Below are 52,074 nucleotides of genomic sequence, written 5' to 3'. Positions count from 1 at the left end.
CCTTCAATCTTGGCTCAGGAGGAAACAAGACCCCCTTCATTGCCACTCCCCCAGGCCATTGTTGCCCACCAGCATCAGTGCACTGGTCGGAATGCAGAAGCATTCCATGTGAATGAGGAGAACAGAAGAACACCCAATGTGATTCCATTGGTCTACCAAAGCATTATGGGAGTGCCACAGATGTATGTTCAACCACAACAACACCAGTTTATTCCCAGCTGGTCCAGAGAAACGCGTAAGTTGAATAACGATTGGTTGTAAAAGGACAATATAATATGCTCATACCTACCCAATGTACCAATTGTAGTTCTTCACCCTCTTTGTGTAGTTATTGTCATTAACCCACCTAACAAATCTCTATCATCCCTGTAGATTCACAAAGGCTATGTGACCCAGCGCCTACTGGCCAGAGTGCCAGTATGTGCCAGTATGTTACACCTGAAGCATGTGGTAGGAGCTGGAGACTCTGCCATCTGGCATGCATTGAGACTATGGCTGGGATGCCAACAGCTGTGGCTTTCCCAGGAGGATCTAGGATTGTGATTGGCTGTGGGCAAGAGCAAGGCTACAACCCTGACCAGGCCAACTTGCCAATGTGCCAGGACTTTGGGCCCCGTTTCAGGACCCATCACATATCTATGGGTGGTGCCAGCTCGTTTCAAACCCTCTGCCCCATGAGTGGTGCCTACGTGCCAGTCATTCCTACCTTCAAACCCACAGACCATCGCTGCTGCCAGGCTGCCCCTGATGTGATCCCTCCACATTATGTATGGATCAACAGCCCAGCTCACAGTGTTGCCTCTTACCCTTGCCCTACTCCATCATCCCCACATTATGTACTGATCAACAGCCCAACTCACAATGTTGCCTCTTGCCCTACTCCATCACCTATGCAGCCCCAGGGCTTTGCCTATGCTCCTGTCCACATGTATGGTCCCCGCTGTGAAACTGAGAATGCAGTGTCATCCACCTTCAATATGAGGACCCATGCAGGCCACCAGCAAGGGACAGCAGAACACTGCAGAGAGACATGCAACAGGTGAAAATCCATATGTGCAGAATTATTTTATTATTATTTATTATTCTGGTATATGACAATTATTTATATTTTTTGGGGGGGTTAGATCAGCTTTAATATTGTGGATAGATTGTGGCTTCCATCAATGTAATTGTCTGCATCAATTCCAGTCCCCCATATATATTTTTTGTAAATATACAGTACCAGTCAAAGATTTGGACACACCAACTCAGTCCAGGGTTTCTTTATTTTTACTATTTTCTACATTGTATAATAATAGTGAAGACATCAAAACTATGAAATAACACATATGGAATCATGTAGTAACCAAAAAAGTGTTAAACAAATCTAAATATTTTTTTATGTTGGCGATTCTTCAAAGTAGCCACCCTTTGCCTTGATGACAGCTTTGCACATTATTGGCATTCTCTCAACCAGCTTCATGAGGTAGTCACCTGGAATGCATTTCAATTAACAGGTGTGCCTTGTTAAAAGTTAATTTATGGAATTTCTTTCCTTAATGCGTTTGAGCCAATCAGTTGTGTTGTGAAAAGGTAGGGCTATCTTCTGTATACCACCCCTATTTAGAAAAAGATCAAGTCCATATTATGGCAAGAACAGCTCAAATAAGCAAAGAGAATTTACAGTCCATCATTACTTTAAGACATGAAGGTCAGTCAATGGACATTAGACCGGTGGAAATCTGTCTATCTTCTGTATACCACCCCTATTTAGAAAAAGATCAAGTCCATATTATGGCAAGAACAGCTCAAATAAGCAAAGAGAAGTTACAGTCCATCATTACTTTAAGACATGAAGGTCAGTCAATCCGGAACATTTCAAGAACTTTGAAAGTTTCTTCAAGTGCATTTGCAAAAACCATCAAGCGCTATGATGAAACTAGTTCTCATGAGGACCACCACAGGAAAGGAAGACCCAGAGTTACCTCTCCTGTAGAGGATAAGTTCATTAGAGTTACCAGCCTCAAATTGCAGCCCAAATAAATGCTTCACAGAGTTTAAGTAACAGACACATCTCAACAGCAACTGTTCAGAGGAGACTGCGTGAATCAGGCCTTCATGGTCGAATTGCTGCAAAGAAACCACTACTGAAGGACACCAATAGTAAGAAGAGTCTTGCTTGTGCCAAGAAACACGAGCAATGGACATTAGACCGGTGGAAATCTGTCCTTTGGTCTGATGAGTCCAAATTTGCGATTTTTGGTTCCAACCGACGTGTCTTTGTGAGACACAGAGTAGGTGAACAGATAATCTCCGCATGTGTGGTTCCCACCGTGAAGCATGGAGAAGGTGGTGTGATGGTGTGGGGGTGCTTTGCTGGTGACTGTCTGTGATTTATTTAGAATTCAAGGCACACTTAACCAGCATGGCTACCACAGCATTCTGCAGCAATACGCCATCCCATCTGGTTTGCGCTTAGTGGGACTATCATTTGTATTTCAACAGGACAATGACCCAACACACCTCCAGGCTGTGTAAGGGCTATTTGACCAAGAAGGAGAGTGATGGAGTGCTGCGTCAGATGATCTGGCCTCCAAAATCACCCGACTTCAACCCAATTGAGATGGTTTAGGATGAGTTGTACCGCAGAGTGAAGGAAAAGCAGCCAACAAGTGCTCAGTATATGTGGGAACTCCTTCAAGACTGTTGGAAAAGCATTCCAGGTGAAGCTGGTTGAGAGAATGCCAAGAGTGTGCAAAGCTGTCATCAAGGCAAAGGGAGGCTACTTTGAAGAATCTCAAATATATATAAATATATTTGTTTAACCATTTTTTGGTTACTACATGATTCCATATTTGTTATTTCATAGTTTTGATATCGTCACTATTATCCTACAATGTAGGAAAAAATTAAAAAAACCTTGGATGAGCAGGTGCTCTAAAACTTTTGACTGGTAGTGTGTGTGTGTGTGTGTGTGTGTGTATATATATATATATATATACACACATACATATACAGACACACACACTACCGGTCAAAAGTTTTAGAGCACCTGCTCATTCAAGGGTTTTTCTTTATTTTTACTATTTTCTACATTGTAGGATAATAGTGACGATATCAAAACTATGAAATAACAAATATGGAATCATGTAGTAACCAAAAAATTATATATATATGTATATATATATATATATATATATATATATATATATATATATATATATATATATATTACTACCGTTCAAAAGTTTGGGGTCACTTAGAAATGTCCTTGTTTTTGAAAGAAAAGCACATTTTTGGACCATTAAAATAACATCAAATTGATCAGAAATACAATGTAGACATTATGTTAGCACAGCTGAAAACTGTTGTGCTGTTTAAAGAAGCAATAAAACTGGCCTTCTTTAGACTAGTTGAGTATCGGAGCATCAGCATTTGTGGGTTCGATTACAGGCTCAAAATGGCCAGAAACAATGAACTTTCTTCTGAAACTCGTCAGTCTATACTTGTTCTGAGAAATGAAGGGTATTCCATGTGAGAAATTGCCAAGAAACTGAAGATCTCGTACAACGCTGTGTACTACTCCCTTCACAGAACGGTTAGGACATCTACTTTGTGCATGACAAAAGTAATTTTTCCAACAATTATTTACAGACAGATTATTTCACTTACAATTTACTGTATCACAATTCCAGTGGGTCAGAAGTTTACTTACACTAAGTTGACTGTGCCTTTAAACAGCTTGGAATATTCCAGAAAATGATTTCTGCCCTCCGAATTCATATTCATTATATAAATAGGCCTGTTTAATTTTGTCTGACTTGCCGTTCCAAATAAAATTGAATATTTTTTTCTCATATAATTTAAAAAACAAGTTGATAGGTGTAGGCAAGGCCATAAGCAAATAGGTAAACTGGGATATGATTAAAGAGTTAATGAAGGGGATTTTTCTACAAATAGACAGGTATTTTCCTTTCAATGGTAGCAAGATCTTATCTGCTTTTGCTAACTTTCTATAAAAATGTATTGTAGTGAGATAATTTCTCTCCTTTGGGATATGAATGGCAAGTATGTCCACTTCACCGTCAGACCATTTTATTGGTCAACTCCACGGTATTGTAAAAGTTGTAGTTTAGTGATCCAATACGTAATATAGTACACTTATCATAATTTGGTTGTAATCCCGAGAGGTTAGAACAATTAACTAGATCCTCAATGAGGTATATGACAATGTTATTGCTCTGTAATTAGTTATAATGTGTCTTGAAAAAAGTGTTGTCAGACTGTAATTTTGGCTCTAATTTATTCAGCATAACTCTGTCTAAATTCCAGGTTAACGACAGCACGCCGGCAGGAATGAACAACTTCTTTCAATTGTTCCTGAAAACTGTTAACATTCCTCAATAAAATCCTGCAAAATTATGTTGTTATGTCATGATCTACAGTTACACCCAAAGCATAGCTGCGGGAAGTAGTTTGGGATATATTTCTATTGTGTTATTGACTGTGTGTTTGTTTATTCCATGTGTAACTCTGTGTTGTTGTTTGTGTCACACTGCTTTGCTTTATCTTGGCCAGGTTGCAGTTGTAAATGAGAACTTGTTCTCAACTAGCTCACCTGGCTAAATAAAGGTGAAATAAAAAAATTTAAAAAATAAGGCATCTGCTGAACATAATCAAAAAAATTACAAAAGTAAAATATTAGCTACCGAGCTAAGCTACAATGTTATGAATTACTGTGGCTAACTGAAAATGATTTCCTTGGCAACCCGATTAGATTTTTTTTACTAAAACAAGGGTCATGCAAGCCTAGCTGGCTAATTTAGCTAGCTAGATGTATTGAATACAATCAATAAGATAGAAACAGTAGAAGTTAAATATCATTGGGTGAATACCAATATTCATATCTCCCCTTCAGGGAATGGCCTCTGGATTTTAGTGGCAGCAGGTGTTCTCACCTTCCAACTGAAACACAAAATGATCTGCAACTGCTATGCTATATGGAGTGAGCATTGATTATGCATTGACTTACCTAACCAGCTAGCTAGCAATTCTAGTTGTAAATTAGCAAGCTAGAATTATTGTGTTTGTCTCTGGAACTTGTATCTGAACAGTAGGACACACCTGGTTAGTTTGCTAACGTTAGATAGCAACCCAGCTAGAACATACAGGTGAAGTCGGAAGTTTACATAACCTTAGGTTGGAGTCATTAAAACTCGTCTTTGAACCACTCCACAAATTTCTTGTTAACAAACTATAGTTTTGGAAAGTCGGTGAGGACATCTACTTTGTGCATGACACAAGTCATTTTTCCAACAATTGTTTACAAACAGATTATTTCACTGTATCACAATTCCAGTGGGTCAGAAGTTAACATACACTAAGTTGACTGTGCCTTTAAACAGCTTGGAAAATTCCAGAAAATGATGTCATGGCTTTAAAAGCTTCTGATAGGCTAATTGACATCATTTGAGTCAATTGTAGCTGTGCCTGTGGATGTATTTCAAGGCCTATCTTCAAACTCAGTGCCTCTTTGCTAGTCATCATGGGAAAATCAAAAGAAATCAGCCAAGACCTCAGAAAAAAAATTGTAGACCTCCACAAGTCTGGTTCATCCTTGGGAGCAATTTCCAAATGCCTGAAGGTACGACGTTCATCTGTACAAACACTAGTACGCAAGTATAAACACCATGGGACCATACAGCCGTCATACCGCTCAGGAAGGAGATGCGTTCTGTCTCCTAGAGATGAACGTACTTTGGTGCGAAAAGTGCAAATCAATTCCAGAACAGCAAAGGACCTTGTGAAGATACTGGAGGAAACAGGTACAAAATAATCTATATCCACAGTAAAACGAGTCCTATATCGACATAACCTTAAAGGCCGCTCAGCAAGGAAGAAGCCACTGCTCCAAAACCACCATTAAAAAGCCAGACTACGGTTTGCAACTGCACATAGGGACAAAGATCGTAATTTTTTGAGAAATGTCCTCTGGTCTGATGAAACAAAAATAGAACTGTTTGGCCATAATGACCATTGTTATGTTTGGAGGAAAAAGGGGGAAGCTTGCAAGCTGAAGAACACCATCCCAACCGTGAAGCACGGGGTGGCAGCATCATGTTGTGGGGGTGCTTTGCTGCAGGAGGGACTGGTGCACTTCACAAAATAGATGGCATCATAAGGCAGGAAAATTATGTGGATATATTGAAGCGACATCTCAAGACATCAGTCAAGAAGTTAAAGCTTGGTCTCAAATGGGTCTTCCAAATGGACAATGACCCCAAGCATACTTCCAAAGTTGTGGCAAAATGGCTTAAGGACAACAAAGTAAAGGTATTGGAGTGGCCATCACAAAGCCCTGACCTCAATCCTATAGACAATTTGTGGGCAGAACTGAAAAAGCGTGTGCGAGCAAGGAGGCATACAAACCTGACCCAGTTACACCAGCTCTGTCAGGAGGAATGGGCCAAAATTCACCCAACTTATTGTGGGAAGCTTGTGGAAGGCTACCCAAAAGGTTTGACCCAAGTTAAACAATTTAAAGGCAATTTTACCAAATACTAATTGAGTGTATGTTAACTTCTGACCCACTGGGAATGTGATGAAAGAAATAAAAGCTGAAATAAATCATTCTCTCTACTATTATTCTGACATTTCACATTCTTAAAATAAAGTGGTGATCCTAACTGACCTAAGACAGGGAATTTTTACTAGGATTAAATGTAAGGAATTGTGAAAAACTGAGTTTAAATGTATTTGGCTAAGGTGTATGTAAACTTCCGACTTCAACTGTAGATAGCTAGCTAGCTCAGTTACGCTGTCCATGGTGCTGAAAGTCTTATAGAACTGGCGTCTTGAGCGTTGTCCATGTTGCTAGAAGTTGACTGGCTGACTTTGATCTCTAGCTAACTAACATTAACAAGCTGGCAGCTGTACAGCTGTATAGCAGAAGTAGCCGTTCTGGCCACAGAGAGTTACCCATCTGCAAGAACTATAATCTTGCCTATGGGAAGCCAGCAAATAAGAACACCACAGCCTCGTACTCAGAGAGTCCAGCATTCCGCTCAGAGAGACCATCACCTCAACCAGAGAGCCCAGGCAGCACTCCACCCAGAGAAGCCAGCACTCCGCCAAGAGAAGCCAGCACTCTTCTCAGAGTCCAGCACTCCGCCCAGAGAAGCCAGCACTCCACCCAGAGAAGCCAGCACTCCGCCAAGAGAAGCCAGCACTCTTCTCAGAGTCCAGCACTCCGCCCAGAGAGACCATCACCTCACCCAGAGAGACCATCCATCACCTCACCCAGTGAGACCATCACCTCAACCAGAGAGCTTAGCTCTACACCCAGAGAAGCCAGAAACCCAGAGACCAACAGTCCAGCAAGACAGCTATGTTGAAATGGCACGAAGAATATGGCACCCTGCTACAGCCAAGCTAAAACAGATAAGGCATCATCTGCTGAACATAATCTGCTCAAAAATACATTAATTCCTTCTTTGTTATTATCATAAATATAATTATTAGAAATACAACCTATTATCATTATGAGTTCAGTTTAATAAGCTACCCAGGAAAGGGTTAAAATTTGCACATAAATATAAGTAGTCGCAGAAACAAAGTTCATGAGATTAGTGATTAGCTAATCTTAGATAATATTAACAAATCAATCAAATGTATTTATAAAGCCCTTTTTACATCAGATGATGTCACAAAGTGCTATACAGAAACCCATCCTAAAACCCCAAACAGCAAGCAATGCAGATGTAGAAGCACGGTGGCTAGGAAAAACTCCCTAGAAAGGCAGGAACCTAGGAAGAAACCTAGAGGAACCAGACTCTGAGGGGTGGCCAGTCCTCTTCTGGATGTGATGAGTGGAGATTATAACAGTACATGGCCAAGATGTTTAAACGTTCATAGATGACCAGCGGGGTCAAATAATAATAATAATCACAGTGGTTGTAGAGGGTGCAACAGGTCAGCACCTCAGGAGTAAATGTCAGTTGGCTTTTCATAGCCGAGCATTCAGAGTTAGAGACAGATGGTGCGGTAGAAAGAGAGTCGAAAACAGCAGGTCCGGGACAAGGTAGCACACCCTGTCATCAGGTCAGAATTCCTTAGCCGCAAGCAGAACAGTTGAAACTGGAGCAGCAGCACAATATAACGTCTATAGAAAAGACAGGAATGTCCAAGGGGGAGGTGTTGCTGTATATATTCAGAGCCCTATTCCTGTAAAGCTCAGAGAGGATCTCATATATCTCATTATCTCATTATTCCACAAAAAAGCTTTATGTGGGGAAAAATTGTGTAGGAAACATATTTTCCAGGCCATTAAAGCTTGTTGGTGAAACCTAGTCAATTTAGCAGGTAATCTTTCAGGAATATAATTACATTTCAGTAAAAATTGAAGACCTCCCAACTTATTAAATACATTATTTGGAATTAAATACCATATTGAATCAGTATTGATCAAACATCTTTTCAACCAGTTGATCTTGAAAGTGTTATTTATGTCAACATAATCCAACACTTCCAGACCTCCTTCAGCTCTTTTATTAAAAAGGACTGACTCCCCAAGAATCATTGTGAAAGAATTGCAGGCCTTGGTGGCGTCTTGGGGTCACCAGGTTTCAAAAAGCACCATCAGACGCCACAACCACAGGCTCTTTGGAAGGGTTGCCAGAAGAAAGCCCTTTCTGACCCCAAGACAGACGCAAGCGCTTGGAGTTTGCCAAACATAATTTAAATTATGACTGGAAGAAGGTGCTCTGGTCAGATGAGACCAACATTGAACGTTTTGGTCAGATACAGCATCAGCATCGAAACAGAGATGCATACAATGAGAGGCACCTCACACCCACGGTGAAATATGGTGGTGGGTGTTACGTTCCCCAGTTTCTGTGTTGTGGTTTGTGTATTATCATGTATGTATTTCAGGAAATGGATTCCTGAAATTCTCTACAAGCAGCTGATTGGTCAATCAACATTGATTGGAGAGCTGATATTTACTTTCTTTGCTTTGGTTCTGTTGGTGCTGACATCTTCAGGACAGGAATACCGGTTTACTTAACGGAGGAATAAACACATGTTCATCATTGGTGTTTTTAACTAGAATGGGGGAAAATGCACTTTATTTATTTTCGCACATTCGCAGTCATACATCTCTCATAGGGCATGACTGTACCAGTGTAAGAACACAACATTAGTCCACATGCCAACAGGTTCCGTCCAGCCCCTTTTCCCCAAACTTACCGTACAAGGAATAAATTCCCAGTAAATGGTATTCTCTGCCTTTTTGTCATCCTTGCTCACACCTACACTTCCATACCTCTTTCACACCACGAAGTTAAGTTGTAGCAGGGTGTTGCGTTCCCTCTTTCTAGAGGTGTGCGTAACAGTGGGTCAGTGATGTTTTGGGGCTGTTTTAATTCCAGAGGTTCAGGGGCACTGGTTAAGATTGATGGCATAATGAATTCCACCAAGTACAGGCAATTTTGGCTGACAATCTTGTTGCCTCTGCCAGAAGGCTGGGACTTGGCCATAGGTGGACTTTCCAACAAGACAATGACCCAAAACATACCTCAAGATCCACACAAATGGTTCAGTGACAAAATCAATGTTCTGCCATGGCCATCTCAGTCGCCGGACCTCAATCCAATCGAAAACCTGTGGGTTGAGTTGAAGAGGGCAGTTGATCATCTCAAACACAAGAATGTGAACCATCTTGAAAGGATCTGCAATGAGGAATGTTCCAAAATACCTCCAAATGTGTTTATTAACCTTGTCAAACATTACAGGAAAAGACTCCATGCTGTTATCCCTGCCAGAGGTGGTTGCACTAAGTTCTAAATGAGTGCCAATAATTGTGAAACCTTGATTTTGTTAAATTTATTTTGTATTAAATAATTGGATGATTTTGGTTGGTTCCATTGAAACATTAAAGTACAGTATTTCTCATCTTTGTACATTGCAAATCAGGGGTACCAGTAATTTCAACCCACTGTATATACAGTGCTTTCGGAAAGTATTCAGACCCCTTGACTTTGTGGTACAGCCTTATTCTAAAATGTATTTTTTTTTTTATCCCCCTCAATCTACACACAATGACAAAGCAAAAACAGGTTTTTAGAAAAGTTTTATTACAAATAACCTGAAATATCACAAGTATTCAAACCCTTTACTCAGTACTTTGAAGCACCTTTGGCAGTGATTAAAGCCCAGAGTCTTAGATATGACGCTATAAGCTTGGCACACCTGTATTTGGGTAGTTTCTCCCATTCTTCTCTGCAGAGCCATTCATGCTTTATCAGGTTGGATGGGGAGCATCGCTGCACAGCTATTTTCAGGTCTCTCCAGAGATGTTAGAAGTGTTCAAGTCCAGGCTCTGGTTGGGCCAATCAAGGACATTCAGAGACTTGTCCCGAAGCCACTCCTGCATTGTCTTGGCTGTGTGCTTATGGTCGTTGTCCTGTTGGAAAGGGAACCGTCGCCAAAGAGATTAAGAAGTGTCACCAGAAAGAAACCACGACTACAGCCACGACGAAGAAGCATGGAGAGGTCAACATATCAATGGCAAGAATCATGGAAAAGTATTTCATCCAATACAATATCGTGCGCCATGCTGTTGCGCTCAGTGAAGCAATCATCAAGAGTGCCCCTGCCAGTATCCTATGTCAAGACTACAGTTACCAAAATAAAAGAGTAGCACACTAATATATATATTATAAACTGCCAGTAATTTATTGGGTAAAATCACCAAAGTTTTGGCATCACTGTGCCTTCAGGACTACGGTTACCACCATGGATTACCGACCCACCATCAGTGCGCATACGACTACTCGCCTGTTTGTCAACCTCAAATAAACCTGTGTAATTGCGCTGCAGAGCACCCTGCCTCGTGCCATACGGGTGGATAATGGTGAGGACTCACACTACTGGTCGTTAGAAGAAGCAGACACACAAATCCTGTGGGACTTCGACAGCAACTAACTGCTTGAATGAAAGCAACAACTATCCACCGGACAGGGATTCCTATGGTCTGCGATGAGATACGTGCCTGTCGATGTACCAATGGATGAAGCCATGACACCTGTCCACTCCGCCGCCTACGTGCCATTCATGATGGAAAATGATGAAAGGAGGGCTCATAGGCGTCATTGCAGTGCACCCCTCAAAAGGCTCGCACCAAGGTGGATATTTATCAATTAAAAACAAAAACAAAGCACTTCTCTCAATGTTCTCTATGGAACATAGATTGGTGGTTCTTGAAGTCAGAGCCATGCCAAAAGTAAGGCATTTCATTGACAAAATGAACAAACCTGTTTACATTTAGAAGTTAGTTATTTTATTATACTCATTATTTACAAAGTTAAAGGGTCATGTTAATAATTGGATTGTACTACCTCTGCATACATTTTCCCACAACCTCAAAGTACCAGATAACTTGGTAACAGGGTTTCCCCCCATATAATCATGATACAAGGTCTCATAACCATATTACACTAGCCCTATTGTTAAATGACATAACAGTCCAATAACTTAGATTATTCTCTATTATGACCCATGCCCTATAGGATCTCTTCACAGTTGAAAAGAGGAATGTAAAAGGACAGCTGTTAGAGAATAGACACGGATAATCCTCTGTTTAGATAGTTGCATAGCTTACTGCTCTGAAAAATTTAAAGGAAGAAGAGAATTGTGCATAAAACATGTAACTACCATAACCTGTAGAAAAGTGTGCCCTTGAGTTAATTTTCTCCCGCAATGATTGTCATGAGCAGATCTTGAAGTAGTGTTGATCATAATTATCTAAGCAGTGTTGTAACGTTCAATAGTAAGCATTGTACCAGTATTTTTTTCTTCCTACAATCAATGGAGCAACAGACCAAAATATTAACAATCCACTGTGTTATGCATCAGTCAATCCGTGCCCTCACAAATTAATGTGAGCATTGATGGACTAAAAAGTCATGGGAATGAGGATCAGCAACAATTGAGCTGTGGGAGTTTACTAAAATATAAGTAAAGAAAGTGTTATAAACTAAATAAAAAAATCCCACCCTCTGAGAATATGTACATTATGTGAGTGCAGTTATTTTTTGTAACAGAAACATTTTATGAAGTTGTTAACACAAAACAGCTGTACATTAAGAGCAACATATTTAGTGTGTGGATACTGTATGTTCCTAAAGGGCCAAGGTTGTAGGATTGTGCAAATAGAATACTGTATGATAGATCACAGCATACACAATCAAAACACTGCATCATGAAGTTAAAACAAAACAGCGACTCAAATCATGATCCCGTCAACCAAGCTACAATGGAGTGAATACACATGCTAAAAAGTAATAATTATCTAAAATGGCTGCATGAAATGTGACTGAATGCTACATTTAAGCATGTTTAACAGCTTAATATTTTGTATTACAAAATCATCAATCATTGTTATTTTCATACACAGTATTTTAATTGTAATAAATTAAGGCTTTATTGTATTAATCTCCTATTTGCATATTGGCTGTAATTAACTGGTCTAAAAAAAATATTAGTGGAATGGAATCACATAATAGATAAGGAAGTTGACGTGGATAAGAATAAATCTCACTATTCAAGGAATGTCCATTAGTGTCCATTAATAAATATCAGGTAATAGGGAATAGTTGCGGTCCCAGTACCCAGTGGAGAACAACCAGTCCTGGTAGCCGTTGTGGGGATTCTGACCCTGATGAAACCACCTGGAGATACAGAAGGGATACAGAAGGGATACAGTGAGCATGGGTGGGTGTGTCAGGATTTCATCATGTCATTTTATGAATGAGAGTTAGTATCTACATTACATTTAGCTTTGCATAAGTAAAAAAAACAGTATGTCTAAAAAGATAATCAGGCATTGGTTATGTGTAATAAATAGTCAGTGGGTGTGTATGCAATTATTTCCAATTTGAGATCAGAACTGATGCATGCACAGTATGTATTATCACCAGTAGATGGAGCTACCACAACAGTTTGACAGTGTAAGGCACACCATAGAAGAGCAAGCAACTCAAACCTGGGGCCAAGGGCAGGGTTTCTTCACATCAAAGCAAAGGTGCAATACAGAGAACATGACAATGGAAGAGAAAAGTAGGACTTTGCATTAGTATAAAGCAGTAAACTAGATACCAAAGGAGAAATGGATTAAATGAAGGGATACCCTATAACAAAAATATATTGGTGTACATTGAGAATATAACAAATTCAATTGTCAAAACATGCATTTCTCTCAGTCTTACTTTGTTTTCCACTCATCATCAGATTTGGAACGGGTTTTGCGTGCAGCTCTCTGTTTCTCTTCTAGCCTCTTCTTCTCCTCACTTGCAAGATCTACAAGGAGAACACAAGGGGTTTTCATTGATCTACTTTAGATTAACTGTGCACTCAGTGCTAAATCTACAGCACCAAGTGTCACAGGAAGGCCAAGAAGATCATCAAGGACCTCAGCCACCCGAGCCACAGCCTGATCACCCCGCTACCATCTAGAAGGCAGAGACAGTACAGGTGCATTAAAGCTGGGACAGCTTCCATCTCCAGACCATCAGACTGTTAAACAGTCATCACTAGCTGGCCTCCGCCCGGTATCCTGCCCTGAACCTTAGAGACTGCTGCCCTATGTACATAGAATACATGTACATAGAGTCATTGAACACTGGTCACCTTCATAATGTTTACATACTGTATTCTAGGCATGGCTCATCGTATATAACTACTGCTGTACAACCTTTTATTTTCATACGATCTATACACAGTATATGTATTGTTGTGTCTACTTTTTTGCGCTGTTGTCGATGCCTAACAATGTTTGTACCATGTCTGTGCTGCTACCATGTGCTGATGCCATGTTGTGTTGCTCCTGTGTTGTTGTTGTTGTTGTTGTGTTGCTGCCATGCTATGGTCTTAGGTCTCTCTTTATGTAGTGTCTCTTGTCATGATGTTTGTTTTGTCCTATATTTGTAATCCCAGCCCCCATCACCGCAGGAGGCATTTTGACTGGTTTGTTAAGCTGTCATTATAAATAAGAATTTGTTCTTCATTGACTTGCCTAGTTAAATAAAAGGTTCAATCAAATAATACAAAATAAAAATGACACTATTTTTATCCATATATATCCAGACTCTGCTATTGATCGTTCTGATGTCTTAATTTCTTGTATATTTTTTTTAAATGTAATTGTACTGCTAGATATAGAGCTGCACTGTTGGAGCTACAGACATAAGCATTTTACTATGCCTGCGATAACATCTGCAAATCTGTGTACACGACCAATAAACTTTGATATGAAACCAAGTGTTTGCAGATGATACACAAGCACATATCCTGATTCTTACCAATATCGCCGTTCTCCATGGCTCGTATGTCTGGCCTCAGCCTGCAGTCTGTCTTTGGGATGAGCCCCTCCATATCCTTATTCAGCTCATTCAGTTGCATGGCAAACGACGTGAAGCTGTACATCTACAAATACACACACAAAAAAATAACTGTTTCCAGGACTGAATATTTCAATACAAAGCCGTGAAGAAAATTATGCTTTATGATCTTGAGGTTTCTAAGCCTCTGCATCTTTGTATGCTTGAATATACCATCCATCTAAACAGAAGTGTTTTCTTATGTGTCTAACCTCTATAGAGTTTTCTGGTCTTGGGGCTATCCTCCACAGGAGCTGGCTGCCTGGGATCACCTCTACGGTGTCAGCCTCTGGTAGGGGGATCTCCTCCACCTCCTCACCAGAGCCCTGGACAACAGCACAAATGTATTTATCTTTATTTAATCAGGGAGTCACCATTGGGACCAGGGTCTCTTTGACAAGGGAGCCCTGCATATACAAATTTCATAAAATACATCCAAAATCTGATGCAGGAACACACGAGAGGAGCACTCCACTGAAGCTCTTCTACCTACAACTGTAAGAGTTGTCATAACACAGTACATATTTTTTTAATTTTACACTTTCAACATGTTTAACTTCACACCCCAGCACATTACATTCTTGGGAGTAACAAAAACCCTCAGGAATGGAGAACTCAAAAGTATTTGTTCACCATGTAATGGGGATTACAAGAGTTTATGGGGTATACACAGCCGTTTACATACACACCTGTTTACAGCTTTTCTTTTCCTCTGCCCTCTTCCCACTTCTCTTATGTGCCTCCAATGCAGCAGAATCCACTATGTACATACACTCTGTCCACTTTCCATAGAGAGAACAGACCTTCTTTTTGCTTTGCCAAAAAACACAAATACTGTCGGTTCAAATACTGCAGACATCACTGACAATATGGCAACATGCTGGAGAAATATGAAAAACGTGAGGTACTTTGAAAGGCTGGCTAAATCAAAGCCGCCACAACATTAAAATCATACCTTTTGTCCAGAATGTAGCCCTCAACTTTGTGCAATTCCTTGCCAAAAAGGCCACAGGGTTTGAAATTCAGACAGCATCTTTCTCCAGTTCTGTGAAAAAAAGCAACAATACCATCAAATATTTTCCCCTTTCATTTTTGTCATACTTCCTCATTCACACATTGCACTTCCTATCTTAGTCTAAACATGTGAGAGTGTTTCCCTTACTTGTGGTTGAGCACCTCCAAGTTGCCATACTGCTCAATCCACAGCTGCCCCACAATGATGTTGTGGACGCAACATGTAGGGTTTGTCCATGTGTAGGCCTCATTATACCTGGAAGTACAAATAACTCTAAAACAACATGTCTTTGAACAATACATTTTGGCTTCACACAGACAACATGAGAAAACATCACAACGATTGTTAGTGCATGAATGAGCATGCTTACCTGGGCAGCTCCAGTGTGATGATGCCTTTGGGTTCAGCCTCCACGCTCTTGCCCCAGAACTTGAGTTTGGGGTAGATGGAGCCGTGGAACACAAAGTCTTTCTTCAGGCCTTCGGCGTGGAACGCACTGACTGGTGGGTGGTGACTCACCTGCTCTGAGATCAACCTGAACCCTAGGTCCTCTCTGCCAGAGAAAAGGGTGTGGATTGGGAGGGTATGCTGTAAAATGGCTGGCTCAAACTTCTCATCCTCCAAATAAATCACCAGTCCTAGAGATGTACTACTCCCTCACTCTTACCTGACCAGTTCGTAGGTCTCCCCCAGTAGCGGGTTGAAGGGTTTTCCAGTTCTCTCCCACTGGGAAGCCACAGCAGAAACAGCAAACGCTGCCACACACTGTTAATGCAAAACAGATTACTTGATGTAGAGACTTTTCATTACTCTTTTTTTTTCTACATGCAGTATGTGTGTTATACAATATCTTTCTATGCTTGTCGCTCTCAATTTATGTGTACCAAAAAGTTGCCAAAAATAAATCAATACTCCAGATCATTTCTCTTGTGTGTACCTTCATTCTCTCTACGGAGTCAGAGGCGGCGTTGGCCTGGTGGATGAGGTATGTGTGCTCCATGTACTCTGTCAGACGCTGCAGGAAGCTCAGGGGCTCATTAAAAATCACTGGCATGGTAATCTTAGACAGCTCCTGAGAGAGAGAGAGAACAAGAGAAAGAAAGAAAGAGAGAAAACGAGAGCACAAGTAGTTGTACTACGTGATTCCCATCTTCAAACCATTAAATAATAAAGTCTCTTGGAATGAGGAATAAGCAGTTATGCAATGCATCATGGAAAGGTTGCATAATTCAAACATCCCATAGGCTCATCTTAGCATGACAAGCTATAGCAAAACAATGAAATGTAAATACTAGTGTATACTGTTTTAAAATGCACACATAAATCCTACTCAGAGCGTCAATTAGTCTGAATAGTATATTAGTACGCACGTACGCACGCACATACATATTAACCCTCCCCGGCTACTGAACCACATTCCACATCAGGATTATGACATGCTAGAGCCTGTACATGCTCTAAGCGGTAGCCCAAGAAAAGACACATAGATGTACGTTACTTACTGAACAAAACATCAGCATAGGATTGACTGAGCTTAATACAGGGACTATTATGGCCACAATAAAGCAGAATGCTGGTTGGTAGCTCACCATGCCAATGCATTTCCTCAGGATACTCCAGATGCTAAAGTCATTTCTGGAGAACATGGGTGCTGGTAAACTTGTTCTGGAGTGAGGGACATCATACACACACACATAAAAGGTAAAATGTACAAATGACACTGTGCGCTCTGTTGACTTTGACTCTACCCTTATGGTACAGTGATCTGCGTTTCATTGGATTAGACGTGTAACAGATACTATATCACTAATGCAGGAGTCATATCTTATTCAGGACAATATAGTCTGCTGAATGCAACAAAAGCCTTCAGTTTTGTTACAGGCACGTGTAGAGCGGACTATTGGACTAAGGCCCAGGTCTACAATCAACACCCCTATACAAGGTGTCCAGTAGCCAGCCGTGGAAATAGCTGCTCCTTGAGGCCTTCACCGCGCCTCTATTTATGGTTAGAGTAATTTGACCAACACATGTACATTCATATGAACAACTACATTCAACATGAATTCTTGCTCACACAAAGACAGCGGAAGAAGATAAAAACATGTGGATACTCTAGTTCACACACCCCATTTAGTGAATATGCTATTTAATTCACTTCCTAACTGCCAGACTGGTTGAGTTTGGCTATTTCTACCACCACAGGTTGTTGTTTTTTCATGTTTTTTTTCTCCCTTTGAGACACAATGAGACCGAGTGGAAAAAGCAATCAAATTAATGGCCATCCCAAAAACCTGCCCTCCACTCCTATACCCTGATCAGCCTCCAGACTGAATGGATCAGTGAACGTAGGATCCTACCGAGTTCCGATTACTGCATTACATTGTGACCTCGGTGTTTAACCGGTCCTACACGTTGCACGGCCTTCTCAATGAGAGCCTTTCTCCTGCCTGGACGGCTCGCTAAATTATTCACTCTGACTGACTTGGCAGGAACAGGGAAAACCCAAAACAATACTCCATAGGTATGATCCTGGCAGTCTAGGAACACAAGTAAACAAGCAGTAAGGTAAAGAACAAGACTTAGCTTCAGGAGCTGGAAGAAATTCCACCTCTGTATTGAGTTAGTCCTAAAAACCATAAATTCTTTTTTTTACAGAAAGGGTTTCTCTCAAATGGAAAGTTAGGGACAAAATGTTCATGACTTTAAAATGTAAGGTATTGTGGAAAGACGCAAAGTGACTTTTCTTTCCAGGTTTAATCCAAATCGTCTAGTAAAAACAGCTGTGTAATGTAAACAGGACGGTTGTCTGCGTGTGCGTGGATATAGGGTCGATGGGATAGAAGCTGGGTGGGTAGGAGGGGTGTGTCAGGGGGGCTCAGCTCACCTGTGCTTCACGATCCCATTGGGTTGGGACTCATCGTCATTCTGATGGTGATCCTCTCGAGACATGTTGGTGGGGCTGCTGCGCTCGCTGCTGAACAGGACAGAGCCTTCCTCATCGAACGAATGGCTGGCCACCGTCTCAAAGCCGCTCAGAGAGTGCTCCGATTCCGAGTCTGAGAGGGAAAGGTATAAGCAGGCATGTTGTAAAGACAGGGACTAGAAATATGAGGGACAGTGCTATGAATGACTGCATGTCGCTATTGGCAACTGACACTTTTCCCTGAGCCTCCTTAAAGCCCTGAGGGGAGAAACCTGATCTCTGGATAGAGTTGCATTTAAAGTGCCCTGAACCAACAGATGAAGGCATCACTCAATCGATCATTACAAAAATCATCCTAAATATCATCACAGGCCATCTTGTAAAGGACGGTTATAAGCATTTTCAAAGCTGAATAGTATATTGTAGGAATGTAGGCATTGCGCAACTGCAACTAAATTGGTGCACACGCTACATTCAAACAAACAAGTCATCTTAGCACAACATGTAAACACAAAGATCATAAAATACATGAACAGCTAAAGGCATCAAGACAATAATCACTGTCAATCAGGTGAGATAAGTTCTCTCACTTGAATTCCAATCGGAAATAAAAACAAGCCATACTCACCAGACACAGCGTCGTGGAAGTCATCCTCACTAAGCGCGCCCTGTGGAATGGAGCCCGTGACAACAGACTGCTCAAGTTCGTGGTGCTCTGTAGCCAGAGTCTGTAACGCTTCAGACAGGATCTTATTCTTCTCCACCTCCTGCTCCAATTTCAGACTGCGCACCTGAACCACACACACAATAATTAATAATCATACAGTATATGTTTGATGGCACTTCATGGCCTACAAATATCAACACCGAAAAGCAAGTTACAGTATACAGTGAATAGAGTATAGATATCAGCAGAGATCTCTGTACGGATGAGAGGACCTATATTGTGTAGGTCTATAGACTACAAGATCGGCATACTAACTGATCACTCTTATTACTGTTCTCAGATCAGCAGACAGACATCACAGGGCCAGAGTGAAGCAGCGCTGAGAGGAACAAGACATGTTTGGCTGTAGTGGAGGACAGGTGCCTGAAACCTGCCATCTCAAATGGCTGTCCAGAGAACATGATCCTCATGGAACAGAGGAGATCAGATGACCACTATAGGCAAGGAAATGGCTAATTAGACATACCAGTTACTTGATCTTCTGTGAAAATACAATACATAAAAATTTACTTTTCTAGAACTGTTGAATCCTGGCCCCCGACCACTTCCTGTTGCGTGGCACAAGTTTGTTTAGTTTTTATTATGGTGAGAGCCATCAACATGTTGTAGCTAGCTCCCCTTCCCCTCTTCTGTGTCCCAAATGTGTAATTTGCACTTTGACCTGTGAAAGTTTCAGCTAGCTAGCTTTCGCTACTAAAAGGTAGCGAACACTGAGGTATAAGGGTCGAGTGCGGTGTTGTTGGGGTTTGTTGAAACAGGACAACATGCGTGGATCACTGCTATGAAGGTCTGGGTACATTTCACTTCAGGTAACGTGAACGTGTTATTTGATTAGCTAATATACTAGCTATCTGTTTTCCACTAAGTGTCTGAAGGCCTAGCTAAAGCTGTCTATTCTGTTAAAAGCCGTCTATGCCCCCCAGAAATAACTTTGTGCAACAGGAAAATAAATGTGATTGTGGGTTGCTGTAACATCTCTATCTAGTTAGCCTGTAGCTAACTAGCTAGCTCTTGACTAGTTAACATTTGAATAGCTAATTCTGTGAGACACAATAATCGCTACATCCATGTATTGTTGCTAAGCTACCATAGCTGCGCTCTGTGCAAACAACTGTGATATAGCTTTTTACACCCAAAGCTGATTGGGTGGCTTGTCAAGTTAGCGCAAGGTCCATTACCGGGTTAACTAACTATCATAGAGGACTTGGCTACATTATTTTACAGTATTAGGCTTAACGTTAGACACGGTAGCTAGCTAGATATATTGAAATGCTAGCCCATAATCATAAGCCTAATACTACAGTTCAGTTCCAATCCCATGTTTGTGTTGCCCGGGCTGGGGCTTAAACCAGCAACTTTCCAGCTGCTGGTCCACCTCACCAACCTCTGTTTCTCAATCCTGGTCCTGGGGACCCAAAGGGGTGCACCTTCTTATTTTTGGCTTAACACTACACAGCCAATTCAAATGATTAACATATCTAGTGTTGATGATTTGAAACAGATGTGTAGTGGTAAGGCAAAAACAAAAATGTGCACCCCTTTGGGCCCCTAGGACCAGGAAACACTGCTCTAGGGAAAGACTACTACAGGAGCAATGAATAAGTGTGGTGCCATGACTACAATGGTTCAAGCCCAGGATGACAAAAAAATAAAAAATATAAAAATAAAAATAAAAATGGGTATGGAATTGTACCATCTCCTGCCATTGTATCCTTGAGAAAGGCACTTAACCCCCCCCACAATTGCTCACCACCTAGGGGTGCTGCACTGCATGGTGTTGGGAAAAGCAGAAGACACATTTCCGTTCTAACCAATGGACAATAAAGTATCTATTCTGTTCTTGTCACAAGATGACTCAAGATCTCTACACCCACACTGCTGTTGTCTCTACTGCAGCACTGCACATGGATTCCTTGTATTGTACTACACTGCCATTACGCTATGTTTGGATACTATTTAATTGTGCTATGTAAATTATTCTGAATCTTCAGAACAAATCAACTTTTAGTTGATTACTATGAGTATTAATGTGAATTACTTGTTTATTGTGAAAGATTATATTAGTCTCAAATTGTCACAATATAACATGTTTACTTTCTCAACAAATGAGAGAGACAAAATGAGAGCTAAAAATATACCTTTGAAGATGGGTTAAATGGAATACTAACTACAATCTCACCACTATCCAGGCCAAGTAGCCCACGTCCTCTGAAGTGTCTGTCTGGCTAGCTCCGCCTCCTCCATACACTGACTAGGCTACATGTAATGCTGCATTTCCATTTTTCTAAGTAGACTTTGTTTACTTTTCTGCTTGTAATATGCATTTGGCATGTTGCGTTCTCTGGGGAGCTAGCTAGCCGGATGTAGAGTGGAGACGGGCGTGTTAAATTAGTTTGTTATTGTTTACATTCCAAAAAAAGGTCTATACCTCATGACCATACACCTTCTCCTTTCCAAAAACTGCACTTCTTAGATCCATTGAAACACTGTGGCTTGGCTGGTACTTCTCTGCATAAAGCCAGATATATGAGCCCAAAAAGTGAATTAACTTTCAAGAGACAGCAAGGATAGAGTTTCTGGTGAGGGCAACTCAAAGTCGTGAAGGTGAACTACAGTTAAGCTCAACTGTAACCAAGGCTGGGAATTGATGGGAGCGGAAGCAGACTTGTATTGTAATTGGACCGCCCTTCTTACAGATAACGTAAGGTAAGCATATAGACAAACAGCAAAATGTCTCTGAGGACTTGGTAGGATTCTGTATAGGCCTTCACTAAGATCCACTGAAACATCTCATTCAATGTCAATAACTAACAGCCTGAATGTAATGGATTAATTAACAGTAACAGCACAGGCAGTAAGTAACTACTTTAGGACCAATCTACTCAGAGATTATGCAATAGAGATTATGCAATAATCAGAGTCACATCCTGTGCAACTTCAGTATAATTATAAATAGCATATTGAATATCATATGATAACCAGGGAGCTTATGATATTATTATACCTTGCTTTGGTGAGGGTTCACCAATAAATGGAGAGAAAATCCAAACTGAAGTAATTAAACTACAGATTCAGCAACAAAATCATGCAAAATGTCTGTCCAACAGCTAGTCATCGTTAGTCCCTGTAACACTGCAATAACATCACTGATTCCCAATCACATGTAAAGTTGTTATATATATAGCAGTATCATCCTTGTTATCATACTTAAACAACATTTACAACCAAACAGTCACACTTCAAACCAGGAACCAACTGCAATAACACAATCACAGCAGAGCTCACTGAACCCAAGTCGCAAATAAATAAATGTAGCCTCTTCCATATGCTTTACTGGTAAAGAGTTTCTCCCATAGGATAGGCCTTCAGTGGGATACTGGCATTGGTCTGTGTGCTCACAGAACAGAGCAAAGTTGAGGAGCCAGCAGCAACGACAGCAGTAGCAGAATCACCCAACAGGAGATGCTGTGTTATAATCACCAGATGATGGTACTGTAGTAGCACTTAGCAGCAGTAGTAACAGTTGCCGTCCCAGTAGTTTGAGCTGGAGAGTGACTCTGAGCAATGGCGGATGTAGTTCTGTAGAGAATCCCTTTCAGACAGTCACGATCCACCAGAGTGAGTTCAATCCTTCACAAAGCACTCTATTACATTGACATTTTTGTCATTTAGCAGACGCTCTTATCCTCTATGAAGTAGGCCTAGTCACACACACATGCTCCCTCTCCACTCAAATTAATAGTGATCTCTGTACTGCATCTCTTTCCATCACCATCTGGCAGTGATGACACATGAACACATGTAGAAATGAGTGACACTCCTCTTCATTCTACCACATCATTAGACTTAAGTTCTTCCATCTCTCTGTAATCTCTACATATCTGGGCTATTGGGCAAAAATAAACATTACATCTAGGCATTTCCAAACATCAGAGTCAAACATCAGATATAATGTACAGTATGATGTAAATGCAAGCGGACACATATCAAATTGGGCCTCATTAAGTGTTCGCCCTCAAGTCCATATACAGTACACCATGGTATGGGAGAGCAACACCTACCAAGGTCATGACTGCTGGTCATTTCATTACTGTAGAGTGGCTCCACAGCCTCCTCCACCCAAGAGCCAGTTAGCTAGCACTGCTAGGCTGTAGAGCCCATCTCAAGGGGAAGCTAGCTAGCACTGCTAGGCTGTAGAGCCCATCTCAAGGGGAAGCTAGCTAGCACTGCTAGGCTGTAGAGCCCATCTCAAGGGGAAGCTAGCTAGCACTGCTAGGCTATAGAGCCCATCTCAAGGGGAAGCTAGCTAGCACTGCTAGGCTGTAGAGCCCATCTCAAGGGGAAGCTAGCTAGCACTGCTAGGCTGTAGAGCCCCTCTCAAGGGGAAGCTAGCTAGCACTGCTAGGCTGTAGAGCCCCTCTCAAGGGGAAGCTAGCTAGCACTGCTAGGCTGTAGAGCCATCTCAAGGGGAAGCTAGCTAGCACTGCTAGGCTGTAGAGCCCATCTCAAGGGGAAGCTAGCTAGCACTGCTAGGCTGTAGAACCCATCTCAAGGGGAAGCTAGCTAGCTAGCACTGCTAGGCTGTAGAACCACATCTGGAAGCCACTTATGGAATGAGGCTGGAGCAATGGCTTCTTATGCTTCACTGCTCATCAATACTGTTTGAACTGTTAGTTTTTACTCTGTTTATTTAGAACCTAACTGACAACTAGAAAAAGCTCAAACCAAGTTTATTCACCCAATGGGTCAAACAGCTGAAAAATACATGTTCCCACCAGCACAAGTATATATATCCCCCCTTTAGGCGGAGTCTCCTCCTTTTCAATAAACATTACATCTTTGTTGCTTGGCAGGAAATGAAGTGACATGGGGTAATAAACTGTTCCTTCTCCCTTCATGTGACCTGACCTCGGCCCCATTCCTCACTAATCCACAGCTATCCACCCTTATCAGTGACCGTAACCATGTGATTGCCTTTCCCCTTAGTAGCCCATGGCTTATATCCACCCTTAAATGAACCCACCATATACATTCCTCCTACATATAACCCTTAACTTCTAGTGTAGCAAGTATTTCAAATTACAACCCAACAGAACACATTCACCACATGACCCTGTGATAGAAGCAGGAGAGATTGCTCTCTGACAGCTCAAATATTACAAGTTCAACTCAAAATGTAGGAGCCCAAAGTAAAAATGATTATTATAGTTCCAATGCATTGCACAGTCACTTATAATTATGTGATCGTTGAGACCTATAATACAACACATCCTGAGCTGAAATAGACATTAGCGTCACAGTAACAATCTGGGAAGCCATGGGACACTCTGTAAAGTGGTAACAACGGTTGGCCCCTGACAGCTGTGACATCCTACACAGTATGGTTGATAATCTAGATGAATAATCCATCATAGCAATCCATTTGCCTGCCAGATCACACATTTATTAGGCCTACACCCAGATGCTCATTTCACCTTTGCCACACAATCATAGGTTAGGATGAGAATAGTAAAATAATGCAGATAAGCTCTTACTAAAAAGCCAATTAAATTGCACATAAACATTTAATGTACATAACCAGCCAAGACTTAGGTGTAATACAGAAAAAACAACATCTATTCTCTACTTTATCTCTCCTGCATGTTTAGCGAGTCAAAACATCAGATATAATGTACAGTATGATGTAAATGCATGTGGATACATATCAAATTGTGCCTCATTAATAGCCCTAATGTTCTCCATCCCTATTCTGGAGCTCAACTCAGTTATATACTGGAACTCAGCTTGATTCTCTCTGCGCAAATCAAATGTTTGTAACCACAGATTCTACTCTCATAGCACTGGGAAATGGGACACTTCGCGTTTTTGTAAGGCTGCGTGTTTGCGAAATACTTCTGAATCTTTCTCCTCAGAGTGTATCCTCTGTAATCAAGTGACTTTGAGCGCTTATCGGTAGTAAAGACGAAGTCTATTGGCAGAGCAACGAAGTTAGTTGACACAGAAGTGAAGTGACGTACCCCATCCTGTCTGGAGAAGAGGCTGAGGCAGTGGTTGAGATTAGAGTAGGTCTCACTGGACAGCTCACACACCTCCCTCATCTTCTGCAGCATCAAGGGTGGCAGCTCTGAGGGGACAAACAAGACCACAGGACATTTTAGTGGTGTTCTGAGAGAACAGTCAAATGGTGTTTGTAACGGTAACATAATTTGTACCACTAAAGCCTTGTCGGCTGAATTCAGACTAAATTTTAAAGGGCTATCATTGCATCCTAGTCTTACCCTAAAGATGGGTCAATTGGTTTAGGCACGAGCTTCTATTGGAAGTGAAATACAATGAAAAGTGCAATTACATTTGACATTTATGCTATGAATGAGGGTATTGTACTACATGTCTGTGGCAATGGAGTTCCTATGAAAGAAAAGGCTTTACTCTCTGCAAGTCCATCTTCTTTCACCAAGGAGAGGAATGCGCCAACCTCCTTCTCCAGCTTCTGGTGACAAGCTTCAGCTGACTGCCAGGGAGGAGGCGAAAGAAAGAAAGAGGAGAAACCAATGACAACCATACTTAAAGGCATACTGCAACATTTGTATGTCTCTGCATGCAGTATGAAGGAAGTTAGTGAAAGTTTCGCCAGCCAATGCTAACTAGCGTTAGCGCAATGACTGGAAGTCACTAGCGTTAACTGTGAATATTAAGGATCTTAAGATTCCCCATTACATGTAAAAAAAAATCTAAAATTGCAGGAGAATTTACATTTTGACCATGAGAGGAGGATGGAGGTGTGAGGATAGACGGCAAGAGAGAAATAGCAACCATCAGATAAACAGGTTGTAGACTGGTATGTTACCTGTAATGATTCTGTCAGCTCTCCCACACTCAAGACTTCTTCCTCATCCTCCTCGCTGCCCTGATCCTGAGAGCAGTAGTGTGTACTGTAGGCAGAGTGTTCCTCCATAGCATCCATCCACCTCTGTAGGACAGAACAAACATGCACTCATCTGAGCTGCACGATGGACTTAAGCACACTGTACTGTGCTGCTGCATGTTCTGCTCTTAGGCTAATAATTGGGCTCTCACATGACTTATGACAGGGGGAAAATTAGGTTATGAGAATAGCGTAATTTGTTGTCGGCGCGTATGTCAGACTGTTTGTAGGTTTATTGAAATGTAGGCTGTTTTTTTCTAACAAAAAAAACGTTTTATATAAAAAAATGTAAAAAAGGATGTTCCTTAGTTTATGAAAGCTATAGAAAAAAACTGAAGCAATGAAAAGCAGTATTGATGATATGCGGTGCATTCGGAAAGTATTCAGACCCCCACATTGTTACGTTACAGCCTTATTCTAAAATGTATTAAATTACTACACATAATACGCCATAATGACAAAGCGAAAACAGGTTAAGATATTGTTTTGCACCTTTATAAAAAAATTATTTAAAAAACTCATTTACATAAGTATTCAGACCCTTTGCTATGAGACTTGAAATTGAAATCAGGTGCATCCTGTTTCCATTGATCATCCTTGAGATGTTTCTACAAATTGATTGGACATGATTTGGAAAGGCACACACCTGTCTATATAAAAGGTCACACAGGTGACAGTGCATGTCAGAGCAAAAACCAAGCCATGAGGTCGAAGGAATTGTGCGTAGAGCCCCCAAGACAGGATTGTGTCGAGCCACAGATCTGGGGAAGGGTACAAAAACATTCTGCAGCATTGAAGCTCCCCAAGAACACAGTGGCCTCCATCATTCTTAAATGGAATAAGTTTGGAACCACCAAGACTCTTCCTAGAACTGGCTGCCCCACCAAACTGAGTAATCGGAGGAGAAGTGCCTTGGTCAGGGAGGTGAACAAGAACCCAATGGTCACTCTGACAGAGCTCCAGAGAGATGGGAGAACCTCTGTGGAGATGGGAGAACCTTCCAGAAGGACAACCATCTCTGCAGCACTCCACTAATCAGGCCTTTATGGTAGAGTGGCCAGACGGAAGCAACTCCTCAGCAAAATACACATGACAGCCCGCTTGGAGTTTGCCAAAAGGCACCTAAAGGATTCAGACCATGAGAAACAAGATTCTCTGGTCTGATGAAACCAAGATTGAACTGTTTGGCCTGAATGCCAAGCGTCACATCTGGAGTAAGCCTGGCACCATCCCTACGGTGAAGCATGGTGGTGGCAGCATCATGCTGTGGGGATGCTTTTCAGCGGCAGGGACTGGACGACTTATCAGGATTGTGGGAAAGATGAACGGAGCAAAGTACAGAGAGATACTTGCTCCAGAGCACTCAGGACCTCAGTCTGGGGGCAAAGGTTCACCTTCCAACAGGACAACGACCGTAAGCACACAGCCAAGACAACGCAGGAGTGGCTTTGGGACAAGTCTCTGAGTGTCCTTGAATGGCCCAGACAGAGCCCGGACTTTCTGGAGACCTGAAAATAGCTGTGCACCGACGCTCCCCATCCAACCTGACAGATCTTGAGATGATCTGCAGAGAAGAATGGGAGAAACCCCAAATACTGGTGTGCCAAGCTTGTAGTGTCATACCCAAGAAGACTCAAGGCTGTAATTGTTGCCAAAGGTGCTTCAACAAAGTACTGAGTAAAGGGTCTTAATACTTATGTAAATGTAACATTTCAGTTCTTTTTTTGCTATTCATTTGAAAAAAATTCTAAAAACCTGTTTTTGCTTTGTCTTTATGGGGTAGTGTGTAACTTGTTTTTCCCCTCATCAATCTCAGAATAAGGCTGTAACGTAACAAAATGTGGAAAAAGTCAAGGGGTCTGAATACGTCGATTGCACTGTACAGTAATATTTCAGTAAAACAAACTACATCTCACTTTTCTTGTTGCCTCAGGATCATTCTTTGGGGACACTTTGAAATGATGCACACTGTCATCGAAGCACTTAAGGGTGAAAAAGCAGTTGTCTCTGGCTTTGATCTGAAAAATAAATGGTAAAACACAAAGTCATATTCTACCCTAATATTCCAGTAAATACTGTCACCATGTTAAATCTGATGAGAGAACAGACAATCAAGGCCTACCAAACAATGGGCTTGGGTCAGGGGCTTACAGCCTTGTCTTCGGACATTGGCAGCTGCATCCAACCTTGGAGGAAGGAGAGAGCGAGAGAGAGCGAGAGCGAGAGAATAGGTGTAAGAATCTAGTGCGTGTCAAGGGTGTCCTTCAGCAGTTGAATCTAACTTAAGATTCACGTCTGCTGTTGAAATTATTGTACCAATCATAGAACATCAGGAAGAGGTTCAAATGACCAAGCTTGTGTCTAAGGAAGGAGAGAGAGCACCTACTGTTTAGAGTACCAGGACAGAACCCCATCTTGGAGGACCACCCAGTAGGAACGCCAGCCTAAAAACCGGGAACTCTGACAGAAGGGTCAGGACAAGTTTATGTTTATAAGTCATCAATCATGTACATGAAAATGTTATCAAGTGATAATAAGCTTTTCAATGTTGACAACATGACAGTGAAAATAGTGGAATCATCTGCAAACAACTGTACCTTCCAAAGGGCTCCTTCAAACATCTGGACATGGTGAGTCATACCCTTTGAGAGACAGTTTAGAGACAACATTTGTAATGGTTGCTTTCTCCAACAACAATGTGCGGTCAAGTCAGACTTCAATCATTTTCTTACATAACAAATCACTTTAGCACTCACTTTATGAATATTGCCTTCCAGAATCTGCTTTATCTCTGTGTTGTTTGCAAGGTCAAACACAGTCTGATCTGTGCACAAGTCAAAGAAAAGGAATCATTATACAGAAAACTATACCAGAACACTGGCACTGATGTTAAAATAACCAACATGAAACTTTTAAGTAACCCATCTCATATGTACCCTTTCATTTACTGACTGAGCCCATCTTTACCATTTTTGTTCTTGATGTTGGGGCTAGCACCCTTCTTTAGCAGTTTCAGGGCACAAAGCTTCTGACCACGGTAGGCAGCGCAGTGCAGTGGGGTGTTACCCAAGAGATCACAGCAGTTAATGTCTGGAGGCTTTTTCCTGTTAAGCTAAAACAAGAGTGACAAAGAGAGCCTGTTGGGTAAAAAGACAAAACCCTGAAGGATATGTTTCTTATCATACACTGAAAGAAAAGTTAGTATTTGGAAATTGGTAAAGTAACAGATATTGTGTGGACCCAAACTTTGTATTGAACACAAGTCAAGCGCTCACCAGCTGTGACAGGGTAGAAAGGTCTCCCTCTCTCGCTGCCTCTAAAAGCTCTTCTTCTAGTTTCCGCTCCTCTGTCCTCTCTGCCGCTGAATGGATTGAGAAAGAATTCATGCTATAATTGACTCAAAGATTTGTAACAAACACTGATTCAGGTGCTTCTTTTTGGCCAACATAAAATAAGTTGATAAACTATTCTGAATATGTTGTGGACATATTACACCATGTTAATATGTTACCTCCCAGCATGTTTTTGATGTCCCCATTCTGAGTGACATCTTTAGGAATCTGTGCTGTTCCATTGATGACAGTGGCACATGCATCATAGCTTAGCAGCAGCATGACAACCTCCTGAACAATGCATAATTGAGTTACTGGTTGAGTGAAGGAATAAAACGCATGCATGGAATTCAACAGTCAATATCAAAAAGTCAAACATGCATATAAAATGAAAAATAAACTCAAATAAAGACAGACGTCAAAATGTTTTGTACAATTTGGTACCTTTCTTCCGGTGAAGGCAGCTTTGTGCAGTGGTGTGTCTCCTACATTATTGGGCAAATTAACATCTGCTCCTGCCTGCAGGGAATATCCAACACACGCACACATTAATTCTTCAAAATATATATGTTTGAAACAATCATCCATCTCTTAATTAAAAATAGATGCTTCTTACTGTACCTTGAGTAATTCCTCCACCACTGCTCTGTGTCCAAAGTAACAGGCCAGGTGGAGAGGCGTCCATCCCAGGTTAGACTTACTCTTACCTGAGGACAGATTAGACACTCAAATTTCTGCCTAGCATTCCTGTGTAGACAGATAACAGTAAGTGCAACCGTCCTGCAGGGTTATGCCCCTTGGCCTAAAGTTAGCTAAACCATTTTTCTAGACCAACAATGGAAATAGATTAGACACACTCAAATTCCTCAATACTGCAGTATACTAACGAAGAGCTTCACTCATTGAAATAACTGACCAGTAGCAAGCAACTACTTCATGTTACCTTTGCAGTTGATGTTGATGATGGCCTCTTCTTTAATCTTGGACATGAGAAGCTTCTGGATGCCTGCAAGATCCCCATTTCTGGCATGACGCAGAAACTGGTCTTCTGGATCGAGATCCTCCATAGATAACTGAATAAGAAGATCACAGCACTGAAATACTAAGATTTAGGCTACTACTCCTAATACACATTGCACATTCAACCAAACAACTGAAAATCAGATCTACTCTAGGACTAATTGAGATCATACAGTAAATGAAAAATGTAAGGTGGTCAGTTTCACTTCTGTCAAATGTAGCTTCTCTACAACAGTGCGAGGAAAATTCATTATCTAGGCTTTTCCAGCAACCAGACAGCAGAACCATACATACAGCACACACATTGTTACTCTCAAGATGCAAATAACGTGTGCTTTAATCATGGATTAAAAAAAAAAATGTATCTAGTTCTTCACTTGGATTGCAGAAGTAAAGCAAGATTAAAGTTGCCACATTTGTAAACATGTAGACTACCTAATGCATTGTAAGGCCTACTTGGTCTAAAAGGTAAGGAACATTTCTAAATGAAAGATGTCAGTGGAAATCACCTAAGTGGACAAGGAAACAACACAAATAGAAAAGGTTTCCGTCACCACACCAGCCCTGCAAGAGAAATCGTAACCATACAGTTTCCTTATCGTACACCACAAATAACATGTCTGGGATACACCAGGGTGGGATGTGGCTATAAAAATCTTGCTTCATATACTCTGCTGAAATGTTGCAAAGACAATGTCATACAATTATTTATTTATTAAATGAAATTGGAAATTTGCAGTAGGAACATGCAAACATGTTTGCCTATGATTCCTATGTGTACATACAGTGGGGTCAAAAATTGACACCCTTGATAAACATGACAAAAAAAAGGCTGTATAAAATAAATCATTCATATACTGAGCTATATTGTATGTTCAAAATATTTGGGAAATTATAATATTTTATACTAATACAATTGCTCAGATAATTAGATTTTGTCTAAAAATGTATATTTTTTCCCTCTAAGGTAGGAGCCAAAATTATTCACAGCCCTGTTTTCAATACCTTTCAATTAGAGGTCGACCGACTATGATTTTTTTCGTTTTTTCTTATAGATACATACATACATACATACAATGCTCAAAAAAATAAAGGGAACACAAACAACACATCCTAGATCTGAATGAAAGAAATAACCTTATTAAATACTTTTTTCTTTACATAGTTGAATGTGCTGACAACAAAAATCACACAAAAATAATCAATGGAAAACCAATTTATCAACCCATGGAGGTCTGGATTTGGAGTCACACTCAAAATTAAAGTGGAAAACCACACTACAGGCTGATCCAACTTTGATGTAATATCCTTAAAACAAGTCAAAATGAGGCTCAGTAGTGTGTGTGGCCTCCACGTGCCTGTATGACCTCCCTACAACGCCTGGGCATGCTCCTGATGAGGTGGCGGATGGTCTCCTGAGGGATCGCCTCCCAGACCTGGACTAAAGCATCCGCCAACTCCTGGACAGTCTGTGGTGCAACGTGGCGTTGGTGGATGGAGCGAGACATGATGTCCCAGATGTGCTCAATTGGATTCAGGTCTGGGGAACGGGCGGGCCAGTCCATAGCATCAATGCCTTCCTCTTGCAGGAACTGCTGACACACTCCAGCCACATGAGGTTTAGCATTGTCTTGCATTAGGAGGAACCCAGGGCCAACCGCACCAGCATATGGTCTCACAAGGGGTCTGAGGATCTCATCTCGGTACCTAATGGCAGTCAGGCTACCTCTGGCGAGCACTTGGAGGGCTGTGCGGCCCCCCAAAGAAATGCCAACCCACACCATGACTGACCCACCACCAAACCGGTCATGCTGGAGGATGTTGCAGGCAGCAGAACGTTCTCCACGGCGTCTCCAGACTCTGTCACATCTGTCACGTGCTCAGTGTGAACCTGCTTTCATCTGTGAAGAGCACAGGGCGCCAGTGGCGAATTTGCCAATCTTGGTGTTCTCTGGCAAATGCCAAACGTCCTGCACGGTGTTGGGCTGTAAGCACAACCCCCACCTGTGGATGTCGGGCCCTCATACCACCCTCATGGAGTCTGTTTCTGACCGTTTGAGCAGACACATGCACATTTGTGGCCTGCTGGAGGTCATTTTGCAGGGCTCTGGCAGTGCTTTTCCTGCTCCTCCTTGCACAAAGGCGGAGGTAGCGGTCCTGCTGCTGGGTTGTTGCCCTCCTACGGCCTCCTCCACGTCTCCTGATGTACTGGCCTGTCTCCTGGTAGCGCCTCCATGCTCTGGACACTACGCTGACAGACACAGCAAACCTTCTTGCCACAGCTTGCAATGATGTGCCATCCTGGATGAGCTGCACTACCTGAGCCACTTGTGTGGGTTGTAGACTCCATCTCATGCTACCACTAGAGTGAAAGCACCGCCAGCATTCAAAAGTGACCAAAACATCAGCCAGGAAGCATAGGAACTAAGAAGTGGTCTGTGGTCACCACTTGCAGAACCACTCCTTTATTGGGGGTGTCTTGCTAATTGCCTATAATTTCCACCTGTTGTCTATTCCATTTGCACAACAGCATGTGACATTTATTGTCAATCAGTGTTGCTTCCTAAGTGGACAGTTTGATTTCACAGAAGTGTGATTGACTTGGAGTTACATTGTGTTGTTTAAGTGTTCCCTTTATTTTTTGAGCAGTATGACAATTACAACAATACTGAATGAACACTTATTTTAACTTAATATAATACATCAATAAAATAAATGTAGTCTCATAAATAATGAAACATGTTAAATTTGGTTTAAATAATGCAAAAACAAAGTGTTGGAGAAGAAAGTAAAAGTGCAATATGTGCCATGTAAAAAAGCTAACGTTTAAGTTCCTTGCTCAGAACATATGAAAGCTGGTGGTTCCTTTTAAAAATGAGTCTTCAATATTCCCAGGTAAGAAGTTTAAGGTTGTAGTTATTATAGGACTATTTCTCTCTATACCATTTGTATTTCATATACCTTTGACTATTGGATGTTCTAATAGGTACTTTAGTATTGCCAGCCTAATCTCGGGAGTTGATAGACTTGAAGTCATAAACAGCGCAATGTTAAGCATTGCAAAGAGCTGCTGGCAAACGCAGTAAATGCTGTATGAATGAATGCTTACGAGCGTGCTGCTGCCTACCACCGCTCTGTCAGACTGCTCTATCAGATCATAGACTTAATTATAATAACACACAGAAATACGAGCCTTAGGTCATTAATATGGTCAAATCTGGAAAATATCATTTCTAAAAACAAAACGTTTATTCTTTCAGTGAAATACGGAACCGCTCCGTATTTTATCTAACGGGTGGCATCCATAACTCTAAATATTGCTGTTACATTGTACAACCTTCAATGTTATGTCATAATTACGTAAAATTCTGGCAAATTAGTTTGCAACGAGCCAGGCGGCCAAAACTGTTGCATATACCCTGACTCTGCGTGCAATGAACGCAAGAGAAGTGACACAATTTCCCTAGTTTAATATTGCCTGCTAACATGAATTTCTTTTAACTAAATATGCAGGTTTAAAAAAAATATATACTTCTGTGTATTGATTTTAAGAAAGGCATTGATGTTTATGGTAAGGTACATTCGTGCAACGATTGTGCTTTTTTCGCAAATGCGCTTTTGTTAAATCATCCCCCGTTTGGCGAAGTTGGCTGTCTTTGTTAGGAAGAAATGGTCTTCACAGTTCGCAACGAGCCAGGAGGCCCAAACTGCTGCATATACCCTGACTCTGTTGCACAGATCGCAAGAGAAGTGACACAATTTCCCTAGTTAAAAGAAATTCATGTTAGCAGGCAATATTAACTAAATATGCAGGTTTAAAAATATATACTTGTGTATTGATTTTAAGAAAGGTGTTGATGTTTATGGTTAGGTCGACATTGGTGCAACGACAGTGCTTTTTTTGCGAATGCGCTTGTTAAAAATCACCCGTTTGGCGAAGTAGACTGTGATTCAATGATAAATTAACAGGCACCGCTTCGATTATATGCAACGCAGGACAAGCTAGATAAACTAGTAATATCAACCATGTGTAGTTAATCACTAGTTATGTTAAGATTGATATTTTTTTATAAGATACATTTAATGCTAGCTAGCACCTTACCTTGGCTCCTTGCTGCACTCGCATAACAGGTAGTCAGCCTGCCACGCAGTCTCCTCGTGGAGTGCAATGTAATTGGCCATGATCGGTGTCCAAAAATGCCGATTGTTATGAAAACTTGAAAATCGGCCCTAATTAATTGGTCACCCTCTACTTTCAATACCTCAACTTAAAAGGATAGCGGCACTGAGCCTTTTTCTAAAATGTTTTATGAGTTGGGGAACACATTGGGAGGGATCTTATGCCATTCCGCCATAGAGAATCTTTCCAGATCCTTGAGATCCCTTGTCTGCACTTATAGACTGCCCTCTTCAATTCAAAGCAAAGGTTTTCAATGGTGTTCAAGTCAGGAATATGAGATGGCCATTAACAATTTCTTTGTGGATTTTGATGAGTGCTTGGGGTTATTGTCTTGCTGGAAGATCCACTTGCGGCCAAGTTTCAGCCTCCCGGCAGAGGCAACCAGGTTTTTGGCTAAAATGTCCTGGTACTGGGTAACGTTCATGATGCCGTTGACCTTAACAAGGGCCCCAGGACCAGTGTAAGCAAGATAGCCCCATAACATCAAAGATACACCACCATATTTTACAGTAGGTATGGGGTTCTTTTCTGCTCACGCATTCTCATTTCGACACCAAATCCACCACTGGTGTTTGTGACCAAAGAGCTCTATTTTCATGTCATCCAACAAATGTAAATACATGCCGTTTGCTGAATGGCCTTGGCACTTGGATTGGAACCGGTGCTTTGGTCAGAAGACATGAAAATAGAGCTCTTTGGCCACGTACACCAGTGGTGGGATTGGCTTCGAAATGAGAATGCATAAGCAGAAAAGATAAAGTCTACCTACTGTAAAATATGGTGATGGATCTTTGATGTTATGGTGCCATTTTTAAATGGTTAATTGGCCACAAAATCTACATTTTGCAAGATCCATCCAGTCTCCGGACTTGAAACGCATTGAAAACCTGTGGTTTGAACTGAAGATGGCAGTCCATAAGCACAGACAAGAATATCAAGGATCTGGAAGGATTCTGTATTGAGGAATGGTCTAAGATCCCTCCCAATATATTCTCCTACTCAAAAAACATTTTAGAAAAAGGCTCATTGCCATTATCCTCACAAGGTGAGGAATTGAAAACAGGGGTGTCAATCATTTTGACTAATACCTTTTTGAGAATTTTTAAAAACTTGTCTAAAAAAAATCTGTCTATGAGCAAGTGTATTAATTACAATAAAATTATTTTGTTTTTTTGCATACAATATAGTTCAGTAATTTAATAATATATTTTATACAGTAATTTTTACTCACCTTCATCAAGGGTGTACATTTCAGAACCCACTATACAGCAATTCAGCAATCATGCTTCTAGGCTTACAGTTACAATTTTTCTAAACCAACAATATATATAAAAACGTATATTATTATTTCTGTCATCCCCTGGTTTTGAGCCATGTCACCACTGGTAAATGTAACATTCTAGAAATGAAAAAAAAACATTGGCCTATCTTGTGACATCCTTGATTGAACCACAAGATTATGAGAAGCCATTACTTAGCAAAACGAATTATCACAGGCGTTTGATAGACAAAACGCCTAGATGGGTCAATTTGATTGGAGTAGCCAATGGGATGTGTTTGAAATGTTATCTGAAATGTTTAGGCTACAACATCATGATGTTTGCAAGAGGACACAAGACATTGTGGGAAATAAACTCCCCACATGAACACCAATGTTTTTCATCACGTCACACAATGGGCAACCTGAAAAGACAAATACATATATTTGTGAACAACATTACTGCTGATAAGATTAAATTCCCTAATTGACAGAAATCGTGAATACGCTTGAAAGGTCAAGGGGTCGTGTTCAGTACGGAGACAACGTTTATGAACGAAGTGGCACGTTTTGCCTACTAAATAAGACCCAGATGGTTTCAGAACATTAGTGGTTACCTTAGGACTATTAACACCAACACTGGCCACAAACATGAAGACATGTAATGAAAGATACACAGTTCAAAGAAAAACAAAATATGAACTAACCGTAAAAATCGTTCTGCGGGTGTCCTTCAGCCGGGGGATTGTTTTCGCAGTCTTTACTGCTCAACTTCTTCAGGAGTAGGCTAGGTTTCCATTAACATGTGATTTTCTAATCCCTCGGTTGGAACTCTTCCTGTTTTTGTGCACTGTCGGGTGAAAGTGTTTCGCAATACGCATAAACTAACTACATCACAAGTCAGATCAGCAGGCCACATAGTTGGGAACTGTATCAAGCATCCTGCATGTCAGCCATTAATTACAACGACAATTGATAAGCGTCAACTGCGAGCGTGTCACACATCTATGTTTACAGTGATCAGCTGATCGAAGGGATTCACGATGTGCACGCGCACTTGTCCCAGGCAAGTGTTGCATTATCAAAAATGCTCCTCTGATTACATTAATTTGATATTATTACTACTGTACCTTATGTAAATCATAGACCTATAGCTACAAAAATTGTATAGCCTAGTACAATGCATGTGTTATTCTTCTGGGATATACTTACCATATAATTAATTAATTTACTTTCCAACGCTTCAATATTTTTCAATACAAGCTATTAATTAATTATAGACGTGAGTGATTAAGGCATTTCACTTGAATCATTTGAATCCTTTCATTTCATATGGTAAACTAAACTATGCCCCGGAAGCGCAAGGTTATAGTGTTTCTTGGTCACGCGCAGAGACTGTATGCAAAGATGATATATTATATTGACACGATAGTCGAGTGACCGCTCTAACCACAGATCGAACAAAGAGACAGCTATTTCACCGGATGTTTAAATGTGAAGCATTCACTTCGCCTTTCTACTCACTACCAAAAATGGTAGTGAGAGGAATTCCAGTGGCCGGCAGTGGGAGAAGATGGAACGAGATTAATTTTGGCCGACATTCTGCAACTCTTGTTATCGATGAAACATTTGATCTCAATACAGTTTTATGTTCCCGAAACTAAAATATGTTATGAACAGAGTGGACAGAGTTTTGTAGACTTTTTTTGTTTGTTTTTGTCGCGTTGTTTAGGAGCGCAAAGGCGAATTGAGTTATTGCACACGTGCACTTCCCTAAAGGAAATATGAACAGGCACATCTCCACAGTAAAGTCGTTTTCTTTCGCCCAAAGTTGCCAACATACCACGTGCGTCCGTCACTCAGTGCACCAGTAACAACTATCCATTACGAAACTTATATTCGATAAAATAAGCCTCACGTAGCAAATTAAAGATTACATTTTTTTGTCGACCAAATTCGACACTCATTGACCATACAAAAATGTCTCACTTTGTGGTCTTATTTTCGTGGACCGATTTTGGGCAGAGTAAATCCTCTCGGTTCGACTCATCCTCTCTGCTTTGTGCCTGTGGAACTTTCTTGTCCATGTGGGAAAGATGAAGTGCTGCTTGTAGCGAACTGTTACAGAAAATTCCGTGAAGTGAGTACGATTATCTTTGAGCTGTTCCGGTGAAGTATTTAACTAGGCGAGATTCGGCTTGGATATGGCATGATATTCATTAGCAAACCTAGCTAGCTAGCCATGTTATCAAACATCTTTACTAGCTAACGTTAGCTTGCTGGTTCTGTAACTAAAGTTATCTAGGCTGCTAGCCTGAAAAGCATAGCTTATGTGAACCAGCAATGCAGCTGTCTAGTTTTATACTAGGGAAAATTGTTTGTTGATTGGATTTCGTGTTTTATACTAGATGAGCAATAGCTAACTACATATTCAGTTAATTCACTTAACATCCTCACCTTTTCTGATATTTTCCCCCTTTTCAGATAGCTACAGCCATTATTATTCTCAGAATGGCAAGTGAGCAGGAGGTGGTAGCAGTGGGCAAAATTCTGGTCAACCCAAAGCAGCACCTGACAACACGGTTCAGAGCACTCTTCACCCTGCGTAACGTGGGTGGACCAGAGGCCATAGAATGGATCAGTCAGACTTTTGTGGATGACTCTGCTCTGCTAAAACATGAGTTGGCATATTGCCTGGGCCAAATGCAGGATGAGAGAGCCATCCCCACGTTAGAGACTGTTCTGAAAGACACAACACAGGATCCTATGGTCAGGCATGAAGCAGGTCAGTATGCCAGATCATGAGTCCACTCTCATTCATATACATACTGTATTGATAAACATGTTCACAGAATGTAATAGTGCTTATCTAAACGGTTCACTTTTTTATTTAATTTATTTAGGGGAAGCATTAGGAGCTATTGGGAACCTCGAGGTCCTTGACTTACTGAAAGAGTACTCCGTGGACCCAGTCATCGAGGTATGTAAAACTAGGCATATTGGATATAAATAAGTAGCAAAGAGATTGTGGAAATCAAACATCACACACATTTAGCATTTACATATAGTAATATTCATTGAGGAGGAATTCCAACCCGAGTTAAGCATGCGTAAATGGAACGTAATTCCCTTTATGCACTTCTCTCTCTGCGTATTCTGACCTTGAATTTAAGCCTGAGAATATTATGCTATTTACCAGCAGCTATTCATTTGGTGTGGCGATAGAGTAAATTAAGGTGTGGCGACAGATATGCCGTATTCTGACCTTGAATTCCGCCACCTTTATACCCAAGGAAACCATGAATAAATAGTCTAGCGACCTACTGGTTCCAAGTGGAAAAGGCATCTACTTTTTCCAATAGAAATAACACCATTCTCCATGCATTGTAATTTACAACTTGATTATAGCTAGGTAAATTAGTAATCTGTTTGGATAAGGGAATTGTAAATATCACACTTGTTCTACAGTGCATTTACTTTTTCCACATTTTCTTATTTTACAGCTGTATTCTAAAATGGATTTAAAAAGAAATCCTGGTCAATCTACACACAGCCCCATAATGAAAAACAGGTTTAGAAATGTTAGCAAATTTATTACAAGTTAAAACAGGTACATTTATTTACATAAGTATTCAGACCCTTTGCTATGAGACTCGAAATTGAACTCCCGTTGCGTCCTGTTTCCATTGATCATCCTTGATGTTTCTACAATTTGATTTGAGTCTACCTGTGGTAAATTCAATTGATTGGACATGATTTGCAAAGACACACCTGTCTATATAAGGTCCCACAGTTGACAGTGCATGTTGGATCAAAAACTAAGCCATGAGGTTGAAGGAATTGTCCGTGGAGCTCAGACAGGATTGTGTCAGTGCACAGATCTGGAGAAGGGTACCAAAAAGTTTCTGCCACATTGAAGGTCCAAGAACAGTGGCCTCCATCATTCTTAAATGGAAGAAGTTTGGAACCACCAAGACTCTTCCTAGAGCTGGTCGGGAGGTGATTCTGACATGGTCTGGAGGAAACCTGGCACCAGCAGCCCTACGGTGAAGCATGGTGGTGGCAGCATCATACTGTGGCGATGTTTTTCAGCAGCAGGGACTGGGAGACTAGTTAGGATTGAGGGAAAGATGAACGGAGCAAAGTAAAGAGATCCTTGATGAACACCTGTTCCAGAGCGCTCAGGAACTCTGACTGGGTGAAGGTTCACCTTCCAACAGGATAACGACCCTAAGCACACAGCCAAGCGTCTTCAGGACAAGTCTCTGAATGTCCTTGATTGGCCCAACCAGAGCCTGGACTTGAACCCTTCTATCATCTCTGGAGAGACCTGAAAATAGCTGTGCAGCGATGCTCCCCATCCAACCTGACAGAGCTTGAGAGGATCTGCGGAGAAGAATGGGAAAAACTCCAAATACAGGTGTGCTAAGCTTGTAGCGCCATACCCAAGAAGACTCAAGGTTGTAATAGCTACCAAAGGTGCTTCAACAAAGTACTGAGTAAAGGGTCTGAATACTTATGTAAATGTAATGTTTTTATTTTTTATACATTTGCAAAAAAAATACATGTTTTTAGCTTTGTCTTTATGGGGTATTGTGTGTAGATTGGGGGGGGGACAATTTTAATCAATTTTAGAATAAGGCTGTAACGTAACAAAATGTGGAAATAGTCAAGGGGTCTGATCTGAATACTTTCCGAATTCACTGTATATCTATTTGACCATAGAATCACTGGAGACAAATGAAACCAGTCATATGGCAGCAAACTGAAGCATGTCAACATATTAACAGTCCCACAAAGTTTATAAAATACTGAGCCATTATGCATAATTTAAATTGTACGGCTTTTTAACTTGCAAGGATGGGCATTCTCAAATGTCTTAATTATAGGCTGCCCCGACATTGTTTCCTATTTCTATCATGTTAAATATTACCCACTATCAGTATCGAATGTCGGTAGTTCTAATAACCACACACATTCAACTGCCAATTTACTGTTAGTTCCCTTCAGTTGGTATAGCCTACATTATCATTCCATTTGTTTTCATTTACCTTCATTTGAGCCTCTGTAAATGCTGTCACGACCGTGCAGTTGAGGATCGTTATTGACAGTAGGCTAATTAAATCGTTATGGAGACCACGCCGTAACAGTTTGAACCCTATTAGTGCGGGCAATAGATGAGGGTATAGCCTACTATTGTACACTATTCTCCCTATTGTAATTCTATGTACACTAATCTTCCAACATTACCATGGGTTGAACTGAATATGACGACTTTCAGGATGAAGGAGATGTACCACTTTTTGAATCATCAATATGTTTTATGCGTAAAGGCCCTCCAAACCTTTTTTTAATGCTGAATAAAATACTGTCTTAACCCTAAATTGTCTACAAGATCAGAATATTTTTTTATCTACCAATTGGTGTTTATACGGAGATGAATATGCATAGTCACACTGAACAAAAATAAAATGCAACAATTTCAATTTTTTTACTGAGTTACAGTTCATATAAGGAAATCAATCAATTGAAATAATTTCATTGGGCCCTAATCTATGGATTTCACGACTGGGAATACAGATATGCATATGTTGGTCACGGATACCCTTTTAAAAAAGATCGGGCGTGGATCAGAAAACCAGTCAGTATCTGGTGTGACCACCATTTGCCTCATGCAGCGTGACATCTTCTTCGCATAGAGTTGATCAGGCTGTTGTTGTGGAATGTTGACCCACTCCATTTCAATGGCTGTGCAAAGTTGCTGGATATTGGTGGGAACTGGAACATGCTTTTGTACACGTCAATCCAGAGCATCCCATACATGCTCAATCAGTAACATGTCTGAGTATGCAGGCCATGGAAGAACTGGGGCATTTTCAGCTTCCAGGAATTATGGGGCAGTCAATTATCATGAAGCATGAGATGATGGCGGCGGACGAACGGAACGACAATGGGCCTTTAGGATCTCGGCACGATATCTCTGTGCATTCAAATTGCCATCAATAAAATGCAATTGTGTTCATTGTCCATAGCTTATGCCTGTCCGTTCCATAACCCCACAGCCACCATGGGGCACTCTGTTCACAACGTTGACATCAGCAAACCACAAGACGCCATGCACGCTGTCTGCTATCTGCCCGGTACAGTTGAAACCGAGATTAATTTGTGAAGAGCACACTTTTCCAACGTGCCAGTGGCCATCGAAGGTGAGCAGGGCCTAAAATGAACTTTTTGGTCCACCAGCCCCTGTGGCAAGTACAGTAGATGAAAAAAATCTACCAGCCACTGATTTTATTTTACCAGCCAAAATATGTTTGTGCCATAATTACATTAAAAAAAATACTGATTACCACGCTTTGTTTCTAAAACAAGAAATGTATTAGTAAGAAATGTGATATATTGCTTAATTTCATTTTTTGTGACCTCAGTCTTATAATGAAAATATCAGAATCTTCAGCTGCCCCTTTAAGGGCAGGATGTTACCATGCTAACGGTGTCACTCCAGTCCTTTCACCTGTGTGAGAGAGGGAGAGAGAGATTTGGGATCTGACTAGGGTGTCTCTTCGCTGTCAGTAGAAGCAGCAGACTCAAACCAACATTGAAAAACACCTTAGCTTGTGAACAAAACAATGTTAATAGCCAAGAAATGAGTTCTAACCTTGTCAAAATTCAAGTGAATTAGAAATACTTTTATGCCAAATGTATCTATCATCACTTCACTCAGTGCCCCTGTGCGAGGTGAGATATAGGCTTAGCTGCTAATTGGACAAAAATACTATGAAACAAAACAGCAGAAATACTTTAAACAGCTACTGCAGCATTTTTCTAACTCGCACGTGTGCTTATACATGACTTTTGACTTTTAATTCGCAAATGTAATGCTCGCACTGTAGAGCCCTGCAAATTGACCACCCGCCAACGTGGCTGGTGAAAGACTTTCTTACCTGCCTATACCGAAATCTACCCACGTTTGGCTGGTGGCGGATTTATATTTTATGGCCTGAATTTGAACATTTGCCCACTGAAGTCGGTTAAGACGCCAAACTGCATTCAGGCCAAGACCCTGGTGAGGGCGACGAGCATGCAGATGAGCTTCCCTGAGACTATGGTTTCTGACAGTTTGCAGAAATTCTTTGGTTGTGCAAACCCACAGTTTAATCAGGTGGCTGGTCTCAGAAGATCCTGCAGGTGAAGAAGCCTGATGTGGAGGTCCTGGGCTGGCATGGTTACACGTGGTCTGCGGTTGTGAGGCCGGTTGCACTTACTGACAAATTCTCTAAAACGACAGAGGTCGGGTTATGGTAGAGAAATGAACATTCAATTCCTGCGGATAATTCCTGCAGTCAGCATGCCAATTGCACGCTCCCTCAACTTGAGACATCTGTGGGGTTGTGTTACAAAACTGCACATTTTAGTGGCCTTTTATTGTCCCCAGCACAAGATGCACCTGTGTAATGATCATGCTGTTTAATCATCTTCTTGATATGCCACACCTGTCAGGTGGATGGATTATCTTGGCAAAAGATACATTCTCACTAACAGGGATGTTAACAAATTTGTGCACAAAATTAGAGAAATAAGCTTTTTGTACAAATGGAATGTTTCTGGGATCTTTTATTTCAGCTCATGGGACCAACACTTTACATGTTACATTTTCTATTTGATACCTAATATTCTGAACCTCAATTATATTCTAGTGAGTCTGACAAAATTAAAACTAAAAGGGATGGCTTAAGATGAATGTAATAGACCCTATAGAATAAACTCAAATAAAATCTGTTGGTTAGCAAGTGGGAGGGTTTTCAGCAATTGAAAGAAATGTATTCAGAGCGTGCAAGGTAGCCACACCTGCAGAGCGCGTTACGCAACTGAATAAGGTAAGTCTGAATACCAAATACTGAAGTGCGTAGGAAAGGCGTCAATCGGCCCCTACAGTGCCTGTATGATGGTCATGACAGTACTCTCGTTGTCCTCCAGGTGGCAGAGACGTGCCAGTTGGCTGTCAGGCGGCTGGAGTGGCTGATATCTGGTGGGGACCAGAACGGAGAGGAGGGCACCGACGGAAACCCTTACTGTTCTGTGGACCCTGCTCCCCCAGCCCTGAGGAAGACTGTCCCTGAGCTGAGGACACAGCTCCTGGATGAGAGCCTGCCGCTGTTTGAGCGCTACAGGGCCATGTTCGCCCTCCGCAACCTGGGCACCGAGGAGGCTGTCCTGGCTCTAGGAGATGGTGAGAGAGACTGGCAGTCCTTCTTAGACTATGCTGTCTATGGCAATTGTTAATAAAGGAGTGAATTTGTAGCATTGAAGAGCTTATTTTCTGCAAAAATGTGCAGCCACATTCGTATTCACATAAGCACATTTTCTTGTCCTGAATCATTACGTATCCCTCCACTATCAGCGTCTGAATCAGTACGTATCCCTCCACTATCGGCGTCTGAATCAGTACGTATCCCTCCACTATCGGCGTCTGAATCAGTACGTATCCCTCCACTATCGGCGTCTGAATCAGTACGTATCCCTCCACTATCGGCGTCTGAATCAGTACGTATCCCTCCACTATCGGCGTCTGAATCAGTACGTATCCCTCCACTATCGGCGTCTGAATCAGTACGTATCCCTCCACTATCGGCGTCTGAATCAGTACGTATCCCTCCACTATCGGTGTCTGAATCAGTACGTAACCCTCCACTATCGACGTCTCTGAATCAGTACGTATCCCTCCACTATCGGCGTCTCTGAATCAGTACGTAACCCTCCACTATCGACGTCTCTGAATCAGTACGTATCCCTCCACTATCGGCGTCTGAATCATTACGTATCCCTCCACTATCGGCGTCTGAATCAGTACGTATCCCTCCACTATCGGCGTCTGAATCAGTACGTATCCCTCTACTATCGGCGTCTCTGAATCAGTACGTATCCCTCCACTATCGACGTCTGAATCATTACGTATCCCTCCACTATCGGCGTCTCTGAATCAGTACGTATCCCTCCACTATCGGCGTCTGAATCATTACGTATCCCTCCACTATCGGCGTCTCTGAATCATTACGTATCCCTCCACTATCGGCGTCTCTGAATCATTACGTATCCCTCCACTATCGGCGTCTCTGAATCATTACGTATCCCTCCACTATCGACGTCTCTGAATCAGTACGTATCCCTCCACTATCGACGTCTCTGAATCAGTACGTATCCCTCCACTATCGGCGTCTGAATCAGTACGTATCCCTCCACTATCGGCGTCTGAATCAGTACGTATCCCTCTACTATCGGCGTCTCTGAATCAGTACGTATCCCTCCACTATCGACGTCTGAATCATTACGTATCCCTCCACTATCGGCGTCTCTGAATCAGTACGTATCCCTCCACTATCGGCGTCTGAATCATTACGTATCCCTCCACTATCGGCGTCTCTGAATCATTACGTATCCCTCCACTATCGGCGTCTCTGAATCATTACGTATCCCTCCACTATCGGCGTCTGAATCATTACGTATCCCTCCACTATCGGCGTCTCTGAATCATTACGTATCCCTCCACTATCGGCGTCTCTGAATCATTACGTATCCCTCCACTATCGGCGTCTCTGAATCATTACGTATCTCTCCACTATCGGCGTCTCTGAATCATTACGTATCCCTCCACTATCGGCGTCTCTGAATCATTACGTATCCCTCCACTATCGGCGTCTCTGAATCATTACGTATCTCTCCACTATCGGCGTCTGAAAACACCAACACTCACTCAACCCTTTTATCCTTCACAGGTCTTCAGTGTAGCAGTGCCTTGTTCCGCCATGAGATTGGCTACGTCCTGGGTCAGATCCAGCACCCAGCCAGCATCCCCCAGCTGCAGGCAGCTCTGGCGCTGGACGGGGAGAATGCCATGGTGAGGCACGAGTGTGCAGAGGCCCTGGGATCCATCGGCAAGGAGGAGTGTATGAAGATCCTGGAGCACTATAGGAAAGACGCAGAGCGCGTGGTGAAGGAGAGCTGTGAGGTAGCCCTGGACATGCTGGAGTATGAGAACGGCACACAGTTCCAGTACGCTGACGGACTACTACGACTGCAGGGGGAGCAGTGAGGGCCAAACGGCAAGCACGGACATTGGAAGCTATAGGAGAACTGCTATACAGCACTGTAAGAGCTTTCCGCAGAGGTCATAACTCATTATCACTTAGACCCATTTTCATTCATTGAAACGATCTTACTCTTGCCAGTGATTATTGGCCTCTGAGACAAGGCAGTGTAATAATAATATTACAGGGCATTGAGCTATGTTTTAGTTTGTTTATTCATTGTTTTCATGGAAGCTACATGAATAAATTAAGATAATGTAATACTTTTCCCCCTATGCTCAGTGAACCATTCACATTTATCTTTAATTCAGAATGATCTGATAAGCGTCTGAAATCAGAACCTGATTTGTCAATCAAGATTGTTAATCCACTTTTCTGCTCTGTCAATCACATTTATTTTTAATCTGAAATGAAAATAAAGGCTTAGGTAATAACATTGAGACAATAGAACAATGGTGTCATTTAGCACTATCATGGCAGTAGCTTGCCTGTGTTCTAGCCCAGTCAGCGGTGTTGCATCATCAGGGATAATCCACACAGCCACTCATACTCCCCCATCAGAGGCATTAATAATAGGGTCATATGAATTTGGAAATACTCTACAAGTTATTTCCCTTCAGCTTTCTCATTCCCACTGAGACACATTGCTATCCTCTGTGCTTTGACAAAGATTACAAATGGGATGAAAATGTAGCATTTACACTTAACAGTACAAACATACTCTTTTCATAACCCGGATCAGGGGAAAGCTTTTGTTCGTGTGATGTACAGTATGTGTGCATCTTCAGTTGTGAGCTCTACAGAGAGTGGAAAGAAAAGCAGCTGTCAGCTCTGTGGAGGGATAGAGAATTACCAGCATGCTGAGAGAGAGGGCCACAGCTATAGTAAAATGGTGATGAATGACCCATTCCTGTGCACTAAACGTAGCTAAACACAGAGCTATGGAAACAGTGCCCGGCCTTCCCTCAACCTACCAACACCTCAGTCACCATGATGCACCCCATCATGATCGGCATCGTTGTTGTCAACACCATCTCCGTCATCTACTGGTTCTTTGTCCTCACAGAGGCCTTCTGTAGAAAGGAAGAGGATAACCCTGTCTAAATAACTGACCTTACAGAGTTGTACTGCTCAGAGTAGATAGGAAACATGAAGCTGTTTTGTCTGGGGGAAATGCTCAGTCCTCCACAGCTCCTGCCGTTGGAGCACAGTTTTACACATAGTTAATGCATTTCTTTGAAACTGATAAACAAATATATTTCTGGATATAATTAACTATTTTTAACATTGAGGGGTTTTCTGACTCACAGTTTAGGCTGTGACCTTGTCTTGCCTCTGTGGCATTTTGGTGTTGAAGCTTATCTCCGGATTGGGTAGAGATTTAATCATACACACAATGCAGAGTTTTTCACTTGGTGTGTCATCTTATGGATACCAGATGATTACTTACTACTGCTCACATAAGGAGAGGAAAATTCACCAAATACAGCCTTAGGGAAATGTTATGGACCGTAGCGAAACAGCCAAAGGAATCTTTGTCTGCAGCTCAACCCAGCAAGGTATTTTGCATCTCTGTTTTCCTCATTCTACAGTGTCAAAATGTGTCATTTGTTTACTGGTGCTACATTTGTTCACTCAACATACACTGCTCAAAAAAATAAAGGGAACACTTAAACAACACAATGTAACTCCAAGTTAATCACACTTCTGTGAAATTAAACTGTCCACTTAGGAAGCAACACTGATTGACAATGCATTTCAAATGCTGTTGTGCAAATGGAATAGACAACAGGTGGAAATTATAGGCAATTAGCAAGACACCCCCAATAAAGGAGTGGTTCAGCAGGTGGTGACCACAGACCACTTCTCAGTTCCTATGCTTCCTGGCTGATGTTTTGGTCACTTTTGAATGCTGGCGGTGCTTTCACTCTAGTGGTAGCATGAGACGGAGTCTACAACCCACACAAGTGGCTCAGGTAGTGCAGCTCATCCAGGATGGCACATCAATGCGAGCTGTGGCAAGAAGGTTTGCTGTGTCTGTCAGCGTAGTGTTCAGAGCATGGAGGCGCTACCAGGAGACAGGCCAGTACATCAGGAGACGTGGAGGAGGCCGTAGGAGGGCAACAACCCAGCAGCAGGACCGCTACCTCCGCCCTTGTGCAAGGAGGAGCAGGAGGAGCACTGCCAGAGCCCTGCAAAATGACCTCCAGCAGGCCACAAATGTGCATGTGTCTGCTCAAACAGTCAGAAACAGACTCCATGAGGGTGGTATGAGGGCCCGACGTCCACAGGTGGGGTTGTGCTTACAGCCCAACACCGTGCAGGACGTTTGGCATTTGCCAGAGAACACCAAGATTGGCAAATTCGCCACTGGCGCCCTGTGCTCTTCACAGATGAAAGCAGGTTCACACTGAGCACGTGACAGACGTGACAGAGTCTGGAGACGCCGTGGAGAACGTTCTGCTGCCTGCAACATCCTCCAGCATGACCGGTTTGGCGGTAGGTCAGTCATGGTGTGGGGTGGCATTTCTTTGGGGGGCCGCACAGCCCTCCATGTGCTCGCCAGAGGTAGCCTGACTGCCATTAGGTACCGAGATGAGATCCTCAGACCCCTTGTGAGACCATATGCTGGTGCGGTTGGCCCTGGGTTCCTCCTAATGCAAGACAATGCTAGACCTCATGTGGCTGGAGTGTGTCAGCAGTTCCTGCAAGAGGAAGGCATTGATGCTACGGACTGGCCTGCCCGTTCCCCAGACCTGAATCCAATTGAGCACATCTGGGACATCATGTCTCACTCCATCCACCAACGCCACGTTGCACCACAGACTGTCCAGGAGTTGGCGGATGCTTTAGTCCAGGTCTGGGAGGAGATCCCTCAGGAGACCATCCGCCACCTCATCAGGAGCATGCCCAGGCGTTGTAGGGAGGTCATACAGGCACGTGGAGGCCACACACACTACTGAGCCTCATTTTGACTTGTTTTAAGGACATTACATCAAAGTTGGATCAGCCTGTAGTGTGGTTTTCCACTTTAATTTTGAGTGTGACTCCAAATCCAGACCTCCATGGGTTGATAAATTGGATTTCCATTGATTATTTTTGTGTGATTTTGTTGTCAGCACATTCAACTATGTAAAGAAAAAAGTATTTAATAAGATTATTTCTTTCATTCAGATATAGGATGTGTTGTTTAAGTGTTCCCTTTATTTTTTTGAGCAGTATATAATCAACAGACTATGTATGATGCAGAATCATGTGGAAAGTAATTGGTCATTACACATCATCCAATGTGTTTTCAATTATTTCCAATTGTATCCTTCTATTCTGGCAATTATATGATAATCAGTAATTGGCCTATTTATGGAGAACGTCCTACTAAATTGATACATATCTATTTTGACACATCTATAAGACTTTCCATCAAACATGATTTGGTGGAAACCAGGTTTATATGAAATCTGTCAGAGAGAAAGGATGCCATTGACTACTTACTCATGGTCATACTCATTCACAGCCATCATTCTAGTCTGACAGGGAACACCCTTGAGGAATAATTAGGTCTATGTGTCGAAGGTTATGAGGGACACAGACTTATTTAGAGTTAGACACAGAGGAGTGACTCTTGACCCTTCAGTCCAGTTTCACTCAAAGTTTGAGTGGAGTAGAGCTACTGACCCTGTTGCTGACAAGATGGACTCCAGTCCTCCCTGCCAGGCTAGCCTCACACAGCAGACAGACAGCCTGTTGTCTCAAGTTTTCTGCAAGAAGATCAAGGATGCACCCAACCCTGAGGAGATCGTCCTGGTATGAGTGAGCAATGCTTTTACTGACTAGAGAGAGAAGGCTTTAGGTTCATTTATAGGTTTTGCTAATGCTTTTGCTGTCAGTACTCTGCTTTTGATGAGGGAGAGTGGCTCATGTAGTACTTGTGTAGTATTCTAGTCAGTGATGATACAGCTAATGCTAAACCAGCCTGAACTGTTGAGAGGCAGTATTCAGTATTATGTTGGGAGGCAGTATTCAGTCTTGACAGCCTCAGCTCTGTTGGGAAGCAGTATTCAGACTCGACAGCCTCAGCTCTGTTGGGAAGCAGTATTGTCTCGACAGCCTCAGCTCTGTTGGGAGGCAGTATTGTCTCGACAGCCTCAGCTCTGTTGGGAAGCAGTATTCAGTCTCGACAGCCTCAGCTCTGTTGGGAAGCAGTATTCAGTCTCGACAGCCTCAGCTCTGTTGGGAGGCAGTATTCAGCCTCGACAGCCTCAGCTCTGTTGGGAGGCAGTATTCAGTCTCGACAGCCTCAGCTCTGTTGGGAGGCAGTATTCAGACTCGACAGCCTCAGCTCTGTTGGGAAGCAGTATTCAGTCTCGACAGCCTCAGCTCTGTTGGGAGGCAGTATTCAGTCTCGACAGCCTCAGCTCTGTTGGGAGGCAGTATTCAGCCTCGACAGCCTCAGCTCTGTTGGGAGGCAGTATTCAGTCTCGACAGTCTCAGCTCTGTTGCGAGACAGTACTCAGTCTTTTACGTGACATCAGCCTCCTCAGTCTGAGAGAACTCTTTCTGCACTTAGGTTGCATGAGGAAACTTCAAGTGTTTTTACATGTACTTACTTTAGACACCTCCACATTTCATCTTACAGTCACTCTCTCATTCCTGTGTCTGTTGTTTAATTCCATCTCCCCCACCTCATTAAGGGACATGATTTGGAGGGAAGTTGCTATCCGGAAAGACGGGGCAGTGTCACAGGAGGATATTTCCGGGTAAACGAGGAATGCACAACTGAATGGTGTGATGGGCCGGTGCGTGGAGGGAAGAGGAGGGCTGATTAATAGCACTTTAAGCCTCTTTGTCCATAACTGAAGTCAGAACTAATATTTTCCTACCAACTGCTCAACATTACAAATAGCAACATATTCTCTGAAAATCAGACTCTTTGTCAGTTGACTTCAGGGAAGTTCATTATGGGAAGGAAGATATCCTTCGTCAACAGATGTACTGTATGTTCCCCTTATTTGATCTTTCATTTTGAGAGTTTCTGCCCTAAAAAAAAGATACTGCTACCTCCCTTATTCTCTTATTCTGTCGTCTTACCAGCCATAAGGCTCAGTATGAAGAATATACTGCACATGGGTCGCACAGACCAAGTCTCCATTCAGTTCATTGTTCTTTTCTTTGTAAAATAATCTTTCCATGAGATATCATTCCATGATGGTGTTTTTCACCAACATGGTCAATTCATTCTCATATACCCCTAATCAACGTCCCCTTTCAACTAATTCAATTTGCGGATGGATTCCTCACAGACCAGAATACTTTGTACCACGGAGCATCATGGGGCCCAGACCCAGCCTACTGCCAGGTGGGGAGAGGTGTGGATCCGCCCCAGGACCTATAACCCCAGGCAGCTCCTACAGGCCGTGGAGAAAGACGATCTCTACTTTGTTAGCCTACGTCGCCTCTTCCCAGGATGCCTTTCACATGCCTCCTCATGTGCTCTATGTCATAGTGGTAGTAGTGTCCTGCTATGCCATCCTAGGACACCTGATCAATGACTTGTACCATGACTTGGCAGGTAAAGTGGGATGATCACATGAGAGAGAAACAGGCAGGCAGGCAGACAGACATCTTTGTAATCTGATTAATCCAACCAGAGTCCTTTCACTGTGACTCACCATTGATACTCAGCTTTCAGTTCACCTTCACACCTTGTAGCCTCCATCTGAAGCCATGGAACAGGCCAGTCAGCTGGATCTGTGGATTAAGAGGGCTAGCGAAGGCTACTTTTCAATCAAAAACACATACATGTAAAGGTGTAGTAGTGACTGAGCTTGTTCTTATATTTCTATATGAGAAATGTGTACATGCCAAACACTAAAACTGTCATTATGTGCATGCAGACTGGGTCTGAGGAAGGTGTGTGTGACCGCAAGGGAGTGGAGAAGGAGGACGGCTGCCGTCAAGGCGAAAAGGTGGATGACCATCAGAATAGTAGACGAGGGGAAGGGGATCCTTACATTGGTCAAATCTCCCAGCATATACAAGCAAAGACAACCTTCTTCTGAAGAAAACAGACCCACAACTTTTTCAGTCAGTTGGGGTCAGAAGAACAGTTTGCCTAAGGTCCCCTGATAACAATTCACTGTCCAGTCTATTCTGCTCTGTCCTCTGTCCTCAGTTCCTCCCAGGTTGGCTCCCAAA

General features: G+C 42.0%; 2 protein-coding genes across 5 annotated transcripts; one reads left to right on the top strand and one right to left on the bottom strand.

Annotated features, from left to right (window-relative positions):
• Positions 1-11,294: 11,294 nt before the first annotated feature.
• osbpl1a (oxysterol binding protein-like 1A) lies at positions 11,295-37,162 on the bottom strand. 4 transcript variants are annotated; one of them, XM_045687547.2, is made up of 30 exons: positions 37,007-37,162; positions 36,502-36,644; positions 30,280-30,409; positions 29,958-30,043; positions 29,781-29,855; positions 29,516-29,627; positions 29,280-29,365; positions 28,972-29,116; positions 28,761-28,828; positions 28,602-28,646; positions 28,391-28,464; positions 28,127-28,190; positions 27,921-28,022; positions 25,927-26,049; positions 25,509-25,590; positions 25,097-25,203; positions 18,981-19,143; positions 18,314-18,485; positions 17,019-17,094; positions 16,367-16,501; positions 16,097-16,194; positions 15,800-15,982; positions 15,577-15,684; positions 15,370-15,459; positions 15,104-15,227; positions 14,627-14,740; positions 14,337-14,460; positions 13,245-13,335; positions 13,022-13,042; positions 11,295-12,707 (listed from the first exon to the last, which is right to left on the bottom strand). In XM_045687547.2, the coding sequence occupies exons 3-30, from the start codon at positions 30,401-30,403 to the stop codon at positions 12,605-12,607; spliced, it is 2,895 nt and encodes a 964-aa protein (XP_045543503.1). In that variant the 5' UTR covers positions 30,404-30,409; positions 36,502-36,644; positions 37,007-37,162; the 3' UTR covers positions 11,295-12,604. The 4 variants fall into 4 exon arrangements, with proteins under 4 accessions (XP_045543503.1, XP_014072012.1, XP_045543504.1 ...); XM_014216537.3 differs by lacking the exon at positions 37,007-37,162 and having other exon boundaries at positions 36,502-36,949; XM_045687548.2 differs by lacking the exons at positions 36,502-36,644; positions 37,007-37,162 and adding an exon at positions 30,866-31,662.
• A 189-nt stretch (positions 37,163-37,351) lies between these two features.
• LOC106613855 (deoxyhypusine hydroxylase) lies at positions 37,352-46,315 on the top strand. The gene is made up of 5 exons (XM_014216539.3): positions 37,352-37,934; positions 38,279-38,579; positions 38,698-38,774; positions 43,772-44,024; positions 45,568-46,315. Exons 2-5 carry the CDS (start codon positions 38,306-38,308, stop codon positions 45,882-45,884), a joined length of 921 nt encoding a protein of 306 aa, XP_014072014.3. The 5' UTR covers positions 37,352-37,934; positions 38,279-38,305; the 3' UTR covers positions 45,885-46,315.
• The last annotated feature ends 5,759 nt before the right edge of the window (positions 46,316-52,074 follow it).

The sequence above is a fragment of the Salmo salar genome, chromosome 10 (assembly GCF_965601325.2).
Source record: "Salmo salar chromosome 10, fSalSal1, whole genome shotgun sequence".
Taxonomy (NCBI): Eukaryota; Metazoa; Chordata; class Actinopteri; order Salmoniformes; family Salmonidae; genus Salmo; species Salmo salar.
Note: the sequence above shows the minus strand (reverse complement) of the source record. Positions and strands in the feature narration are given on the sequence as shown.

Coding starts and splice junctions, on each gene's coding strand:
- LOC106613855 (XM_014216539.3), top strand. CDS start 38,306: ATGGCAAGTGAGCAGGAGGTGGTAGCAGTGGGCAAAATTCTGGTCAAC. Junction 38,580..38,697: donor TATGGTCAGGCATGAAGCAG/GTCAGTATGCCA, acceptor TAATTTATTTAG/GGGAAGCATTAGGAGCTATT. Junction 44,025..45,567: donor TGTCCTGGCTCTAGGAGATG/GTGAGAGAGACT, acceptor TATCCTTCACAG/GTCTTCAGTGTAGCAGTGCC.
- osbpl1a (XM_045687547.2), bottom strand. CDS start 30,403: ATGGAGGATCTCGATCCAGAAGACCAGTTTCTGCGTCATGCCAGAAAT. Junction 28,465..28,601: donor TTGAAGGAGCCCTTTGGAAG/GTACAGTTGTTT, acceptor CCCTTCTGTCAG/AGTTCCCGGTTTTTAGGCTG. Junction 15,228..15,369: donor GGCTACATTCTGGACAAAAG/GTATGATTTTAA, acceptor TTTTTGGCAAAG/CAAAAAGAAGGTCTGTTCTC.